The following is a 72,089-nucleotide window of genomic DNA, read 5'->3' on the forward strand; positions in this document are numbered from 1 at the left end:
GAGGATTGGCAGACTTTGTCCTTTAGTGAACGGATCCTTTATGTTGTTCTGACTGTCACTCAGCTTCGTTTGTTCTCTTCGAGTTTTCAACGTTCATGCTGAGTTCCTTCTAGGTCAGCTCCGTTTTAACCGCTTTGAAGAAATCTTCAACTTTAGTCAGATTCGTTTTGCTTCTGAATTTTACTCCACTCAGTTTCCATTCTGTCATGCTGAGTTCCGTTCTACTCAGCTTCGCTTGTGCTGACTTTTGTCCTGTCTTTACTTTATATATTTTTGCACTCAATATATAACAAACATATTAGTACAATTAAATCAAAGCATCTAAATTTAATTGCCTCTTAATCATGGATGATTTTGTCAAATCAAAATCTTATGGAAAGGTGTTTCAACAAACTCCCCCATTTTGATGTTGGCAAAATACATAATTACGGAACTCAGTTATAAGTTACCCCATGATTGATATTTTTGATATGACTCCCCCGTAAGGGTTGCATACATTTTGTTTTAACTTTATTCTAAACCTTCCAAGATCTAATTTAATTAGATTTAAGACATTTGTGTGTACTGACTCAGTTTTGGAAGGATGTTGTTTCTCAGTTTATTTTTAGTGTTAATGTGTTTAACTTTTTTGATTCGTTTGTTCAAACTTGATTAGTCAGATCAGGAAGAAAACTAATACTTGCTATATTGAGTTTAAGCAACAAAACAAAAAAACATATTAACCTAAACAATAAACAACCAAGGATTTAAAGACAGGATATTAAGCTAAGTCTTAAGCTAGAAGTTAAGTTTTAAGCTGGTTTTACTTCTTCTTTCTCTGAGCTGTGAGATCAGCGTGAGCAATGCCTTTTCCTTTGCTTCCAGACGCATTATTACCTGCAGGCTGAGGCTGAGTTCCTCCTTGACTTGTCTCCCCCGTTTTTCCATCATCGGGTTTGTAGAGGAAAGTTTCATTTCGTGCTGCGGAGGAGAGATACCGAGAGTAGCGTTGGAGCCTTTTGGTGCTTTCACCCAAGCCATCAATGACTGGGACACTATCGTCCTGGATATGCCTAGGAACCCGAAGAGAGCTACTGATCATGCTGAGGAGGCATTCATGAGATTTGCTCAGGCAGGTGAGGGAGCTTGTTATCTGACCAAAAGCTTGATGGAACAGTTTGAGCAGAGCAGAATCATAAAACATGCGCTGGCCATTGTTGATGCGCATTGCCTTCATGATAGCTTGTGAAAAGCTCATGAGTTCAGTGTTGGAGATGGGATCAGCATCCATTTAGGCTCTATCGATGTTGAGTAGTCTGACTGCTTCACTTAATTGGTCAATAGTACACTGAGAAGAGGAGGATACTAAATCACGTGTACTGGTCAGCTCAGTATGAAGCTGGGTGAAATATTTTTGAAGTTCGGCAGAAGTGGAAAACTCAGCATTGCCGGGTGGACTTAATTTGGTCAGCTCAGCATTCAATTTGGTAAAACAGTCTTGCAATTCAGCAGACGTAACAGACTCAGGATTGGCAGTTGCTCTAGAGGTGGTCAGTTCTGCTGCTAGCTTAACAAAGTAGCTTTGAAGCTCAGTGGAAGTGACATACCCTGGATTGACTTCTGACAGTTGGTGAATTTTTCCTTCAAGCGAATTCATATGGGTGGCCATTGTAAGCACTAGTTCAGTCAGTTTTGCTATTTGCTCTTGATTTGGTTGCTGAGTTTGAACCGCAGTGATAACGCTAACCAGATCCTTTAGTCCTCGAAGTTCATTCAGAAGCTGAGTAATACCTGACAAGTGGGAGGACTCAGCTTGAGTAGATTGGTGACCATCAGCTTGAGTAGTATGGAAATCTTAAAGCAAGGACTGAGCAGAAGCAATGACACGTCGGCCAGAGTCAGTAGCATTCAAGTATGCAAACTTAGCAGTATTACTCTCAGAGGCTGGTACAGAGTTTGATGGTGGTGGAGGAGTTGGTTCTCTGCCAGATTGAGTACCTTGATTGGTACCTGGACTTTGATTGATTGGATGAGTTGAATCATCAACATGTTGTGTTGGGGGTGGAACTTGATTAGATAAGTTAATCTGCTCAGCTTGAAGTGGTGAAGCGGAGATAGGAAGTGTGTTACTTTGAGCAGCTTGAATTGGATCTGCAGGGTTTTTGGCTTGTTCCTCATCCTGAGTAACAGAGGCTTGTTTTTCCACTGGATTTTCTGGTGGTGACTCAGTTTCATTGGAGAAGTACTGGAACTGGATTGTAGAGAGGTCAGTTTCAGGCTCATCAATGGGAAAGTTGTCCATGAGATCAATTTGCTTTTGCGCTTTCTTTTTGAGTCTTCGCCGTGTCTCAGCTCTTGGCGGTGAATGGTCAGTTCGAATACCTTCACTAGACTCAGTAGCAACTGTCTCCTCTTCTACAAGTTGCTCAACTGGACCCTCAACAGCATTACTTTCTTTCTCTCTCTGCTCAGTAACATCCGGAGATGTATCAACATTGGGATATTCTTCCTGCTCAGTATTAGTTTCTTGGTGCTCGACATGTTGTTCAGTCTCTTCTACAGCTTCCTTTTCTTGGTCAGTTCCATGACCTTCCGGTTGAGTAGAGGCTAGTGGGACAGCTTCCACTATCTTTAAGGAGTTACCCTTTTTCTTTTTCTTTAAAAGGGATTCTGGAGTTTCTTCGTCCTCATCCTCAGGCTCTTCTTGCCTCTTTCTTTTCTCAGCTTGTTCCTTAGCCTTGTCAGCTTTAGCTTTTTCCCTTGATGAAAGCCTTACTTTCTTTGGGACAGCATGAATGTCTTTGGAGCAGGTTTCTACAGCCTTCCTCTTCTTCCTTTTCTCAGGCTGAGCTGTCTCAGGTGACTCAGCATGAGCCTCAACATCTTTTGCAGGCTCAGCTTCAGGCTCAATTTCTTGTTGCTCAGCTTCTTCATCTTCCTCAGCATCTCCAGCTCCTTCATATCCCTTCAAGGGTTGATTATACAATAGTCCATCCAGTAGGACTACAGTGATTTCACTTCCCAATGTGCTTGTTTCATTCACCGTCTCTATTTGCTTGTCCTGTATAATTTTTGTAATGAGTGAGCCCAAGCGGAGTTTCTTACAACTAGAAAGACGGGAAGATTGAACGGAGCGCAGGTCAACGTGTGCCAGATGAAGCACTATTCGAAGTTTGATGCGGATGAAGCTGAGCTGAGTTTGGGGAAGATAAAGTTGATCAGCATGAAGTGGACCATCTTTTGTTCTTTACCCATACAGGTGCTGGGTATTTCACCTTTATGATCTTTGGGTTTACAGAACCCCTTTAGCTTCTCAGTTGTGGCTTTTGGTATTTTCTCCTTTGTCGTTCTAAATTGAATTCCTTCGTCTGGTAAATCTAGCAATGTGGCTAGATAGGCAGGGGTTACGACGATTTTCTGACCTTTAACAGTGGTCTCCAAATAGTCACAGTCATCTGCATCAACACGTAGATTCGAGTAGAATTCCCGTACTAACCTGGCATAGGTTGTTCCTGAAAGAGAGAAGAGATCTTTCCACTTGTTCTTCTCGATCCATTCATAGAATGGTTTCTCAGATGAGACAAAACTTGGAGAAAACCATCGGCATTTTAAAACCTCCAGATTGTTGACCTTTGAGTGTACCTTGATCATTTTCCTTTCTATTTCCGTCGAAGGACCCGCGTGGTCAGTGGGTTTGTCTGTGGTTTGAGTTTTAGGGGTTTTGTTTTTGCCGGAAGCCATTTTTGAAGGTTTTGAAGTTCTTAGAGAGAAAGAAGTTTGATTTCAGGAGATTACAGTCGTAAGGAATGAAAAGTGGGGATTCTTCCACTTTTTATATAAATTTACGACGGCCCTTAATCATTAACTAGCCGTTTTTACCTAGGGACATTCAACCGACAAAAATTCTGTCAATTATGACATCTTCGGCGCATGGGATTTGCCATTAATATTAATGTGCGTCTTCCCAAGGTGCCAGAGGTTACACGTGTAGGTTCACTTTTCGCAAGTGGGTTTTTACTAGGTTTTGCTAGAATTCGAAGCATCCACGATATTGAGTGCCTAACTTTTGTGAAGATAATTTCTCTATCTCTAATTAACTCAACATACGTTACTCACTCAACATGTGTATTTACTCAGCATAGAGTGATTACTCAATATGTTTTTCTACTCAGCATAGGATGTTTACTCAGCTTTTATGCCTACTCAGTATCATCACTCAATATATATGTCAATTCAGCATAGGGTGGCTTTTTCATTTTCAAGCTTAGTAAGGAGTAGATATTTTACTCAACATGGCATTTGCACAATTATTCAAAGTTTCAATCATATGACAATTATTCAATACAGATTTAGTTAGGGTGGATTTGACATACCAATTGCTTCCCTTAGTGTGTTGAATTGTTCTCGTGCCAAGGGCTTTGTGAAGATATCTGCAAGCTGATCATTTGTTGGCACATAGGTCAGCTTGATCTCATCTTTTAGTACATGATCTCTGATGAAGTGATGCCTTATGCTAACATGCTTCATCCTGCTGTGTTGGACTGGATTCTTAGATAGATCGATGGCACTTTTGTTGTCGCATTTGATCTCTATTGTCTTTGTTTTGACTCCGTAATCCTCAAGCTGTTGCTTTATCCATAGGACTTGTGCAACACAGCTTCCAGTAGCCATGTACTCAGCTTCAGTTGTAGACAGAGCTACGGATGATTGCTTCTTGCTGAACTAAGATACTAGGTAGCTACCAAGGAAATGACATCCTCCTGAAGTACTCTTCCGTTCTAGCTTATCTCGTCCATAGTCAGCATCAGTATATCCAATGAGTGTGAAGTCATTTGAGGTTGGATACCACAGACCTGCATCAACTGAGCTTTGCAAGTATCTAAAAATTCTTTTTACAGCAGTTAGATGAGATTCCCTGGGGTCAGCTTGATATCTAGCACAATAGCATACTGAGTATTGAATATCCGGTCTACTAGCAGTGAGATAGAGTAAAGAACCTATAATACCTCGATAGAGCTTACTATCAACTGACTTACTCTTCTCATCCTTGCATAGGACAGTATCAGTACCCATGGGGGTTGATATTGGTTTGCAATCTACCATGCTGAATTTCTTTAACATTTCCTTGGTGTACTTAGACTGACTTATAAAGATGTCATTCTTGCCTTGCTTGATTTGAAGTCCAAGGAAGAAGTTGAGTTCACCCATCATGGACATTTCGAACTCAGTTTGCATCTGTTGGCTGAATTCTTTGCACAAAGATTTGTCAGTAGCACCAAAAATTATATCATCTACATATATCTGTGCAAGTAGGGTATGTTTACCCTTTTTCTTAATAAACAAGGTTGTGTCAGCTTTTCCCCTGACATAGTTCCAAGTCAGCAGGAAGTTGGTCAACCTCTCATACCAAGCTCTTGGAGCTTGCTTTAGGCCGTACAGGGCCTTTTTGAGTTTATAAACGTGGTTTGGAAATTTTGGATCTTCAAACCCAGGAGGTTGATTTACATATACCTATTCGTTTATAAAGCCATTAAGAAATGCACTTTTCACATCCATTTGATATAGTTTAAAATTCATGTAACTGGCATAGGCACACAATATACGTATAGCTTCTAATCTAGCAACAGGAGCAAATGTTTCTCCATAGTCTATACCCTCTTGCTGACTATAGCCTTGGGCTACAAGTCGAGCTTTGTTTCTAATCACATTTCCATGCTCATCTAGCTTATTTCTAAAGACCCACTTGGTTCCTATGGGCTTTTGATTCCTAGGTTTAGGTACTAAATCCCATACCTCATTTCTGGTAAATTGGTCAAGCTCTTCTTGCATAGCATTGATCCAATATTCATCTTGCTCAGCATCAGCAAAGTTCTTTGGCTCATGTATTGAGACGAATGCAACATTGCTGAGGTATTTTCTAAGATGATCTCTGGTCATTAATTTGTTGTTGGCGGCATCAAGAATGGCTTGTTCTGTATGTCCTCTTGGGATCTTTATTTCCTTGGGCAATGTTGAGTTGTTTGGAAGAGGTGTTTCTACAATCTCTACAGGAATAGATTGGTCAGCAAATGATATTTCAATTTCTTGCTTACCTTGGGTCAGCTCCTGTATAGTTGACACAGAGGCTTCTGGTTGATCAGCGGAAGCTGAGCCTGGTTCATCTTCTTCAGGCTGAGCTGACTTACCTGTAGGGTCAGTTTCATCGAACTCAACATGTACAGACTCTTCTACAACCTGAGTTCTTTTGTTAAATACTCTATATGCTTTACTGTTTGTTGAGTACCCTAAAAAGATCGCCTCGTCAGCTTTAGTATCAAATTTAGCAAGGTTGTCTTTTGTATTGAGTATAAAGCATTTACACCCAAACGCACGAAAGTATCCAATGTTGGGCTTTCGACCTTTCCAAAGTTCATATGGGGTTTTCTTAAGTATAGGTCTAACTAGAGCCCTATTCAGTATGTAACATGCCGTGTGAACAGCTTCTTCCCAGAAGTACTTTGGAAGCCTATTTTCACTCAGCATTGTCCTAGCTATTTCGACAATGGTTCTATTTTTCCTTTCAACGACCCCATTTTGTTGAGGTGTTCTAGGAGCAGAGAAGTTGTGGTCAATACCACTGATTTCACAGAATTCATCAAACTGTTGGTTTTTGAATTCTCCACCATTGTCGCTTCTAATGTGAGCTACTCTTAGGTCTTTGTTATTTTCAAGCTTTTTGATCAATGTGGTAAACATCTCAAAGGTTTCATCCTTGCTACTCAGCAAGATGATCCAAGTATACCGAGAGAAATCATCTACAATAACCAAGGAAAATTTCTTACCTCCCAAGCTGAATGGCTGGATAGGTCCGAAAAGATCCAAGTGTAGTAATTCCAATGGTCTTTTGGTTGAGACAATATTTTTGCTATGAAATGACTTTTTAGTTTGTTTGCCTTGCTGACAAGCTTTACACAGTTGATCTTTTTCAAACTTTAATTTGGGTAATCCCTCAACTAATTGCTTTCTAGCTAATTTGGCAAGAAGGTCCATGCTGACATGCCCAAGTCTTCTATGCCATAGCCAGGAGTTGTCCTCTTTAGACACTAAGCATATGTTTTTAGAAAACTGTTTTTCTAAGTTTAACATGTATACATTTTCTACACGAGGGGCAGTTAAAATTAACTCATTTGTATTTCCCTCGAGTATTTGACACTTAGTATCATCAAATACAACCCTTCTGCCGCTCTTGCTAAGCTGGGCTACACTCAGCAGATTGTATTTGAGACCTTTAACTAAGGAGACAGACTCAATAGTTAGGTTACCTCCGATAGTACCTGAGCCGACTATCTTACCCTTCTTGTTGTCTCCAAAGCTTACACTTCCACCTCGTTTAAGCTCTAGTGTGATGAACTGAGTTTCATCACCTGTCATATGCCTTGAGCATGCGCTGTCTATATACCATAGTTTTGACTTCTCCACGCATGTCAAGCTGACCTGCATTTTAAACTATTCATTTTTAGGTACCCAATTCCTTTTGGGTCCTTTCTTATTAGTGTAAACAGGTGCAAAGTCATATTTTAACTTGTGACGGCATAATTTTATAGTGTGGCCTGGCTTACCACAGAAATCACAAAAAGGTACCCTTTGTGGGTTGAACTGAGTATGGTCAGCATTATTGTGTTGGGCATGCCAACATACTTTTGTGGTATGCCCTTTTCTTCCGCAGAAGTCACATTGGACAGTCCGCTTGTTATGCCAACACACATCCTTTGTGTGTCCGCTTTTTCCACAACACTCACATTGAGTGAATTGCTTATGCTGACTAGTATTTGCGTACTCAGCATGGGGTTTATTTCTATTTGAGCCCTTCCCTTGACTCTGTAACATTGTGATATCCTTTCTAAGTTTCTTTGACTCAGATTGAACCTCCGTGACAACCTTATGTAAGATTTGCATGTTGGTATGCAAGTCAGAGTTGTCTTAGAGAAGATATCGGAGGTCACTCAGCTTGACCTCTTCAATCTCATCACAGCGCCTGCTGAGTGCCTTAATCTTTTTGTTACATTTTTTGGTTAGTGTATATAAGTCACTCAAGGCATTTACCATTTCGTTTCTAAGTAAGAGTAAGGATGTTACCTCATTGCTGTAATCCTCCTGGTCAGTTTCATCAGAAAGGTCAGATTGCTCAGATTGAGATCGGTCAGCTCCATCATCCGCCATAAAGCATATGTTGGCTGTTTCATTTTGCTCAACTTCAGATGATGTTGATTCGTCACTGTCACTCCATGTGGCTACCATAGCCTTTTTGCTTCCCTTCTTCTCTTTCTTGAGATTGGGACAGCTTGACTTGATATGCCCAGTTTGATGACACTCAAAACATGTGACAGACTTCGAGCTGTCCTTCTTGTACTTGTCACTTGACTCAACTTTATACTTATCATTTCTTCTAAATGACCTTTTGCTGTTTCTATCATTTCTCCTGAACATCTTTTTCATCTTTCTGGTGAACATGGCCAATTCCTCATCATCAGTTGACTCCGCTTCAGTTGAGTCAGCTTTCATGACAAGTGACTTTTGTTTCTTGTCTTCTGATTTTTCTTTCTCTTTGGCTTCAAAGTTTTTCATAGAGATTTCATGGGTCAGCAACGATCCGATCAACTCATCATATTTGTAGGTAGTCAAGTCTTGGGCTTCTTCTACAGCTGTTTTCTTTGCTTGCCAGCTCTTGGGCAGACTTCTTAGAATTTTCTTCACCTGTTCTTCTTCAGTGAAGTTCTTTCCAAGCCTTTTTAGCTCATTTATAATGTTTGTGAACCTTGCGTTCATTTCTGAGATGTCTTCATTCTCCTTCATTTCAAACAGCTCGTAGAGTCTCATATGTTGATTGACTTTAGACTCCTTAACTTTGCTTGTGCCTTCATAGGTTACTTCAAGCTTCTTCCAAATCTCCTGTGCTGACTCGCAACCTGAAATCTTATTGTATTCTGCAGCATCTAACGCACAGTGAAGCATGTTTATAGCCGAAGCATTATTTTGTAATTTTCTGAGGTCATCCTCTGTCCACTCAGCCTCACTTTTAACAATTTTCTCATCGTTAACAGTTTTGTATGGCACATGTGGACCTTGAACAATTGCAAGCCATGCACTCATGTTTGTGGCTTGAATAAAGTTTTTCATCCTATTCTTCCAGAATGTATAATTTGACCCAAAGAATAGGGGAGGTCTAGTGATTGATAGTCCCTCAGGGAGTATCTGTGTTGTTTGGTTTCCTAGAAGGAACCGAGTGCTATTCTCACCCATTTTTAGGGATCAGCTCAAGATTGTTAAATCTTTGAGTAGTGAGCTTAGGCTCTGATACCACTTGTTGGTCCATGATAATTAGTTCCAAGGGGGGGTTAGGAACTAATTTAACTTTTTCGCGTTTTAATTAAGCTGACTGGAAGTTATTTTGAGAATTTATTAACTTAGCCTTTGGTCAGCTTGGTGAGATATATCTCAGGACAGCTTTAGTCAGATGTTGACCAAAGTTGTTTTCTTGAGAGTTAAGAATTGACACTCTTGGAGGTCAGCTTCTAACTCAGCACCACTTACTTACTCAAGATTAGCTTAGGCAATTTATATATGCTGAGTAAATAAAGCAATCAACACATGCAATTATAAGAGAGAGTTTAGAGATTACTCAGTATCACTTATCCTGGTTCGGCCTCTCTGCCTACGTCCAGTCCCCAGAGTCCTCCGGGCTTTTTGAATCCAATACTGAGCTCTTTAAAGGTAGAGCACAAACCAATTACAAGGCAGTTGAATATGCAAGAGTACCTTCCTCTATTCGTCTACTCAACTCCTACTAAGTGCTACAACCCAGCACCTAGATTTCTCTGCCACTGAAATGCTTACAGCCAAGCACTCAGCTTAACATTCTCAATATTCCTATTGATCACAGACTTGTTCTTTTTGAACTACAGAACACTTTAGATGATTACAAATCAATCTAGCATTTACACATAGAATAGAAAAGTTGGTGTAAGATCCTTTTTGTATTTGAGTGCTTTTGAAACTTTCTCTCTTGTATCTTTCTTTCGATGCTTCAGTGTTTTATCCAAGTTTTTCGATTGTCCTTTTATAGAAGGAAATCTGTAGATTTGATCGTTTTGAAATGTCTTGACCGTTAACATAAAAACAGCTCTTTTAGGGAACAATTTCTGGACAGCTTCAGACTGCACCGCCATTCCCTTTCTCTGTTTTCTTCAGGCGTCAGGTTTGTCTTCTAGCGTCTGGTTTGTCTTTTTGTGCCAGTTGTCTGTTTCCAATAATCCAACGTCCCATGACTCTTGGAATTAGTCTTTTAGGTGTTTTCGAGGTTCCAATTATTGGTGCAGAGGATTGGCAGACTTTGTCCTTTAGTGAACAGATCCTTTATGCTGTTCTGACTGTCACTCAGCTTCGTTTGTTCTCTTCGAGTTTTCAACGTTCATGCTGAGTTCCTTCTAGGTCAGCTCCGTTTTAACCGCTTTGAAGAAATCTTCAACTTTAGTCAGCTTCGTTTTGCTTCTGAATTTTACTCCACTCAGCTTCCATTCTGTCATGCTGAGTTCCGTTCTACTCAGCTTCGCTTGTGCTGACTTTTGTCCTGTCTTTACTTTATATATTTTTGCACTCAATATATAACAAACATATTAGTACAATTAAATCAAAGCATCTAAATTTAATTGCCTCTTAATCATGGATGATTTTGTCAAATCAAAATCTTGTGGAAAGGTGTTTCAACAGTTCTCACAATGGTGAACCATCTGAATTCGCTTGAAGGAAAAATTCAACAACCATCTGAAGTCAATCCAGGGTATGCCACTTCCGCTGAACTTCAAGGATATTTGGCCAAGCTAAGTGCAGAACTGACCAAATCAAGCGCACCTAGCAATGCTGAGTTTGCCACCTCTACCGAACTTTAAGAATGCTTTACCAAGCTTCATGCTGAGTTGACCAGTACGTGTGACTTAGTATCTTCCTCTTCTCAGTGTACAATTGACCAACTGAGTGAAGCAGTTAGCCTACTCAACATCAACAAAGCACAGATGGATGTTGATCCAGTCTCCAACAGTGAACTCTTGAGCTTTTCCCAAGCCATAATGAAGGCAATGCGTATCAACAATGCCCAGCGCATATTTTATGACTCTACCTTGCTCAATATGTACCACCAATCTTTTGGTCAGCTTACCAACTCGCTCACCTGGCTTAGCAAATCTCATGAATGCCTGCTCAGTATGATTAGCAGTTCTCTTCGGGTTCCTTGCCATGTCCAAGATGACAGTGTTCCTATAATTGATGGTTTACGCGAAAGTACTAGGAGGCTCCAGCGTTATTCCACTCATCTCTCCTCTCATGCTCGCAACGACACATTCATTTATAAACCCGATGATGGCAAAACGGAGGAGACAAGTCAAGGAGGAACTCAGCTTGCAGGTAATGCAGGTAATGTCTCAGGAAGCAAAGACAAAGGCAAAGACAAAGGCAAAGGAATAGCTAAAGCTGACCACCAAGCTCAGAAGAAGAAGAACTAGATATAGTCTAAGTAAATGTTTAGAACTTAGCATAGAAACCTTCATATATGTGTTTGCCTTATTTTTCTTGTTCAATCTATGCCAAGTACTATTTTCTCAATATAGTCGATAAAATTGAACAAACAAATTAAGAAGTAAAACATACTCAGTATACCTTAACACTAAAATACTTAGGTAATAAACTGAGTAACAACATACTTCTAACATTTTTGAAAGCTGACTTAAATTCAAAAAATTCAGATCTTGAAAAATCCAACATTAAACTAAGTCAGTATACACAAATGTCTTAAAGATAATTCAATTAAATCTTGGAAGGTTTAGAATTAAGTTAAGACAATATGTGCAACCCTTACGGGGGAGTCATTTCAAAAATACATCAATCATGGGGTAACTTATAACTGAGTTCCATAATTATGTATTTTGCCAACATCAAAATGGGGGAGTTTGTTGAAACACCTTTCCACAAGATTTTGATTTGACAAAATCATCCATGATTAAGAGGCAATTAAATTTAAATGCTTTGATTTAATTGTACTAATGTGTTTGTTCAATATTGAGTGCAAAAATATATATATAAAGTAAGACAGGTCAGAAGTCAGCATAAGACAAAAGCTGAGTGGAGCGGAACTCAGCATGAAAGGATAGAAGCTGAGTAAAGTAGAACTCAGCATCAGAAGCTTCTTTCAAAGTTGCCAGAACGAAGCTAACTAAATTAGAAGACTCCTTCAGAATTGAATAAACAAGAACGGAGCTGACTAAGAAGGAACTCAGCATAGAAGTTGAACATTCGAAGATAACAGATGAAGCTGAGTAACAGTCAGGACAGCATGAAAGATCCGTTCACTAAAGGACAAAGTCTGCCAATCTTCTGCACCAATAATTGAAGCCTCGAAAGCACACAGAAGACTAATTCCAAGAATCATAGGTCTGTGGATTATTGATAAAAGACAACTTGCACAAAAAAGACAAGTCTGTTGCAAGAAGACAAAACCTGACGCCTGAAGAAAATAGAAGAAGGGAATGGCGGAACAGTCTGAAGCTGACCAGAAGCTGTCTCCTAAAAGAGCCGTTTTGGACACAACGGCTTAACCAATTCAAAATGATCCAATCTTCAAAAATTCATCTATAAAAGGACAAAGAGAGTTCTTGGATCATTGGCTCATGCATCAAAAGAAAAATACAAGAGAGAAAATCTTGAAAGCACTCAAATACAAAAAGATCTTACACCAACTTTTCTATTCTATGTGTAAATGCTAGATTGATTGTTTTGTAATCATCTAAGGTGTTCTTTAGTTGAAAAAGAACAAGTGTGTAATCAATAGGTATATTGAGAGTGTTGAGGTGAGTACTTGGCTGTAAGTATTCAGTGGTAGAAAAATCTAAGTGCTGGGTTGTAGTACTTAGTAGGAGCTGAGTAGACGAATAGAGGACGTACTCTTGCATACTCACTGCCTTGTAAAGGGTTTGTGCTCTACCTTGAAAGAGCTCGGTATTGGATTGAAAATCCCAGGAGGAACTGGGGACTGGACGTAGGTAGAGAGGCCGAACCAGGATAAGTCGTGCTGAGTAACTTCTAAACCTTTTCTCTCAATATATATATATATATATATATATATATATATATGTGCATGTGTTGCTTATAAAATTTACTCATCTTATAAATTGTCAAAACTGAAACTGAGTAAATAGTGAGTGCTGAGTTGGAAGCTGACTCTTCAAGTGTCAATTCCTAACTCTCAAGTCAAGCAGTCTTAGTCAGCATAAGTACTAAAACTGTCTGACTAATCATTCACCCGTGCTGACCAACACGATGAGTTATCAAACTCTTAAAACAACATTAGGTCAGCATAATTAAAAGCGAAAAAGTTACTTTAGTTCCTAACCCCCCTGGAACTAATTACTAGGGACCAACAAGTTCAGTGTCCACCTGAGCAGGAAATTCCTTAGCTTGCTCAACAGTTTGAGGAGCGGAATCTTCGAGCACTTGCTCGGCATTACTTGGGTTGGCGGAAGCATTTAAGTCGGCATGTTCCTTTTGAGAAACAGAGGCTTGATTTTCTTGCAACTCTGGTTGAGACACGGGTGGGTTGGAGAAGTATTTAAGATGTACCTCGCTAAGGTCAGTGATCTCATCTCTCAACGGTGAATCACCCATGAGATCAATAACAGGTGTTTTAAAAGCTTTCTTCTTTCTTAGTCTCCTAAGCTTCGGAGGAGTAGGGTCACAGGGAATAGACTCAATGGAGTCAGTGGGTGAGACTTCCCTTTGAACAGCAGGGGCATTTACTTGGTGCTCAATTTCTTCTTCATCAACCAACTCAGTATTGATGGGTTCAAGATTCTCATCATCTGCTGGTTCCTTAGTGTCATCCTGACCATTTTCTTCTTCTTCAGACTCATCATCCAGTTCTTCTTCTTCTAACTGGTCATCCAACTCTTCCTCAACAAACTGACCACCCAATTGGTCTTGGTCTTGTTCTTCCTCATCCTGTTGCTCAGCGTTAATCCCTTGACTCTGTGCATAGTGTGAGTTAGGAGGAACGACGATATCTGTTGGCTGGGCATCTATAGGTCTCAACTCAAACTTAAACTGTTTCTTCCTCTTCCTTAATGGTTGGTCATCAACCTCTCTTTCTTCTGTTTCAGGCTCAGCTTGCCTAGGTCTTTTCTCAGCTGACCTGGATCCACCCTGACCTGGTTGAATCTGAGGCTTAGTTCCTCCGCAGAAAAATTTAAGCTTCTTCGGGGCAGGAGCAGTAGCTTTAGAGGTGCTCTGGACAACCTTCCTCTTTCTTTGAGTTCTTCCCTTTCGAGTCACTGCCCCCTCAGCATTCTGGACAGCTTCCCCTTTTCCTTCCTTCGCCACAATTGGTAGGTCATGTGCCAAACTAAATAGGGCACCAGCTGTAATTTCGGTTCCCTGAACTTGGATTTCCGCAACCGTGTCCACCTTGTGATCCTAAAGGATTCGAGTGATGAAGGAGCCCAGCCTAAGGGTTCCTGTACTTCGTAGAAACCCACCGATTATGAAGACAGGCATATTTATCGGTGTGTAGGTCAGCATGTGCCATATAAAACACTGCTCGAAGTTGGTTGCTGAGTTGGTGCAGTTGATTTTGGGGTAGAGGAAATTTGTCAGTATGTAATGGGCCATATTTTGATGCTGACCCATGGAAGTCCTTGAAATTTCACCTACATGACCCTCAGGTTTGCAGAAGGTCTGAACGTAGTCAGTTTTCGTGTGGTCACCAGATTTACGAAGTTTAGCTCCTTCGTTTTTTAGCTTGAACAGTGAGGCTAGATATGCTGGGTTGATGGAGATGTTCTTTCCTCGAACATGAGTTTCTAGGTAGTTCCTGTTATCATTGGCGACTTTCAGGTTTGCGTAAAATTCTCGTACCAACTCAGGGTAAGTGGGATCCCGAACTGAGAACAGCTCGGTCCAACCATTGTTCTTGATCCACTCACAGAAAGGCTGCTCGGCATCCACGAATCCTTGTGAGAACCACCACGAGTGGTCAATCTTCCACCCCCTCACACTCTCGAAGACCTGAGTGTAGGTGCGTTGTACTACTTTCTTACCCTTGTCCTTTTGCTGCTGTTTCCTTTAGGAAGAGGTGGCTTGGACAGCTTGAGCTTTCTTGCTCGGCATAGTAGCTCCAGCGTGATTACGCTGAGTAGGAGAAGTGTGATTATCATCGGAGCGGTTATGGGAAAGACCGGCACCGGAGATGTTCAGAGAAATTTTAGTCATTTTCTCAGATAAGGTTTTAGGAGATTTGGGAACTTTGAGAGAGAGAGTATGAATGCCAAAGATTTCTAAGCGTAAAGAAATAGAAGTGGGATTTCATCCACTATTTATAGAGATGTTGAGTTAATCCAAGGCGTTGAGTAGTCCGTTTTGCCTCGAGATTCTCAATCGATAAAGATTCTAGCATTTATGACACATACGGCGCATGTGTTTTCTAATTATAGCCTATACGTCATCCTAGGTGGCTATTTAATTCACGTGCTTTGCATTAAAGTTTGCAACGACTCTTTACTCAGTGTTAAGAATTTCATGCATTTAAAATTCTGAGTAGTCAGTGTTAGGCAAAGGAATAGATCTTATGCGTAGAGGCTCAGTTTGAGGTAAATACTCAGCATGTATATTTATCTACTCGGCATGTAATAACACAAATCATTCAGCATAGTAATTCACTCAGCATGCATGCTATGCTTGGAATTTATTGAAGAGGATTAAACATACCAATGGCTTCTCTAAGTATGTTGAATTGCTCGCAAGCCAGTGGCTTTGTGAAGATATCAGCAAGCTGCTCATCCGTTGGGACATAGGTCAGCTTGATCTCACTCTTGAGTACATGGTCTCTAATGAAGTGATGTCTGATGCTGACATGCTTCATCCTGCTATGCTGGATTGGGTTCTTTGATAGATCAATTGCACTTTTGTTGTCACATTTGACTTCAATTGTCTTAGTCTGAACGCCATAATCTTCAAGTTATTGCTTAATCCATAGGACTTGAGCAACACAGCTTCCAACAGCAACGTACTCAGCTTCAGTGGTTGACAGGGCTACTGACGTCTGCTTCTTGCTGAACCAGGACACAAGACAGCTCCCAAGGAAGTGGCATCCTCCTGAGGTGCTTTTTCGTTCAAGCTTGTCTCGTCCGTAGTCAGCGTCAGTGTATCCAATGAGTGTGAAGTCATGAGTGTTGGGATACCATAAACCTGCATTCACTGAGCCTTGCAAATATCTAAGGATTCTTTTTACAGCTATGTAATGAGATTCCTTAGGGTTAGATTGATATCTAGCACAATAACATACTGAGAACTGAATGTCCGGCCTACTAGCAGTTAAGTAAAGTAGAGAACCAATCATACCTCGGTACAATCCGCTGTCTACTGACTTACCATTCTCATCAGCGCTGAGGACAGTGTCAGTGCCCATTGGGGTAGAAATTGGCTTACAATTTTCAAGTTCATATTTCTTCAATATCTCCTTAGTGTACTTAGTTTGACTTATGAAGATGCCATTTTTCCCTTGTTTGATTTGAAGTTCAAGGAAGAAGTTGAGTTCTCCCATCATTGACATTTCAAACTCAGTTTGCATCTGCTTGCTAAATTCCTTGCACATTGACTCGTTAGTGGCACCAAAAATAATGTCATCAACGTATATCTAAGCCAGCAGGGTATCTTTACTCTTCCTCTTAATGAATAAGGTTGTATCAGCTTTACCTCTGACATAATTTCTAGTCAGCAGGAAACTGGTCAGCCTCTCATACCAAGCACGTGGTGCTTGCTTAAGGCCATACAGAGCCTTTTTGAGTTTATAAACGTGGTTTGGGAGCTTGGGGTCCTCAAACCCTAGAGGCTGATTAACATAAACTTCCTCGTTTATAACTCCATTAAGGAATGCACTCTTAACATCCATTTGAAACAGTTTAAAGTTCATATAGCTTGCATATGCACATAAAATTCTAATAGCCTCTAGCCTTGCCACTGGGGCAAAGGTCTCACCGTAGTCAATACCTTCTTGCTGACTGTAGCCCTGAGCTACAAGTCTTGCTTTGTTTCTCACCATGTTCCCTTGTTCATCCAGCTTGTTGCGGAAGACCCATCTTGTTCCTATGGTCTTCTGGCTTCTTGGTCCCATACTTCATTTCGTCTGAACTGATCAAGTTCTTCTTGCATTGCATTCATCCAAAATTCGTCATACTCAGCTTCAGCGAAATTCTTTAGTTCCTGGATTGAGACGAATGCTACGTTGCTGAGGTATCTCCTGAGTTGATTTCTAGTCATCAGGGTATTCTCAGCGGCATCAAGAATTGCACTCTCTGAGTGACCTCTTGGTATCCTAATCTCCTTTGGTAGATTGATGTCTTGCGCTGGTTATGTTTCAGCAATCTCTACAGGTGTAGATTGGTCAGTGAAAGTAATTTGAGTTTCACTTTTACCTTTGGTCAGCCCTTGAGGGAATGACTCAGCGGCTATTTCTTGGTCAGCGGGTGCTGAGTGTGGGTCATCCTCGGTCAGCGGCAGGTATCTACCTGCAGGGTTAGTTTCATCGAACTCAACATGTACTGACTCTTCTAAGACTTGAGTTCGTTTATTGAAAACTCTGTATGCTTTGCTATTTGTTGAGTAGCCTAAAAAGATAGCCTCATCAGCTTTTGAGTCAAACTTAGCTAGGCTGTCTTTAGTATTTAAGATAAAACATTTACAGCCAAAGGCACGAAAGTATCCAATGTTGGGCTTTCGTCCTTTCCAAAGTTCGTAGGGGGTTTTCTTTAATATAGGTCTAACTAGAGCCCTATTAAGAATATAGCACGCTGTGTTAACAGCTTCTCCCCAAAAGTACTTTGGAAGCCTGTGCTCACTCAGCATTGTCCTGGCTATTTCAACCAAGGTTCTGTTTTTCCTTTCAACAACCCCATTTTGTTGAGGCGTTCTAGGAGCAGAGAAATTATGGTCAATGCCGTTGGTTTCACAGAATTCAACGAACTGTTGGTTCTTGAATTCTCCACCATTATCACTTCGGATGTGAGCTAACTTAAGGTCTTTATCATTTTCAAGTTTTCTTACCAAATTTGAAAATGTCTCAAAGGTTTCATCCTTGCTACTCAGCAAGATGATCCAAGTGTACTGAGAAAAGTCATCTACAATGACCAAGGAAAATCTTCTTCCACCCAAGCTCAGCGACTGGACTGGACCGAAGAGATCCAAGTGTAGTAACTCTAATGGACGCTTAGTTGAGACAATGTTTTTACTATGAAAAGATTGTTTGGTTTGTTTTCCAGCTTGGCAAGCGTGGCATAATTGATCTTTTTCAAATTTGAGTTCTGGCAGTCCCTCAACCAATTGCTTTCTTGCTAATTTAGCCAGGAGGTCCATGCTTACATGACCAAGTCTCCTGTGCCATAGCCAGGAATTTTCTTCCTTTGACACTAAGCATACAGTTTTTGAAAACTTCTTTTCTAAATTCAGCATAAAGACATTGTCAATACGAGGGGCAGTTAAAATTACCTCATTTGTTTTACCCTCGAATATTTTACATCCAGTGTCATCAAATATAACTTTTCTCCCATTGTCACATAGCTGAGCTACGCTGAGTAAGTTATATTTGAGTCCGCTGACTAGGGAGACTGACTCAATAGTAGGATTGCCACCAATGGTTCCTGACCCTACTATCTTACCCTTCTTGTTGTCTCCAAAACTTACACTTCCTCCTCGTTTACGCACAAACATGATGAACTGAGTTTCATCACCAGTCATATGCCTCGAGCATGCGATGTCAATGTACCACATCTTTGACTTCTCAGCACACCTCAGGCTTACCTACAATATAGCTAGTTGCTTTTAGGTACCCAATTCTTTTTGGGTCCTTGCTTGTTAGGTTCAACAGGTAAAGCATCATATTTCATTTTATGATGACACACTTGGACAGTGTGTCCATTCTTTCCACAAAAGTCACAGCTGACCTTCCGTTTAGGATGTCTCACTGACTGGTCAGCACCCCAGTGCTGAGCATGCCAGCACACCTTTGTGGTGTGTCCTTTCTTCCCACAGAAGTCACACTGGACATTCCGCTGAGGATTCCATCTCTGCTGACTAGTACTTCTGTACTCAGTGTTCAGAGGAATATTTCTTTTATTCGGAGCCTTAAGTTGGTTCTGAATTGATGTGACGTCCTTTCTCAGTTTCTTAGAATCTGATTGGACCTCAGTGACAAACTTTTGCATAATTTCTACATTACTATGCAAAATCGAAGTGTCATCGAGAATATATCGCAGGTCACTCAGTTTGACCTCCTCAACCTCGTCACATCGCCTGCTGAGTGCTCTAACATTTTTATTACACTTTTCGACAAGTGTATAAAGGTCACTCAGGGCATTAACCATTTCATTTCTGAGCAAGGGTAGTGATATTACCTCAGTTGAGTGTTCCTCATCGTCAGATGCAATGGAGGGGTCAGCATGCTCAGAAACACAAGGCTCAGCGAGCTCATCTGCCATGAAGCAGATCTTTACTGACTCAGTGGCATCAGCTTCAGATGATGATGAATCATCACTATCACTCCAGTTTGCCACCATTGCCTTCTTGCCGTTCTTCCTTTCTTTCCTCAGCGTGGGACAGCTTGACTTGATATGGCCAGTTTGATGACATTCAAAGCATGTAATGGGCTTTGAGCTGTCCTTCTTGTACTTGTTGTCGCTGGAGTCAGCTTTGTACTTATCAAACTTCTTGTAAGGCTTCTTAGAATATTTGTTATTCTTTTTGAACAACTTTTTCATCTTTCTAGTGAACATAGCCATTTCTTCATCGTCTGTTGAGCTCCCATCAGTGGAGTCAGCTTTCATGACAAGAGACTTTTGCTTCTTGTCTTCAGACTTTTCCTTCACCTCGAAATTCTTCATTGAGATCTCATGGGTCAGCAGTGAGCCAATGAGTTCATCATACTTGTAGGTGGTTAAGTCTTGAGCTTCCTCAACAACAGTTTTCTTTGCTTGCCAGCTTTTAGGAAGACTCCTAAGAATCTTCTCGACTTGCTCTTCCTCAGTGAAGATCTTTCCAAGTCTCTTGAGCTCGTTGATGATGTTTGTGAACCTTGCGTTCATGCCAGAGATTCCTTCATCATCATTCATTTCGAACAGCTCGTACAACCTCATGTGCTGGTTGACTTTGGATTCCTTCACCTTGTTGGTTCCTTCATAGGTATCCTCGAGCTTCTTCCAGATCTCCTGCGCTGACTCACAACCTGAAATCTTGTTGTATTCTACAGCATCTAACGCACAGTGAAGCATGTTTATAGCCGAAGCATGATTTTGTAGCTTCTTGAGATCATCATCTGTCCATCTAGTCTCAGCTTTGACAACCGTTTGGCCATCAATAGTTTCAACAGGAACAAATGGGCCTTGGACTATAGATAGCCATGCGCTCATGTTAGTTGCCTGAATGAAATTTTTCATTCTATTCTTCCAAAAGGTATAGTTAGACCCGAAGAATAGAGGAGGCCGAGTTATGGACAGACCCTCAGGTAAAATCTGAGTTGTCAGATTTCCTGGGAGAAACCGAGTGCTGTTCTCAGCCATAGTGGGGATCAGCTCAAGGTAGTTAAACCTTGCACAGTGAGCTTTTACGCTCTGATACCACTTGTTGGTCCCTTATAACGTGACAAGTTAGTTCCAAGGGGGGGGGGATAGGAACTATTTAAAATTTTGTCCGTTAAGGCTGACTTCTTTTCTTATGAAAAGGTTTACACAGCGTCACTAAGTAGATTCAAGACACAAGCTTAGTCAACTTGTGACTAAGTCTGCTTCTTTACTTGAGTCTGGAAATAACACTTAGAGTCTATTCCTGAACTCATCTTCGTAGTAAACTTAACTCAGCGTGAGTTCTTTACTTAGTCAGTTTTCACAGCAACCAATATATATTAAAGGAGTTTAAGGGTTGGAAAGATATTACTCAGCAGACTTATCCTGGTTCGGCCTCTCCGCCTACATCCAGTCCCCGGAACTCGTTCCGAGTTTTTTGAATTCTCTACTGAGCTCTTTAAAGGTAGAGCACGAAATCTTTTACAAATAGAAGCTGAGTATAACAAGAGTACCTTCCTCTATACCTCTAATCACTCCTATATCTAGCGCTGAGTACTATAACCGAGTACTCAGCCTCTCCTTTCTATTCTTCTAGAAATGATAAAGTGTTTGTCCTAAACAACGATTGCTAAGACACTTTAGATGATTGGAAATCACTCTAGACTTTTACACAATAATATGGAAATTGGTGTAAGGTATTTGCTTTGCTTTTCTCACAGAATCTTCGAGTATGAATTTGGTCAGCGTTTCGACTGCTTGAAGTTCTGCATCGATTGAAGCAAGTGGATGGCCTTTATATAGTTACACTTGAGGCACCTGGTCATTTCGAATTTCGAAATAACCGTTGGAGGGAAACGGCTTCCTATCGTTGTCACTTTAGGCGTGCTCAGTGTCGTTGGTCAATAGGATTCACGCATCTTCTGTCCTCGTCAGTCTTTGGCAGAATGTTTCGTCAATTAAGGAAAAGTCCACGAGACAGCTTTCTGCGCCTTCTGAACTTTTCCCAAAGTAGAAATACTTTGTCTAGAAGTTGAACATTGCCTGCCGCTGTCCAGACTGCTTTGTCGTCCAACTCAGCAGCTTCTTCTTGAAGCTTTTGCCACGAAGGCTTCTCGATCCTTCTCTTGATGAGTCGTCGTTTTAGTTGATACGGCTACGTTTTGAACTCTTAGGCCGAATGGTATTGATGTGTTGACTTGGGCTTGACTTCCACTTTATGGGCCTTTGGGCTTTTTAATCTCAATGTCTTATACACAATTAAACTCAACATTGAACAAACACATTAGTGTAATAAATCAAAGCATTTAAATTTAATGTGTTAGAATATTTTTATCATCACTTAAATAATTTTGTCAAATCAAAATCATGTGGAAAGATGTTTCGACATCAATAACCTATTTTGATCAAAATCAAAGGTTACTGGTGTATATTTCCTCATGCAATCTAATTCTAGGATAAGGTCATAATAGTTGAATTCAAGAGCTCTTAATGTGAAAGTGAACTTGGAGTTATGCATAGAGCAATTGTAATATTGGCATTTGGTGGATACCACAAGCTGCTTGCCATATGCAATAAAAACAACTATAAGTTTGACTTTGATCAGAGGTAATTTAGCTGTTTTAGCAAGTTTAAGGTCCACAAAGCTATGGGTACTCCTACTATCAATGAGGATCATGATGGCCTTATTATTTATAACTTCTTTCAATTTCAAAGTGTTGTCAGTGATTCCACCATCCACAACATGTACAGAGAGACATTAGCCATGTGCCATTCTAAAAACATTCTTCAACTTTATTAGGCTTTGTGTCCTCAAATGTTTCCTCATATTCCTTAGTAATGTCTTCCATGTTGTGTGCATTAATTTTCTTTGTAGTGCATTGATGTTCCAGGTGATACATATCTCCACATTTCCAACCTGGTGCTTTCTTAAGATTATTTGGAGGGAAAAAGGTTTGATTGCTATTTGCTGTGGGGTAGGATAAATAGGGTTTTGGGTTTGTAGGTATTTAGGGAGGTGGAAGACCAAGGTTTGGATAGAAGGGGGGGGGGGGGATCGATAAATGGGTTTAGTTTGATAGCTTCAAGAAGATATTTTAGATAGGTTTCCTGGTATTTTGCCTTTTTAATGGCATCATAAAGGCTAGAGGTTCATAAGATCTTAATGCAGACCTAATTTCAGGTTTAAGGCTAGTAATAAAGCTAGAATTATAAGAAGCTTCAGATATTGTAGGGTGAACCTTTTCCATTCGTAGCTTTAGAGCTTCAAAACGATCCTCATATTCCAATACCAAAGTAGTTTGATGGAGCTCAGTCATTTGTTGCACCACATCTTCCACTGCTGTCTCCTTGAAACACTCCTTTGCCTCATAAATGAATTCTTCCCAAATGGCTAGAGGGTAAGTGGAACCCAATTCTTATACCACTTCTCGGCCTTGGACTGTAAGTAGAGTCCAATGAGTGCCACCTCAAAAATCTAGAAATATCTAACACATTTACTAATCCACAAATCTACATCCATGCCATCAAAAGAGGGTAAATCGCACCTATGAAGCATTTTGTTAAAGAAGGAGCCTTCTCGATAGATGTAGGGTTCCAATTGACTAAACCAAGTGGACTACTACCCAATATGCCTCTTTCTAGGTTGATCACATAAAAAGAGTTGTTCTTTTCCTTATGGAAAGGTTATGGAATAAGAGTATGAGGGGAGGCTGTGTATTTGGTGTTAGGCTATATCAGTTTGGCTAGTGTGTTAATGGATTGTAGAAAGTTTTCTTCTAAGGCTTGGTGAGAATACTTTGATCCCTTCGAAGCTGGTTGTGCTCTATGGTGTGAGAAGCAATATGCTTCTACGGAGCTATTTGCATCTCTTGGAGTCGGGCTTGCAGTTTTTCAAGTTTTTCAGCAGTAGCCTCAACTCTATCATAAAACTGTGTCCTGAGATTTTTGAGTTGATTCTCCAACACTTCCATAGTTGCTTGGGATTTTATAACTATTGTGCGTGTTTTTCTCTAAATGGTATTATTGAGCATGCCAGAGAAAACTATCCGGAGAACATGTGTCTCTGATACTAATGTCAGGAAGTGTTCCTAAGTCGATACTACAAAAGAAATTTAAGAATAACAGAAGAAGAAGATAGGAGAGAGACAAAGATAATCGAGGAAGGAATTAAAAAATAATTCATTAGATAGATTGGTAGATACCAGACATACAAAACCTCTTATAGTATCGACGAGGTGTCTATTGATACAAGGACAACCGTGACAACAACTTGAATCCCAACAGCTTACTAATAGACAAAATAGGTAAACAGAATATGAAATAACAAAATAGGCATCCTGCCAATAAACGATAATAATAACCAATAATTATAGAAATAACTAATAATATAAATAATTATTTAGCTAACTTTTAAGTCTTTCTTCTCTGGTACGTGACGCCTTCGCTCTGCCATTAGTCGACTCCATCTAATCTCTGGTCGAAATGTAAGTTTTAATGCTGCATGTTTTATGAATCATTTCAGTTTTAGATTTAGGTATATCTATAGTTGGTTCGCACACACTCTTTAATATATTTCCATGGACTTCGATCTATTACCAAAGTTTAGTATATAAAGACTTATATCTCTTCGAGAATCTGATATCCTTATTAGTTTATTTCCGATACTATCAAGTGCTTTTTTTCTCTAACCATATCAAGTATTAAAAAAAAAAAAATCATTATTGTATTCATAAATTCATAATGTCCAAAAAGGGCAATGCCACGACAAACATTAATAAAAATAAAAAATAGAAAAACAAAAAGAATGGCCCAAGAAGAAGTGAAGGGTTGGATTGGAGTCAACAAACTGAAACAGTAGGTAGTAGAAGTATCTGATTAGCAGTAGCTATCAATTTAAAAAAAAAACAAAAGAATCAACATAAAAGTTTAAACAGAGAGATAGAGAAGTTGGAAAAAAGAAAAATTGACGCCAGAGAAAAAGAGGCGGGTGGTTCCAGTCCTCTCCTTTCTGGCCCTCTTTATCTATCTCTCAATCCTCATTTCCTTCTTCTCCACACGAACTCGATCCTCTCTTCCTCCTCTTCATCCTCTCCTTCTCTTCCTTTCTTCCACTCTCTATGTCCCTGTAATCAAACTCATGGCGCTTCTGCAATCCTCCTCTGTCTCTCCCATTCCTCACCTTCTTCTCTATTCTGCTGCTTCTGCTAAGCCTAACGCTTCTCTTCTCACTTACACTAATAATCCTCACTTGTTTTTCGATTTTGTCGGCTTGTATCCTAAATCTAAGAGACAGACTAGGAGAATTGGCGTCTCTTCTTCTTCTCCTTCCAATGCACGGACTAGTTTGTCTCGGTTTGTTACTAGAAAATCCTGCTCAGCAAAAGCTACTGCTGCTAAATCGGTTGATTTGAAACCCAAGGTGTTCTTCTGCGATTTTCGATTTTTAGCTTAAATGTGTTTGTATATACCTGTGTATCCGAGTATGTCACATGTGTATGTGTTATGGAGTCAGTTTCGTGTTGATAAATTTATTGCATTTTTCTAACTAAGGGGGAACGCTATATATTGCTGAGTTCTCGTCTTTTTTATTTTTTAACTTCCTTTCTTTAGTGGGACGGTGGTTTAGCAATCTGTGTAATCCGTTTTTAACTTTTAATGTGAACAACATGTTTGAATTATGTTCACCTAATTTAGAATTTAAAAGGTCTTCAAAATCCAAATAATGTTTTCAAATATCTTAGCATAAGAGCTTTAGTCGAAGCTTTATTGCTTTTCAGTATGATAGAGTAATGAAACGTGGATCAATTTCAGATTTTAGTGCTTTTTCATAGATGGTAGAGTAATGAAACGTGGATCAATTTCAGCTTTTAGTGCTTTTCATATATGATAGGGTAATGAAACACGAATCTTTAGTGCTTTTCAGCTATATCAAACATGGATCAATTTCAGCTTTTAGTTCAGAAGAAAATAATAGAGTAATGAAACTTCTCCTTTTTCTTATAAAAAAATAAATAAATATGAAAACTAAGGCTTAGCATATAATTTTTTTAAAGAGGGAGTCGGTAGTTTAAAATTTGGTACAAATCTAAGTTTTTCTTGTGTCCATATAGAAATGGTTAAGGTACTTTTGACTTGTACAAGTCTAAATTTGGTACAAACCTACTATTGGAGTTTGGTTTATCACAAACAATAAGGTTGGCAGAATAAAAATGAAATAGCATATAACTGTAACGGAATTTTCCGTTGTAAGAGAAAAAGAAATAGGTAGTGAAATTGTTCTTTGCTATTTGTAAGCAAGCAAAATTCCCTAAAATATTTGATAGCCTCATCTTGAATAGAGAAAAAGGATTACATTATATTTGGCTTCTAACCATAATATTCAAATAATTCTCTTTTTAATCACCTCATCTTGCATGTTCCATCACTCGAACCTTTTCTGTATATCCAACTTCTCTATGATTTAGGTGCTCTTAATATGTGAAATGCTAGTAAAAGATTTAAGTAGTTTGGTGGTTAAGTCAAGCAAAAGGGTATCAACAAAATAGATATGTAAACAATATATCATACATACTAGGTAGGGTGACTATCTTGTAATTTATATTGCCAGAAACAGAGAACATAGACATGACATGAATTTCATAACTTTGAAGTCACTTCAAGTGCCATAAATAGTATCAAAGCTTATGCGACATTTCATAAGCTGGGAGTTCAGATAGAGCTGTCTTCTTTTTGTCAAGAGTTATTGATTTTATTAGATTTTAATGGGTTTTTATAGAAAACATTTTTTTTTTCATTCAAGATTTTTTCCTTACACCTGACTACATGATTATTGTAGATTCAGTTTGACATTATTGAGATGTTTGTAACAAGCTACACAGTTGAGTCATATCTACAATAGATTTATTGATGTGAGTATACTGGAAATAGAGTTTGTTCACATCATTGGTAGAAGGGAGAGGTAGTTTTGTGGATTAAAGTTGTAAAATTTGGTGATTCCACAGGCAATAAAAAGTTGGAGATTAAGTAGACTTATATGGACAAAATAATTAGGACTTATGTGGTGAAGTATGTATCTGGATTTATATAGCATTTCTTAGATTTAGGCTACAAAAATTAGTTGTTACATTCTTCAATTGGTTTAAGAAATCCAGAGCTATATGCCATGAGATATGTAGAAGATAATATGAGTGCAATCACATAAGCTAGATAAATTTCTAGAATTAGTTGGTACATCCTGCAATTGTTCCAAAATTCTATAGTATGTGCCTTGACACCTGTGAAAAGAAATATTAGAAAAATAGCGAAAGCTAAAAAAAATACACTAAGTTATACTTTCTTGTTTGATTTTTAGTGTTTCTAAGTTTCTCACGGAGTATAAAGAATTTTATTATTTATTTATTGTATTGTATTAATCTTTAAATGGTGGCATCTTTTCTGTTTTCTCTTGAACCTTTCAGCAAACATTTCTCGTTGTCATATTATGGAATGAAGCTTTTATTTACTTGGTTTTCATGTTGTTCAGGTTGCTCACTTGGATGACATAATATCAGAGAGAGGGGCATGTGGAGTTGGATTCATTGCTAATTTGGAAAACAAAGCATCACATGAAACAATAAAAAATGCCCTTACAGCTCTTGGATGCATGGAACATCGTGGAGGTTGTGGAGCAGACAATGACTCTGGTGATGGATCAGGAGTGATGACTTCAATCCCATGGGATTTATTTGAGAATTGGGCTGATAAGCAAGGGATTGCTTCCTTTGATAAACAACACACTGGTGTTGGGATGGTTTTTCTTCCTAAGGATGACAACTTTACGAAAGAAGCCAAAAAAGGTGATTCTATTAAAAAAGTTTAAGTTCATTCAGTTCTATGCTTTCATGAATTATAATCTTGTTACATGGGCTGTCTATTTTTGAGCTTCATATATGCTGTGTTGTATAATCTTACTTGATTCAGTTTCTCTTGTGATATCCATATTTCTGATATAGGTAATTAATGCATGTCTTGATGATCCAAACCATCAGTTGTGTGATTTTGTAATATGTTTGTTTTGTAGTTGTTGAAAATATTTTTAAACAAGAAGGCCTTGAGGTGCTTGGATGGAGGCCTGTTCCTATAAATAAGTCTATAGTTGGTTATTATGCAAAAGAAACCATGCCCAACATACAACAGGTGTTTGTTAAAGTGGTTAAGGAAGAGAGTGTTGATGATATTGAACGAGAATTCTATATATGTCGGAAGTTGATTGAAAGAGCTGCAATCACAGAAAGTTGGGGGGATGAGCTTTACATGTGTTCTTTGTCTAATCAAACAATTGTTTATAAAGGAATGCTTCGCTCTGAAGTTCTTGGATTGTTTTATTCTGACCTTCAGAATAATCTTTATAAATCGTCTTTTGCCATTTATCATCGACGGTTTAGCACAAACACTAGTCCTAGATGGCCTCTTGCTCAACCAATGCGGTTTCTTGGTCATAATGGAGAGATCAATACCATACAGGTTTGGAAGTTCTCTAATTTAATGATCCATGAAATTAGAAGTCATGTGCTATGGGCCTTTATTTGATTCTAAAATGTAAATGCAGGGCAACTTGAACTGGATGCAATCTCGAGAAAGCTCATTAACATCTCCTGTATGGCATGATCGTGAAAATGAAATTCGTCCTTTCGGTAACCCAAAGGCATCAGACTCAGCAAATCTGGATAGTGCGGCAGAAGTATGAGCCGCCACTTTCATATTCATTTCTTTTGAGGTTACTTGAGAAAATTAATCTTATCTGAATGTACATTTCATTAGCATGACTTATTTTTATGTGCTTGTTTTATTTCTACTTACATTTTTCATTCTATATTGAAATTGGAAAGGAATGAGGGCCATTATGATTAATTAGGCATTAAAGAAGCTGACTTGCCCAATTTAAGTTGGTCACACCTTTCTATGGAAGTCATGCTCATGGTTCTCAGAGTGGAACTTGACCTATGCTATTTTCATTATTACTACACTAGATAGCTAGTGGTTTGATGATAATTATATATTTTTGTTTCATACCACATATTCATAATATACTAAATTAGGAAGATGGTTAAGATATAATATCGCTTGCTTACTGGGCACAAGCCCCAACAAGTGGAAGTTTTCTTGCAGTCTAGTAGAACAGTAGGATTTATACGTGATCCATGTCTACTTAATTATTATTATTATTACGATTATTATTATTATTTTTGTCTCTTCAAAGCTTGAGATGTTTCTGCTTCTTGTTCTTTTCAGTTGTTAATAAGAAGTGGCCGCAGTCCTGAGGAGGCTCTAATGATTCTTGTCCCAGAGGCATATAAGAATCATCCAACTTTGACAATCAAATATCCCGAGGTACTTTTTTTTAATAAATTAAAGGTCTAATCAATATGCATGTAATTGTAGAGAATTTTGTGTCTTAGATTTATCTTTCAATCATCTCTGTGGTTGCCTTTTCCCAACTGGGACAGTCCAAGGCTCACACATGTACTGAGCCTGGGATGTTATTTTTTGTAATTTGTGATAGAGATGGAGAGCTTTCTAGGTTGAGTCTGGATTTCAATTGTCATTTTGTCCTTGCTTATCATTATAACTCGTGTAAAAGAAACTTCATTACAATTTTTTATTTCTTTTTTAATATTTGAAAACAAGAATATTATTTTTTTTAGAATAGGAGAAATGTTGAAACCTCATGATGTGGTTGTCAATGATGGGCTGTCCACACATGGGTTTGTGGACTTGCTCCAGCCAAGAAGTTAATGTTTCCAAGAGCATCAAATATGGCATTTTTATTTTTTTTCCTGAAAGATAAATTATAGAGGCCCAGCTAATGTCTCCGTATTTTTTCACTCTGCTCCATCAAGTAAGCAATACGTTTTAGGTTTCTTTTATTGCTAATCTACTGTTGTAGCGCTTTGACTTGTCTTTAAGTTGGACTTGATTCTTGCTTCCTATTGCATTTTGTTTGTTGTATTACCCAATAGCTAAATTTATGGAACTTTTTTATAACCTTTTTTTTTTTGTAAAGTGGGCTGATGTGTAATCTTTGTCTTTTTTGTAGGTTGTTGATTTTTATGATTATTACAAGGGTCAGATGGAAGCTTGGGATGGGCCAGCTTTACTTTTATTCAGGTGAGATTTTCAAGGACTTCTACTTTAAAGTTTTCAACTTGATGATATAATTGATTATGTTCTTTTTTGAAGTAGTGACCATTTCTAGGTGTAAATTTAGTACCCACAACATGTTATTCGTTTGAGCATTTTTGAGTGAAGGAACTTTTTTCACAAAGAAACATTAGCTAACCTTAGTTGAATGCTCATGTTTGAAATAAAATATCTTCAACTAATGTGAATGCTCATGTTTGAAATAAAATATCTTCAACTAATATGAGAAACAGGTCTCTACCAAATAGAGCAGGGGAAAAGACTGCATGATAGCTTCTTTCCAGCCGCACAAAATAGGGATCCATGTGTATTGGGGATTTCCTTTATTGAAAGATGTATAACAAACAATAAAAAATGGCAAACAAACCCTTAGGATCCTTTTGTTTCAAGGAAAATAATTTACCTTGGAAAAATATATTCCCATGGAAACATTTTCGAGGAAAAAATATTTTCCATTGTTTGGCTGTACTATTTAAAAATGATTTTTGACTTAATATAAGGGTTAAAGAATAATTTAAGACTTAATATTTGATGCTTTAACTCAATGGTTTGAAAATAACTTCCCGGTCTTCATAGGGGAAGTTGATTTCTCTTGTTTTTTAGAATACTCTCCGATGATTATGAACTTATATTAGTTTGAGTTATTCTCTTCTAGAGCTCCAAATGTTAGAAAATAAGAAATATACTTTCTGTGAACACAAATGGAGCCTTATATATATATTTTTTTGTTTGGTCTATAAGTTACTGCACAAAAGGTTCAATGGTTCAAAACTTTCTTATAATAATGCGTGAGCAATAAGTAAACAATGTAAACTTAAGCTTGAATTTTATATTCTTGTACTTACAGAATATATCAAATCATGTAGCAGTGGTAGGAATGGGGGTTTTACCAAACTGTGAGTAGACCTATATTTATTTAATTTTTTTCTCTCTTTATACTTTTTTTGCTCTTCAATCTTGTAGCTAAAATCGTTTCACCCCAGGCTTTCTATTAGTGCTTGAACAAAACAAGATTGTCTCTTTTGTTGGTTCTGTTGTATAGTCCTTTGGGCATTACTATAATTGTAGGATCTAATGTCTAGTGCCATGATCTTAAGCTAAATTAGGTTATAATATGTTTGTGGCCATGTGCATGGGTACACCTGTATATTTTTGTTAATACTATGCATGGAGAAAACAGTGTGCAGAAACAATAATGGAAAATATTTGTTACAATTTTCTCCATGTACAATGACTTTTTATGCATTTGCGTTGCATAATAGTTAATAATAAGGCTATGCATTACAATTATCATGAACATGAAGGTGATATACTAATACTTTGTCTAATTCTTGATCCCTGAAGTATTAACTTCTGGGTTATAAGTGTTCGTATACAAAACCAGTATGTAGTCATACACATACAAGTTTGTGTGTGTTAGAGATACTAAAATAATGTTCTTGAGCCTTACCTTTTAGCTTATGCTTTTAGGTCAATTGGTTCCTTCACATAGTATTAGAGCCTTTTAGACCAAGTGGTTGAGGTTTCAAATCCTAGCAGTGCTAATTATTATTGAAATTCCAACACATAGTAGAGTGTGCCAGTGTTTTACATGCTTCATGCCAAGGGGCATTTGCATGTGGGGTATGTTAGAGATAATAAAATACTGTTCTTGGGCTTTACTTGTCAGTTTAAGCTTTTAGGTCAAATGGTTTCTTGACAGCAAGTATGTGCCTACGTACATGCATGTATTTGGTGGTCCAGAATTAGTCTATCATAAAGTCATGTTCAGTTTCATATTTGTTTTTCTCAGTTGGCGTTTTCCTTTCTGATTGTTTATATTCTATATGAATGGCACAGTGATGGAAAAACAGTTGGTGCTTGTCTTGATCGGAATGGACTTCGTCCTGCTAGGTATTGGCGGACAGTGGACAATTTTGTTTATGTTGCATCAGAGGTGCGTTGAAGATGGCTTTTGAACTTTTGAATTACCTCATTATATCTGAATTGAACGAATCTGGTTTCACAACATAGTGGATATTCGAGCTGAAATTATTCCTTTTGATACTGTTGAACCATGTTATTAACCTGAGGCTTGGGTTTAAACAGTCCATGATTATGTTGATCTGCATTGGTTATTCTGAAGTTGTTTGAGTTTTTATTTTTGACTGGTGTATTAGTAATTTGCCTAGAGTTTGGTTCAATAGAAGTCCAATCCAGCTTTGGGCAGTTTCTGATAGTCAGTTTTATCAGGCCAATCATCATAGTATAACCATTTTTATTTTTTCTTCATATATTCAGTTCATGGTGCTTCATCTTTAAATTGGCTCTTTATCTAAATTTATAAATAATAAGTGGAGCTAATTATTGATGAATATTTAATATTGTCAAAATGTAGTTGAACAATGTCTGTCTTCCACATTCTGAGAAGACATCTGATTATGAAAGAAACATAAATGCATTTTGGTCTACTATAGCATCCAAAAATTGCCTTAGGTATATGATTTTGCATCTGTTCCTCAAATGGTTAAAACTAATATAAGCTGAATATAAAGTTTTTATTGAAAATGTTAAGTAGTAAGAAAATAAGAAATGCCAAACCATTGCTTTCCATTCAACACTTCGGATAGGCAAGAGGATCATTGTCCATGCTCGATTCTGGATACACATGTCATTGCAATCTTATGTGGGAACATGTGGTGCTGTTTTTAGGTTCTATACTGCAATCTCATTTAGCGAATGTATGTCAAATTGTGGGATAGACTGAATTTTCTTTTTGTTGCAATTTATATTTGGGAAATTGGTTTTTCCTCTTTTGACTTCCAAACTAGCAGGCTCATTTAATATACTTCCGGAACTTTTTGCATGAAATACTGGCAGGGTAACAATTTGTTTGGCTTTATGCTTCATATACCCGTGGAAGTATGACCTTATATTGCACTGTTATAAATTTGATATGCATCCGGTGGTCTTCTTCTTACCATTATGTTTCATTATTCTCTTAAAGGATTCCGTTGATGATGTAAGTCCTTGATATATTGATCATGCTCCTTGTTGTCCAGGTTGGTGTTCTACCAATGGATGAATCAAAAGTAACTATGAAAGGTCGCTTGGGCCCAGGAATGATGATTGCTGTTGATTTGATTGGTGGCCAGGTTTGTGGAGCATTTACTTTCTGATTTACTTGATAGAGCATGAGGTAAAATGCACTGAAAGTGGTTGCTGCAGATTTAGTTATCTTTAGGAACTTTTTGTTGCAGTTTGTTAAGTTGATTGATATTTATTTGAGATTTTGGAGTTGTATCTTATTTTTAGCACAACATAGATGGAATTTGTTGACATATCGAGGAAAATATTTGGTAGTATTTCAACATCATTTATACGTGTCTTTTAGAGAGTTATCAATTCATCAATGGCATTTGATGTCTATATTACACTATTTTGATGAGTTGCTTGTGTCCTTTAGATTAGTCTGTTGCTGCCTCTCACTATGGAAACATTTAACAGTTCTGCTCAGGTTTCACTGAATATATATATATATATATGTATAAACATTTATACACACACACACACACACACACAAAATTTAGATTTTTAACTATGTATGCACACTAAATTGGATTTTAACTATTTTATAGTATATATTTTTATTGTTCTCCTTCAAAGATGTCCTCTTTTGTAAGGATATGAGGCTTGAATTTCTATTTTAATTTTCTAAGGATCTTGATTTGTAGGTTTATGAGAATACTGAAGTAAAAAAGCGAGTAGCTTTATCAAATCCTTATGGGAAATGGGTCAGCGAGAACCTACGATCTTTAAACCCTGCAAACTTCCTCTCCACAACAGTTTTTGACAATGAAGCAATTCTACGGCGCCAACAGTAAGTTTATTGGTTTATTTGCTATTTGAAATGCTTTTATGCTTCATAGTATTGTTTGCTGGATATTGTGGTGATCTGAGACTTATGGATAGAGCTAGTTAACCCGAACCCCCTTTAAGGCTTTAGTGAAAATGTCTCCAAGTTGCTCATCAGTTGTGACATACGTTGTAGAGAGTAGATTTTGCTCTAATTTCTCACGAACAAAAATGACAGTTAATTTCATTATACTTTGTTCGATTATGAACAGAGGATTAGATACATTATGGAGTGCTGCTTGATTATCACACCATAACTTTGCCGGAGTAGGGATTCTGAACCCAACTTCAGTCAAGTGATAATGAATCCACATAAATTCCCAAACAGATTAAGCCATAGCTCGATACTCGAATTCTGCAATAGAGCAGGATACAACATGTTGCTTCTTACACTTCCAACTTCCAAGAGACTAGATTTTCTCCAACAAAAACACAATATCTGGTAGTAGATCTCGTATCATCATTGAAACTTTCCCAATCTGCATTTGGAGAACGTTCGATCTTAGTGAATGAATCAGAAAAACATTCAATTTGAGTATGGCCATGATTCTTGTATAGCAATTCTTGTCCAGACGTTCCTTTGAGTATAAGATCTATGTTGGGTGCTATTAGGCCTTCTAACAACAAAAGCTAGCTCAAAGGATGCGGTTTTTACCTCATCACTCGACAACACACCCGCCCATTCCACAACTAATATGGGAAAACCCAACAATCGCCCCTTCAGGCATTAGGCCAAGGTTGGGATGACAGCAACATCCCTAATAGGGTGGAGATATAACCATGAGCTCTGAAACCATGTAAACATACCGGAGAGTGAGGAGAAAAATATTATGTATTGATTGAAGAGTTCAGTGGTATATATACAACTTACAAGTAACAAATTCTAATTAAGGAAATAAAATCCCCATAATTTCTCCAAATATTGCTTTATATACAGCTACCTACACGGCTACACCTGTACATTCCTTGACACTCACCAACAAAATATCCATTCTCTTGCAATTTTCACCATTTTCTTCCTAAAAATCTCAATTACATGACAGGAGATGACTTTGGTTCATTGCTATTCTGGATTCTTCTCTTTTTTTTTTCTTGGGAGGATAAAGGATTTTTTTTTTGTTTTTTTAAATTCCTTTCCCTCTCCTTTTGTCTTCAAACGGAAAATTTGGAAAGGTACTGCCAAAAACATGCATGCAGTTGTTCAAAAGTTCACCTAACACCTTGCTACTGAAAATCATATTTAATTGGCAAAATGCATCACTATACCTTGTAAATTTTCTCTATTTGTTGTTTTATTGTTGTGGATTAAGTGCTCCAACTATTATAAATGTTAATGAAAATATCTTATTATTTTATTGCATTGTGTTTGGCTTTTAAATTTTGCATTTATGTTTATATTGTGCCCTTATAATAAGGGCTCAATGTTATCATATATTTATTTGTAAGTTGCTTTGGTGATTTGGAATTCTGGTTTTAGACTCTGAAGAATTGGGTAATCTCCCAGTTATATTCTTATTCATATTTTTGTTTCCATTAAAAAGATTAGTATGGTAATAGTTAAACTATTCAATGACATGTATACATCACACACACACATTATATATATATATGTGTCTGTATTTATGGGCAAATTATTAGAAGCACCCGGTTCTCCATATCAAATGGAGGACCTTCCATACATATTTTGACACGTGTACATATGGACCCACGTATATTATAAGAGGCCCCACTATTCTAATTATTACGTGGGGTCACAATACACGTGTCCAAATGTGAATTGGGGGTCCTCCGAGTGACATGGAAGACCCGGTGCTTAATATAAGAACTCGTATTTATGTATGTATAGATAGATATTCATGTCATTGAATAAAAACATATATTTTTTTTTGAATAAAAACATATATGATCAGTTAACAAATTAAATTCTCGAAAATTGGATATAGTAAGTTCCTTATAGAAATAGATGCCATATTTTCAATAAAAAGGATCAAACATGTCCGAGGCCTCATATATGCTTTGTTGTGTTGAAGACGCTTTGTTATTGGTTTTACAAAACTACTTGTTTAATTTTACTAGCGCAATACATATATATTGGTCTTTTCTCCAAAAGGTAACTCCAATCAAAATTAAAAACCATCCAGGTTGGCTATCAAAGAATTTGTTGCTAATAATAACCAGTAATGCTTAGCGAGGGTGAGCCTTGGCGCAACGGTAAACGTTATTGTAGTGTGACCAAGAGGTCACGGGTTCAAGTCTTAGAGCGGCCTCTTGCCAAATAACTTGGCAGGGGAAGGCTTGCCCCCAGTGCACCCTTATGGTGGGATTAGCATAATTTCATCTAATGTTTTATTTATATGAATGACATTTATTTAGATAATGTTAGAGAAGAATTCTGCTTGCTTACTTTAAGAAAACTTTTCCTTTATTAGTGAAATGAAGGCATGCCAAGAATCTAAAACTTTTATGCAAACCAAACATCAGAACCTCACTCGCTTTAAGCTGCATTAAGGTGCTGCAGAGGCACTATGCTGGTTTGGCAAGAACACTACTAACTGCAGTAACAGTTCAAGATGCATGCATATACCAGTTACTAATGAGGAAGGTGCTGCGTGAAACAAGGCAAATTTTTCAAATTATACAAAACTGGATATTTTTCCTCCCAAGTTGGTCCAAGCACATGGTGCTTAAAGATACATTTTATGAAGTGGAAAGACTTTTGCATTTTCAAGTTTGAAAACCAGATTTAATCATGTTCATTAAAATCTTGATCATGCAATGCACTTTGTGCATTTGTGTGTATTTGGTATTTCTCATTAGTATATGCTCTCATGTGACAGGGCTTTTGGCTACTCCAGTGAAGATGTTCAAATGGTTATTGAAAGTATGGCTTCACAAGGGAAGGAGCCTACATTTTGCATGGGAGATGATATTCCATTGGCAATATTGTCCCAAAAGTCGCATATGCTTTATGACTATTTCAAACAAAGATTTGCTCAGGTGTTTTACAAGTTCATCTTCCTTTCTTTCTTCAACAATCATTTTGTGCTTGCAATAGTGATATTTCACTTAATTCAATTTTGTAATTCTTTTCAGTACCATCTTTTTTCCATGACACAGAATATACAATTGCTGTGGTATTATTCATTCATAGCGTGCTCAAAACATTGATCAGCATTTCTCTCTTTTCCTCATGCATTTTATGTCCTCAACCTATTTTACACACTTTGCCATTGATTGAAATCTGAGTATGCATGCTGTGCACTGACTTCTGATGTTTTTTGAGCGCCATTTGCAAACAGAAATGTCACAATATCCAACACTGGTTGAAACACACGTCATGAGAAGTGAAAGGTTACTTTAATTTCTCACTACATTTGTTCTGATATGTGAATAATTTAGCACAAAAATCTAAAAGCATTTCTTTGCATTTATAATATCAACCTTGGTAAAACCCAAAGGGAGAGAGTGAGAGAGTAAGAGTGGAGTTGAAAACATATATGCTCGGGAAAAACAAACTTGATTTTGCATCTAGTTGAAGCCTTTAGAGTGGTTGGCAGGAGATCTATGCCAGAAGTAAAAAAATTCTCAGTTGTAGTTTAGGAAATTAGGTTTGCTTCTTGTTTCTTTTTTTTTTTTGGCAGTGTATAGAACTAAGGTGTATAATGGACAAACACAAACTTTTGTTTTGATTCTCATTCCTCTATATAACTGAGAAGGAGAAGATTAACGGCAAGGGCTTAGGTAGGAGAGGAAGCAAAAACAGGACCATGTCAGAATCTAAATACAAATTGTTACTGTTATTTGGTCATGAATCTCATTATGCATTTTTGTTTTATTCAAAGCATAGTATTCTGGTTATTTGCAGAAGAGCAATAAGCTTGTCCAAATGAATGATTTTGTGAATTGACTTGAAAACGTACAGCTCTTCCACATGAGAGTTGTGTTGACTTGCCTTTTCGATGTTTGAAATTGTGCTCAAATAGAGGCTATTGGACGTATGCTTCATTGGCAGCTGCAATTGTTGTCTATATCCCTCCCAGCCTCCAACCTCACCCCCTAACAGCTATTGAACTTGCGTTTTGGTGACTAATCATCCTTATTTCAGGTTCTCACCTATTCGTTGTGCATTGTAGATCTGCATATCTGGTTTGCTTCTAGGCACTTGTCAAAATATGCTTCTAAGATGCAGTGGTATTGCCAGTAAATCATTTTCAGCAATGGAACATGCATTTTTTATAGATATAGAAAAATGGGTTGGTTGGTCACTTGCTGACTATTCTTATTTTGCGAGGCAATGAAATCTTCAATCTGTAAGATTCTCTTGACAGCTTTTGACTGAAGGTCATTTCAGAAGTAGTCTTATGAATCGATGGAATTTAACTGATATGCATGTTTTTTTTTTTTAATTAAGTTCAAGATGAATAGTCTCTGCATGAAGTTGGAGTTGGTCTTTGTTTATTGAGCCCTTTCCTTTTTGGCGATTCTTCTAATAGTTGAATGGAACTGTCTTGATCTATATTTAGCCTCCTGACTTAAGATCCAACTTTGTTTCTGGGAAATTCCACTTTTTTTTTTTCATTTTCTTTTCTCCATTTGTGCAGGTTACAAATCCAGCTATAGACCCTCTTCGAGAAGGATTAGTCATGTCTCTTGAAATCAATATTGGGAAGCGAAGAAACTTATTGGAAGTTGGACCTGAAAATGCTTTACAGGTCTCCTCCGTCCTTTCTACCTCAGTGAATCATCATGCACACAAAATATTCCTTCCCAAGGTTTTGTAATGGATAAATGGAACTTGACTTGGGTTTTTTGGATCAGGTTATCTTATCAAGTCCTGTCTTGAATGAAGGGGAGCTTGAGTCATTGCTTAAGGATCCTCATTTGAAATCCAAAGTTTTACCTACCTTTTTTGACATACGTCAAGGGGTTGAAGGTACTCTTCAAAAAACACTACTTCGGCTCTGTGAAGCTGCTGATGATGCAGTTCGAAATGGTTCACAATTGCTTGTTCTCTCAGACCGCTCTGATCAACTAGTAAGTCTCCTTTAGTTTCTTCTTTCCATTTACTGTCGCAAAAATGTACATGTATATATATTTTCCAGACCTATTTATCAGCTAACATTTTTATATGCGTACGTGATTGATGAAGAATTGCTGTTTGTGTTCATTTCCTGTCCGTTGTCGCTTCCTCATTATTCAATTGCTTTTTTCCAGGTTCTATTCTGTGAACTGCTTTTTGTTTGTGCTCTATCTACCTTCAAGCATATTAAAAAATGGCACTGATGATTTATTGATAATTTAAGAATAATGTTGCAAAGATGAAAGCTTGTTTCTCTGTGCATGCATGTGAAAGTGGTGGAGAAGAAATTTGCTTACTTATGACTGCCTAATTCCATTTTGTCTTACATCATGCACCTGCATGTATTTCTTTGTGCATGGGCTGCAAGTATCTCATGCTTGATATTACAACATATAAGTACTATTGTGATATTCTCTTCTATGAATTTGATTTAGTTTTGCTGATTGTTCTTTCCTATCTTATGTTCTACTAACCCCAAAAAGAGGTTTACTTTACTGTTGGCGTTCTAATGCTGAATATACCATTTTTTCCATCTCAGGAGCCTACTCGACCAGCAATCCCAATTCTTCTTGCTGTTGGTGCTGTTCATCAGCATCTTATTCAGAATGGCTTGAGAATGTCAACTTCCATAGTAGCAGATACTGCTCAGTGCTTCAGCACCCATCACTTTGCCTGTCTGATTGGATATGGTGCAAGGTTATATATCCTTCATAATATAAAACCTTTTGAAGTGATAGTTTTCCGCTAGTGGATGTGATTTGGTTAATGCCTGAAGAAGATAAATATAAGTGCTATAATTTTTTTTTGGAAGATCTATATCTGGATACTTGATTTTGATATTTCACTATATATTCTCTCATCTAGAGTTGAACAATATGGGGGCTTTTCCTGTGTCTTGGCTACATTTTGATCAAGTGGATAATATTTACCATGAAAAACAGTAATATGTTATCCCAGTTGTGACGTTCATTAGCATCAAGTTGAAGTGAAGCCCTTGGTGGAAAAATTCATCATGTTGAGATGAATATAAGAATAAATGGCACATTTGGTAGTGAAAATTGGATGAATAATTTACCAACTTCAATTGGCTAAGGGTTTGGTAAATGCAGCTTCCATTACATATTATAAACCTTGCCTGACCTATTCTACAATAGATTCTTATTGATTCTATGTCCATCTGCATTAAATATAGCATTGCCTCTATTGATGCAGTACCTTTCCTTTGCCTGTTTTGCCAATTTTCTTTTCAATTACAATGGACATAAATTTGATTGCTGTATGATCTTTCAGTGCGGTATGTCCATACCTGGGACTGGAAACATGTCGTCAGTGGCGTTTGAGTACTAAAACTGTAAACTTGATGCGGAATGGCAAGATGCCCACTGTAACAATTGAACAGGCTCAAAAGAACTACTGCAAGGTTAGTGCTGGATTGATTATTTATTTATTTGTAGTATATCATGCTTATTTCAGTAGTCCTTAACAACTGAATTATCTTGTTAATGAATTGTAAAATACTAGTATTAGATAGAATATTCATATGACTTTCATGTTTCAACTTTTATCATCTACAAGTCCTTATATTTTCTGGAAAACTTGGTGCAACGTGTGCTTAGGATGTTCTATTTGTCATTATATTGCTTGTTCAACAAGCGTGTGATCTACAACCATGCTTCAACAATGAAATGGCAGTCGTATGATAGAAGGGGAAAAAGTGCAGAATTCCCAGAGGTTAAAGTTAGTCATTATTAACTGCACAGTCATCTAATATCCATTCAGGTATTACATTTGATGAGAAGGATTGGCTTCACAAATGGGGACACTAGGAATGAAATGGAAAAAAAAGGGAAACAAGAAAAGGAAAAAGGTCCATCTATAATGTTGACAGCTATGGTATTAGGGCTGCATGCATGATAATGATTAGCTATTGACTTATGTTTTTAGAATGATGGTAATGGGAATTCAGCATTCATAATTCAACAAATAAAATATTGACCATTATTTGAGACCTTTATTCAATGTCCCACGATTGTTCTTTAGCTCTATCTTAACTTGTTTATGTTTGATCTGGGGACCTGCTACAGAGTTTCCAGTTCATTTACTAATAAAGTTTGGAGCTTGTTTGATGAGCTACTAGACTTCAAATTTTTTCTTAACTCGTAGGAAGTTTGTTTGCTCTTGAGAAACATGACGTCAATCTTTAAAATCTTGACATGTGGTCTCAGTTTCTAGAATGCCATTTGACTCTGCATTTAACAGTGAGATCTGTAATGTAATGAATTGATGATGCTTTGCCATTTCAGGCAGTTAAATCTGGTCTGCTAAAGATCCTCTCCAAGATGGGCATCTCATTGCTTTCAAGGTACAATTGAAAGCACCATCTTTCCTTTTCACTATATTGGCACTCATTGCAGAGCTGTGCTTATTTGCCTTTGCTTGACTTATTTATTTCCTGTATTTAGTTATTGTGGCGCCCAGGTATTTGAGATTTATGGATTAGGGAACGAAGTCGTTGATCTAGCATTCTGTGGAAGCAGGTCAAGTATAGGTGGAGTAACTTTTGATGAGGTATGTAAACAAGCAAAGTTCTTTTTCGATACGAAGAATAGATATTTTGTTTATAATTGAATACATGATTTCTTAACTGTTGTTTCTGCAATTAATTGTTAAGGCATTAATTGGGGCATAATTTTTTTTTTTTTTCCATTTAGAAATATAGTTAATATATGCTTTGAGGTGAATAAATTAAGGGGTAAAGACCAAATTTAATCCTAACGTTTTAAGGGACAGATTTAGCCTTAACGTATGAAATGGTGCAAATTTAACCCTACCGTTTACAAGCAATATCAATTTTAGCCCTACGTTATTGAAAATTAGAAAAAACTGGTCTGACTGACTGGTATTTAAGTATCACTTCAAACCTTCCAAATATCAATTATGTCTAAGATATTTAGTGTATTACTAACAAAATTACAAAAATTCTGTTAAAATGCTAAAAAGCTGAATCTGCTATATATAAGTTAATCACAATTTTTTTTTTTGTCAAATTGTCTAAAATATTTAGTGTGTTATTAATATAGTTACAAAAAAAAAAAAAGTACGAAAATGTTTCAATTTATCAACAAACTTGTTTGGAAGGTCCGATGTGACAGTCAAATCAGTTTTTTCAAATTTTCGATAGCGGATTGCTAAAATTGATATTGCTTGGAAATGTTATGGTTAAATTTGCACCATTTTATACATTAAGACTAAATCTGCACTTCGCTTGAAACGTTGGGGTTAAATTTGGCCCTTATCCCATAAATTAATGATTGTAACATATCTATGTAATGGTATATGCAAAAGCACTGAAATTGCTGTTTGTAGATGAATAATAGGTTATAAAACACTTAAAAATATTATTCTGGCTGACATAACCATGGTGGACAGGTAGAGCGTGATACAAGCGTTATCAGCTGCTAGTCAGCAAGTACTTATGGGTGATAAGAAATTTTATATCTTGTGAGAAATAGGTATTTTCTATATTTCTAATGATTCTGTATCATTACTTTCTTGTAGTTGGCAAGGGAGACATTGTCTTTTTGGGTAAAAGCTTTCTCTGAGGATACAGCGAAAAGACTGGAAAATTTTGGGTTTATACAGTTCAGACCCGGAGGTATGCTTCTTGACAAAATTTGTTCTGCATTTGAGAGGTCTAAATTTGTAATAGGTCTTAAGGCGTTTTTGAGTTAAAGTTCTAACTATTTTCAGGCTCAGATTTTGTCAATTTTATAGCTATTGGTAGTACTGATTAAAACCAACTACTTTTAATTTCATTGTGTTAGACAAAATAATAAAGTTATTCTTGGGCCTTACCTATCAGCTTAAGCTTACAAAATTGTTCCTTAAAATGTACCAGAGCCTCTTAGACCATCCATTTGCTAATGGAATTTTAACACATGGCAAGATGGATGGATTAACGAGTTCACTTTAAGATGGTATACCATGGTGCATGTTGTTTGCAGATGATATTGTGTTGGTTGATGAGACGAAAGAAGTAGTGTGGAGGAAGTTGGAACTATTGAGACAAACTTTAGAATCTAGAGGCTTTAAGTTGAGCCGAAGTAAGACGAAATATTTGGAGTGTAAGTTTAGCGGCTATAGGAGTAGGGAGGCAGGGACAATCACCCTAGGGCTCGGATTGCTTCCAGTCTATTATTCAAACGGATGGAGAAGTAGATGGAGATGTTGCTCATAGGATTAAATCTGGTTGGACGAAGTGGAAGAGTGCTATGGGTTTTCTTTGTGACCCCGACATGCCTAATAGTTTGAAGGGAAAATTCTACCGCACGACAATTAGACCTGAATTGTTATATGCCTAATAGATGCGTATGTTGAGATGGATGTGTGGCCATACGAGAAAGGATCGGATGAGTAATGAAATAATTAGGACAAAAGTATGGGTTACATCTATTGAGAATAAAATGAGGGAAAACCGACTAAGGTGGTTTGACCATGTAAGACGAAGAGCGCTTGATGCGACGGTTAGGAGGACTGAAGAGTGGCAAAGGGATGTAATGGTGAGGCTTAGGGGAAGACCTAAGCAAACTTGGAAGAGGGTGATCGAGAGTGATAAGAGTTTATTGAGGATTGAGGAAAATATGGTAGTGGATAGGACGGAATGAAGGGAGAGAATTTATGTCGCTGACACGACTTGATTTCACGGTTCATGTTAGCTAACCCCGAATCATTTCGGGACTAAGGCTTTGTTGTTGTTGTTGTTGTTGTAAGATGAGCTTGTGTTGTACACATTTCAAGCCCAAGAGGCATTCACATGCGTGTTAAAGATAATAATGAAAGCTATTCTTCGGCTATCAGTTTAAACTTTTGAGTCAAATTGGTCCCCTGACACATAGGAACATTTCTTTTGAGTCAAGTTGATGCTTTAAAAAATCAGCGTTCTAAAAATAGGCCTAGGCAGGGATTTTTACAACACTGTCCCAATTTCCTCAAATTGGGCGATGCAAATCGGTTTACCGATTTTAGGCTGCCTAAAACTGGCCCTTGAATTTTATGTCAATTTTTTCAATTTTATATAAAATTTTAAATGACCTAAAACTAAAAGAAAAGACCTAAAACTATCAAATGCTATTTTTAAGGAAATTAATGTTGTTTTGTTGGCATATTTTGTTATTAATGTTATTTTGTTGTCACATTTTTATTTTTTAAGGATATTAATGTAACAAATATTGAAATATGTGTATTTCTATCTTGAATCTTTTCTATTATTAATTGTATTTATATAAGAATTTATTTATTAAAATAAAAAAATACAAAAACAAAAATCCGATTAATCCCCGATTACTCCCCGGACCCCTGTCCGCCCGACTAGCGCCTAGCGTTTTTTTACAACCTTGAAAAAAATATTATATATTAATGTAACACCAAAAGTATTGTAAAATCTCTATTTTCTTTTTCCTCTTATTTACCAGGAGAATATCATGGAAACAATCCAGAGATGTCGAAACTGCTCCATAAAGCCGTTCGACAAAAGAGTGAAAGTGCATTTTCTATCTATCAGCAGCATTTAGCTAGTCGACCTGTGAATGTGAGTGCTGAATTGATACTCCCTTTTATGTTAAGCCCTGCGATTATATATTTTTTTCCCTTGCTGCATTTTATCTTCTTCCAGTCATTTATTGACATCTTTAAGCATGCGAATTGTAGGTTCTTCGTGATCTTCTTGAATTCAAGAGTGATCGAGCTCCAATTCCTGTGGGCAAGGTTGAACCTGCTTCATCCATTGTAAAACGGTTCTGCACTGGTGGAATGTCACTTGGGGCTATTTCAAGAGAAACCCACGAGGCAATTGCCATTGCAATGAACAGAATAGGTGGAAAGTCTAATTCAGGTGAAGGTGGTGAGGTAATCTGCTGTCTCTTGTTCTCTGGGGTGGAGGAAGTATGAAGGTGGGGCAGAGGTATCCCCTACCAATTTCCCCACAATGTTGTACTTTTTCTGTCAGTGTTTGGATGCATTGATTTCAATTCAACAGCATGTCGAAGTTGAAATAGAACTCTTTAAAAAAACATAGTTGATCACCAAACCTTTTCTCAGATTTTGATAATTGGTATTATTGTCATGCAGGATCCAATTCGTTGGAGTCGACTCTCTGACGTTGTTGATGGGTATTCTCCTACATTGCCACATCTCAAAGGCCTTCAAAATGGTGATACTGCTACTAGTGCAATTAAGCAGGTCTTGTCCTTGAACTTGTGATTTGAATGAGTTCTGTAGCTCCATATGCAAGAAATAGGAAATAGATATTGGTAGCCTGATAGCAAGTACATGGCTAAGACATAGCATTTTGGTAGAAAAAAGTCCGTAATTTCCTATTGAGCTATATAACTATGACTGGATTTTTGTTCTTTTGAAAACTTTTGTTGGTAATTATGTTAGGAAACTGTTGGTATGTCCTTCAGGTTGCATCAGGACGTTTTGGTGTCACTCCAACATTCCTGGCCAATGCAGATCAGTTAGAAATCAAAATTGCACAAGGTGCCAAGCCAGGTGAAGGTGGCCAATTGCCTGGGAAGAAAGTAAGTGCTTATATTGCAAGGTTAAGAAATTCTAAACCTGGGGTTCCACTTATATCACCACCACCACACCATGACATCTATTCGATTGAAGATCTTGCACAGTTGATCTTTGACCTTCATCAGGTTTGTTTCTCCTGTCCATTTAAATCTGTCTTTTCTTAATTATAGATTTATCCTTCTGGGTTCCATCTTTAACTCCAATATCTGCTGCATTAGGTCAATCCTAGAGCCAAGGTCTCCGTAAAGCTTGTGGGGGAAGCTGGTATCGGTACAGTTGCTTCTGGGGTTGCTAAGGGTAATGCTGATATCATACAGGTAACTTGCATATGCTTTGAGCGCTGTATAGTCTGAATCTGGTGACTTGGGAATATGGGATTTCAAACCTTTTTTGCACAAAACCAATTGGTCTTTGCCACGGTCAAATCCTAACAATGGCACTTAAATCCCTTCTATTTTACGTCATATGGCATTCTTTCACATCCCAATGGCCACCCTCATGTGTAACTGATCTAGCTCAGTTGTCACTTGTTAAACATGGGTGGCACTTCTAACTAATCCAAATCTACCTGGGCTTAGATGAGTATAAAAAACGGGTCTTGTCCCTTTTCCTTGCCCGGATACACGAGGAATATAAGCCTGAGATAAGAAGTGGTTGTCTGGCTTTTGAACCTTACCATGTTAGAGTGAGAACTTGATGGGTTTGAGAATGTGGACAGAGTATGAGTTGGTTGAAGTCTGTTTTGAACAGACAATTATCTTCTGCTGAGATCCAGTTTTAAACATTTCTATCATTCTATGTTACTTGAGTTCGTAATATTCTTTTACGAATGGGATTTTTCCTATCTTCAACAGGTTCTAAGATATCCTGCTGAAGCTTTTTGTTTCCATGTCACTGGAATATCTTCTATTCTTCATTAGATTTACTTTCAGCCCATCAGTTTAGTACCTTCCCCCATAAAAAATTTCTAACTATTTCTTAACTAGTAGTTACAACATTGTCTTTTAATATGGCCAGGATATAGTATCACTTATTCAACAAGTACTTGATCTTATAAGAACTGGGAGAACCTAATTTCTGTTTAGGTTGTAAATGGATGTGCAATATCTTGATAGTGTGAATTCCATGTTTCAGGTGGTATTTTTGTCCTCCATATGCTCTTCTTTCCTTTAAATACTCTCCAATTTTATTTTGTTCTAATGCTAGTGCTACTTGCCTTGTTTATATTTCGGTTCTTCCAATCTAGATTTTATTCCTAGGAACATCACTTCAATCCAAAATTTTCACTGATGCCTTGTGGTATGTTTCTAAGTATGAAAAGTTTGAATATGTGAAAATTCCATTGACTCTCTTTTGCCTCCTAAAGACCCTTAGTTTTTTTTTTATGCATGTTCCTTCTTGACTGCTTGTGCATATAGAAAGGTGAAACTTGAATGATCGTGAAGAAAAATATTCCAGCATGCAGAAAAGAATGCAGAAGATAATACTGATGTCTCTTCTCTTGTAGATATCAGGGCATGATGGTGGGACCGGAGCTAGCCCTATAAGCTCCATTAAGCATGCTGGTGGTCCTTGGGAGCTTGGACTTACAGAAACTCATCAGGTAATTATAATTTCAAGTGTGCAGTAAATGTCACCTGTTTGATTTGATCTACATCTGCTTAATTCTGTTTCCTCAATGACAATCTTCATACAGACTCTTATTGAAAATGGACTTAGAGAAAGGGTAATTCTTAGGGTTGATGGTGGTTTCAAAAGTGGGGTTGATGTCATGATGGCTGCAACAATGGGAGCTGATGAATATGGATTTGGTTCTGTAGCAATGATTGCTACTGGATGTGTTATGGCCCGTATTTGTCACACAAATAATTGCCCTGTGGGTGTTGCCAGTCAGGTACTAACGAGAGCTTATTTGTGGTTTCATGATGTTGTCTATAGTTCTTCAATTATTAACTATTCTGCATTGGATTCATTATAGAGAGAAGAATTACGTGCCCGATTTCCTGGTGTGCCTGGAGATCTGGTTAATTACTTTCTGTACGTTGCAGAGGAGGTATCTATCTGCATATGTTTATAACATATGATAATTAACTGCATTATTGTTCAGTCTGTAGTTTGACATTTCCAAAACAAATTGTAGAAATAACTCATGATTTGGATAATATTTTATGTTTTATGTTAATTGCTCCTCCTTTTGGCTAGGTAAGAGGCATGCTTGCCAAATTGGGTTACGAGAAATTGGATGATATTATTGGACGGACAGATCTATTTAGACCACGAGATATTTCCTTAGTGAAAACTCAGCACCTTGACCTCAGTTATATTCTTTCAGTATGTATTTAAAATAACTTATCTTTCCATGTTGAGTTTTTGCTCCTATGTGCTTGTCTTCTTTGTCCACAAGTATGTAATATTTCCTTCCCTTCTTCCAGAATGTTGGCTTACCAAAAATGAGCAGCACTGAAATCAGGAAGCAAGACGTTCATTCTAATGGACCAGTGCTGGATGATACTTTACTTGCGGATCCAGAGGTGAAATTATTATCACTGTTGGACTGAGTTTAGATAACGAGATGTTTTATCATGGATAAAATTCTGTTTGTTGATATATATAACTTTAGATCCTTGAACCATATATGTCAATTTTTTCAACGGGTGGTTATAGCAGTTTCTGGAGAGTGTCTTGGTATAACCTTCTAATTGAGAAATGAGAGTAATTTCATTAGTGCCCGAGCTGTAGAACCATTTATATAGCTCTGTACATCTGATTATATTTTGGTTTGTGTTGTGGCAATTCTAGTTAATTTATGAAAGTGTTGAGTTCATTTCTTAATTTGTCAGTTTTGGGTGAACACTTCCCCCTTGTCAAAGACACCGTTTTTATAAGCTGTTTGTTGATAGAAGGTCAAATTTAGTTAGAACTACTGAAGGCAATTGAGTTCCTGGTATACAGATGTCAAAATTGCAGAAAATCGAATGAAATATTTAAATCATCTGAAGGCATGGTGTTTCATTATAAAATTACAGGCAATGGTAGCCAACGCATTATACTTGTGTATAACTGATATTACCTAACATGGTAAGGTACACAGTTAATGTCAAGTGGCTGCTGAAAAAAATTAACCATTAGAGACCCCATAATTGAACAATTGAAAAGAGCATATTCACAACAATTTGTCTTCTTGAATATGGCCACCATATGTCATGGATATTTTAGCTTGCTATTTTGCGTGGAAACATCTATCCAAAAATGCCTTGTGTAACTGTGATTTCACTTTTAAGATGCATTCTTCTTAATCTGTCAGATCTTGGATGCTATTGAGAATGAAAAAGTTGTCAGTAAAACTGTAAAGATATACAACGTGGATCGTGCTGTTTGCGGGCGTGTAGCTGGTGTGATTGCAAAGAAATACGGTGACACTGGTTTTGCTGGGCAGCTCAACATAACGTTAGTACTGGGTTCTTGATAGCATCCTTTAGCAATTAAAGATTGTGTAAGATATCTTTTCTTTTCAAGGTAAATGAGTTCTTCTTATGTCAACAGGTTTACTGGAAGCGCAGGACAGTCATTTGCATGCTTTTTGACACCTGGAATGAACATTCGGTTAGTCGGAGAGGCTAATGATTATGTTGGAAAGGTATGTTAATCGAAGATTTGCGTGACTTATTGATTGAGTTGGTGACTTGTCAAGATTGGCTGATCTTCTATTTTTGTAACTTTTTATTGAACATGGTAAATTTAGAACATGTTACAAATTATTTTGATCTCTAAGGTGTGATTAGCAAGTCCTACATAATTCATCATATAGAAGCTAAGGCGATATGCTATTCTAATCTTAAAAATATTCAAGTGCTTGAACATGGTTGCTGAAGCTAGAAATATAATTAATGCAAGGGTATGGCTGGAGGAGAAGTGGTTGTAACTCCTGTGGAGGACATTGGATTTTGCCCCGAGGAGGCAACCATTGTAGGGAATACTTGCTTGTATGGAGCAACTGGTGGCCAAGTATTCGTCAGAGGTAAAGCTGGGGAGAGATTTGCTGTCCGAAACTCCCTTGCTGAAGCTGTGGTTGAAGGCACTGGAGACCATTGTTGCGAGTATATGACCGGTGGTTGCGTGGTGGTTCTTGGAAAGTGAGTACTCTCTCTTTACTTTGCGTATTTGTTGCAGTGAAGCAAGGTTTACGGAAATGGTTGAGAATGCTGAGCCATTGTATTCTGTTTTATTAACAGAGTTGGTAGAAATGTAGCTGCTGGGATGACTGGGGGCTTGGCATATATGCTTGATGAGGATGATACTCTGTTACCCAAGGTTCGTACTGACATTCAGTTTTCTCTGCATTTAAAGATTTGCTACCTCATAGTTCATGGCTCTAACTTGTTTTAGAACTTGGTCCTCTGTGTGACTCATGTTCATGATTTCTCGGAGTCCTTTGAGAAACGCCAGAGTTTGAATGGTGCTGAGACTTTGACTTGCTTTCTGAGAAAATACTGTGCGCATAAAGATTCTTGCAATTTTTGATATTGTGACTTAAGTTTTTTGTCAATACTGTCGATTTGCTACTTCACTGTTCTAGTAATTTAAGCATGGAGACAATCTTAACCATGATAATTTTCTATCCCCCGTTCATTACTTGTTCATGATATTATGTGATGTGAAAAATGGGAGACTCCAAATAATGCTTAAAGGTGTTGACTATGTTTGGAGAAAGTACCTTACTTAATATTCATGCAATTTGGGTATTGTGTGAAGGGTAATAGGGTTATGTTATTTCCAACAAGTGGCTGTGGACATTTGGTCATGGCAAACTTCGTATAAGTCCATTTGTCATATTATTTGTATCTTTCGATCTCTCTTTCTTTTTGGATCAAAACCTGTCTCGTGATATGAATAAAATGTGTTTGTTTTTGTGAATGCAACACATTCTAGATTTTTTTTTTCTTGTAGAAAATTTGATTGTTGCAAAAAATACATTCACAAAATCTACAATATCATATCTATATATTTTCATTCCTGCTTTGAATATACATACCTGATATTTTTCCATCAAATCTTATATCATATTGTGTAAATAGGTGAATAAAGAAATAGTGAAGGTCCAAAGAGTTACAGCTCCTGTTGGTCAGATGCAACTAAAGAGCCTAATAGAAGCCCATGTTGTAAGTTAACTAACTAAACTGCTTAATATTATTGAATGTTATCATTTTCCTAGCACTTGCTACTATTGTACAACATTTCCCATTTATTTCGCTTGCTTCGAATCTTAAATGCGTTCGCTTCTGAAGGAAAAAACGGGGAGCACTAAAGGCGCATCTATTCTGAAGGATTGGGACACGTATCTACCACTCTTTTGGCAGTTTGTTCCTCCTAGTGAAGAAGACACCCCAGAGGCTTGTCCAGACTACCAGGCAACAGTTGCTGGCCAAGTGACATTTCAATCTGCTTAGGATGCCATTGTACAATTACCCCACGTCCGGTTACAAGCGTAATACCAGTGCAGGCAACTACTACAACACAAGATTCTTAAATTGGAATGAAGATTGCTTTTTCCATCTCCGGGTGACAATATGGTTTAATAATTCAAGAAAAATTAGGTTACCATATCCTGGAGAATTGATGTTCAAGATCCATCATTGCACAAGCATTCTATCTTCCTCACAGTAAAGAATTTGTATAGGTACTTGGAGCAGGAAATGTAAAGTTGAAATTAGTTTAAGAATTTTTTCCATCATTGTCAAATGCCAAACTTGCGTGCTTTTGCTTATAAAAAATGGACTGTTCATTGCTTTATTGTGATTAAATTAATGGTGCTCATGTTTCATGTTTATGTTTATATTTTGCAACAAGTTACCCCAAGTTATATTTTGGCCCTTTTCCATAATCAGGTGGATGATTCAATATGCAATGTTTCATTCTTTTTCTTTTTTGGTGCAAGTATATTTTAGTTAGAAACATGTTACATTAGGGTTACAATAATTTCCTTGTTTCTTCTATGTATTTGACAATTGATAGATATTTAGCGTCGAATTCTTATTCATCTGGTTTACTACCAATATTTAGTCGTTCACCTTCACTTTGTTTGTGCCCATCTTGTTGATGAGCTAGATCCTATATATGCAGGGCTGGTTCGGAACAATTTGAGACCTTAAGAGCATCTTCAATGGGATATAATGAAGCACTCTTTATATTCTATTGTTTCATATTCTCTCAATGGAGAGAATATGATACAAAAATGATATTATCAACCGGTTGATAGATATCAATCAGTTGATAGATCAACTTTTGCTGTTAAATGCTGCTAAATGGAAGTAAAAGGTTGAGCCCTCATTTCTTTATAATAAATACATTTAATTTTTTTTTAAAACTATAATAAATGCACAATTTGTTTTCCATTCAATTGTATCCAACGGTAACAAATTAATCATAGTTTTCTATTAATTAAAGAATTCTTATATATATATATATATATATGAACTTATTAATTATGGAAAAAAATTTCCAATTCTTCACCATCTACCAATTAAACTTCAAATAATATTCAAAATAAAAATTATGATTTTCAAAATTTCAAAAGTTTATGAATTACAATCCGCAATTTAATTTTAGCAATCAAACGAATTTTCCATATATATATATGCAAAATTCAGGATCGGGTTATTTTAATCTGTACATGCCAAATTTTGGCTCCCCTAATGGATTTTCAAGGCGTTCAAATTTGCAACCTAATTTTGAGAGATTATCTCCTGTTGCTCAAGAAGTTACACCACATATGAGTTCTGGTCATGAGTCTCAGATTCCAGTATTTCCTAAATAGCTGGAGAATGACACTATTGTTCTTGATGAAGAAAATAGTAGTCGGGAAAAACGCGTCCCATGGAGCATGAAATATATATAAAAAAAATGCTTGTGAGTGCTTGGCTGACTATTTCAAGTTGCAGTGCTTTTGGAAACAGTCAACGTTCAAAGACATTTTGGAAGCGAGTCACTGATTACTTCAATGAAAATCAATCATTCGGTTCACAAAGAAAGATTACTTCCAACAAGAAACAAGTATTGAATGCTTCCAACTATTAATGAATTTAATCAAATTTATAATAAATTGTTGGGAGAACATTATAGTGGTTGGAGTGACGATCAAGTGAAAGAAAATGCTAGATTAGTTTACAAAAAAAAAAAACAAAAAGGACTTCAGTCTTGAGCATGTTTGGCTTATGGTGGAAGATGATCCGAAATGGAAGACAACCAATGGTATTGATCGATCTTCTAAACAGGTTAGACTTGATGAAAGTGGTGCGTACACTTCCTCATCAAATGTAGAGACAAATTTTGAATTTGATGACCGTGAGATACGTCCTATCGGATAAAAGGCTTTAAAGGCAAATGCGAAAAGAAAGGAGAAGGATGATAATGAAACAAAATATGTTATGTTTATGACTAGAGTGGTTGAGTTAAAGGAAGAAAGTACGCATAAATTGGATGATTTTAAATCACAATATGATAATAAATAAATTATGATGTACTTAAAAGATCATCAAGTATTGATTGCAGCTACTAACAATATGAACGAATAGCAACTCGAGAATCATCGAGTTTTATGTGCCGCAATAAAAAAACAGATATAAAGAATGGTAATTTTTATTTTTAAGTTTTTAATATAATTTTTATTTTAATGTAATTTTATACTACCTCCGTGTTATATTACATGTCTTTCTGGAGATTTTTTTTTGTTTCATATTACATGTTATTTTATATGATCAGTACACGTTAAGTCATCTTTTTTCTGCTATAAAACACGGGTTTACGGAAATTAATTAGAATAATGGACTTATTATAGAATAAATAAATATTGGAATCAATAAATAAAGGGCGGCAATGTCTTTTTTGTAATATCTTTAATTTCTATACAACTTTCTAAAAAGACATGTAATATGAAACGGAGGGAGTATTTAATATAATGTCTAATTTAATTTAATTTCTTTAAACAACATCCAACTTTTAATTTAATTTCTGTCTTTTAATAAAAAAAAAAGAAAAAAAAAGTTTAATTTCTGTCTTTACAAAACATCACCGGCCAACAATTAATTTTTTAAATATGCCTAATTTAATTCTAATATTTTCATAAAAAAATTATGTTTTAATATATGCTGTTCTACTTGTATATCAAATTATTAAGCATTAAAGTATGTAAAATATTACTTTAATTACCAACAATTGGTGGTATAAAAAAATGTGATTTGATAATGTATCATGTGAGTGAGTGGTTGCAGTGTTTAACCATTGAAAAAAGATAGTATGATAAAATAAGGGTATTGTTAAATACCGCAACTAATTTACTTTTCACCGCACTCTTTTGACATTTATGCCCTCTTCATTTATTTTTTACTACAATTCAAATTCCTTTTTCTCTCTTTCTCTCCCAAACCTAAAAGCCCGACTTTGACGAAAATGGACCCGAGCATTCCCGAAAACCATGATTTGGAACACGAGTTATTATTACGATCTACATTTAATTTAAATTTTTGTTTTTGAATTTTTTTATTTTTTATTTTTTAAAACTTTGGCCTGAACGGGCGGCTCATGCCGCTCGTTCCGTAGGCCGAACGGATGAACTACCCGTTCGGCCTACGGAACGAGCGGCATGCGCCGCTCGTTCCATCTGCAGAACGAGCAGCGCGCGCCGCCCGTTCCACCTGTGGAACGAGCAGCGCACTGCGCTCGTTCCAGCCGTAGGCCGGATAGTGTGAGTTGCCCGTTCCTACCTACGGTGGAACGGGCAGGCTGCCCGTTTAGGCTAATAATGGCCCGTTTTTTAATTTTTAAAGGGCAACCTGCTCGTTTAGCCTATAAAAGGTCTGAACAAGCTCAGAATTTTAATTTTTAATGGGCAGATTGCCCGAACAAGCCCCAAATTTTTATTTTTTAATTTTTACACGTATTGTTAATACCTATTATGCACCCTTAGAAGATTGGCAACCCGACGACATTGATTACAGTTCCCGTTTTATAACGGAGACCATTTTCCATTCGTATGAAGATGTTGTTGATTGGGCAAAACAGGTAGCTATTTGAATTGGGTTTGAGATTATAATATCTTTGCATAAACATGGGGGAAAGCAAAAGCTATTGAGATGTTCACAGGGTGAACGCTACAGAGGGAGAATGGATGATGTAGGGTTAATAAGAAAAAGTAAAACTAAAGCGTGCAAGTGTAAATTTCAGATTAAAGCTTATCAACGGCCAGACCTTTCTGGTTGGGGGATACAGGCTAAGGCTGGATTAACTGGTAAGAACAATCATACGTTATGTGTGTATCTAGAGAAAAGTCGGCAGATTAGCGGACTCAGTACCGCATCTAAATTAATTGTGCGTGATATGAGTTTGGCTCAAGCAAAGCCCTGTGCTATTTTAGCAGCCGTTAAAGAAAAGCTTCCCGAAGACAACCCAACAATTAAACACGTCTACAATTATAGGGATAAGATGAGGAAGGATGGGTTCAAATGTAGAGACCTGGCTAGTCAGTTCTATCATATTGCTCTCCAGAACAAGTATGTTCATTATACGAAAGCTGATCCTCATTCTGGCGTGATAACACATGTATTTATGGCACATCTAGCATCAGTAGATTTATTCAGGACTTATTACTGGTACATCGACATTGATTCAACTTACAAAACCAACAAGTACAAAATGCCATTTGTTGAAATTGTTGGGATGACGCCATTCAATAACAACTTTAAGATCGCGTATGCCATCATTAAAGATGAGACTGAAGGGAGCTATTGGTGGGTCGTGCAGTGGCTGAGGGTTTTGATGGGCTTTGATCTCAACCCAACTATTATTGTTAGTGATAGGGAGTTGGGGTTGTTGAAGCCGATCCTAGAGGTTTTCCCACATACAGCATACTTGCTATGCACCTGGCATATAAATAAGGATGTAGAAGATCGGGTGTACAAAATTATGTGAGACAAATCATTTGTCGCTAAATTCAAGAATGGAAAATGGAGAACAATAATTCAATCCTTATCCATTGCGAAGTACGAGCAAAATCTGAGCAAGATGAAGGATTCGATGAATAGGTACCAAACTCTTATCTCGTACGTTGAGGAGACGTGGTTGGTGCATAAGGATAAGTTTTTTGTTGCTTGGACGAAAGATTTCCTACATTTTGGCAACACAACTTCTTGTTGTATGGAGAGCGAATATGCGAGTCTAAAGCAATGGCTCAATACAGCCACTGGATCCCTGGATACGGTATGGCAGAAGGTTCACAAGCAGATAGAATCCCAGGCAACTAATATCAGGTATTTTCAATACGTTCTACTGCAATATGTTTATCTTCTTATCAGGTATTTTTAGACCTGTTCATGGGCTTGGGCCGGGCCTAACCGGGCTTATGACATAATTACTTTATCCAAACCCAACTAAGCCCGCACTATATTTATATCGGGCTCGGGCCGGGCTGTGCCAAGCTAAAAAAACTAATTCCCAAGCCCAACCCGGCCCGACCCAACTAATATCTTTGTATTTTTTAAAAATTAAAATTAAGCTAAAAAATTATACTATAAATATAAATAATAAAATACAATAAACTAAATTTTAGATGATTATTTCAATAAAAATCAATTAATGCAATCCTAAATAAAAAAATACTTTTTTATAGTAATAAATAAAATAGTAATAAAAATATATACATGTTCACCAATTCTAAAAAATACATGGTCTGGAAATTTTAGGTTGAAGAAATTTAAATTTTTTATTTTTGGAATATAAAGTTTATTAAACTATAAAAGTTATTAAATTAAAATTATTATCAGGGATGGGTTGGACCTGGGTTTTGAGACAAATCCCAAGCCCAACCTACTCTATGTGCGGGTCTAAGCGGGCTTGGACCAGGCCGGGCCTATTATGAAACATATATGTCCAAACACAGTCTTTGAAGAGCGTGCTTGGATGGGCTGGGCGGGCCAATGGGCTTTTGAACAGGTCTAGGTATTTGTAATCTCAGGAACCTGTAACATAGTATGTTTATCTTCTTATGAGGTACATGCTTGAGCAGTCCAGGCTTCGTAAATGAGTCATGTACTCCGGATTCCCCCTTAACTACCTGGTATGCAATGTCTGCCACCACTGCATGCATCTGCTCAATGTTGAGTTAGAGCGCATGAGAAGTTTGAGCCATGAAGTGAATATGCTTTGTGGTTGTGTATTGAGAACCTCTCATCAGATACCATGTGCATGCGAGCTCAAACAAGCTTATGATCTTAACCGTATAATCAATATTGAGAGGGTCCATATGTTCTGGAGAACACTTTTAATTAATTATGGTCACTCATGAAACTGAAGGGTGTAATGATCAGATGGAGGATCAGAGATATTTTCAATCCTTAGTCGACCAGGTCTCTAAAGGTGACCCAGCTTTGCTGCGGAACATTTCAATACTTATACATGATCAACTACACCTTGATGAAGCACATTAAACCGAACCTGATGTAAAAATTCACGTTCGAGGATGACCTAAGGCGAGTAAGTCCACAAAACGTATGCCGAGTGCCTGGGAGTAAAATGACACTCAGCGTGGACGTGCTCGTTCAAGTAGTTCATCTATGAGTCGTGGTAGAAGTGGTAGGAGAAGCTCTCCATCATCTGTCCATAATTTTGCATCATCAGGTAATGTTTATTTGATCAACACAACTTGTTTTTGTAATACAAATTTGCAATATCTAATTCATTTACACTTAACATAAGTTCTGCGTGGGTTACAATATCTTATTTCACTCAATCCAGATGGAAATAGTTTGAAGTTAATGATTTCATACATTCTGACAAAGTAGTCGGGATCATTAAGCCCTACGTCGAAACATATTACGACGTAATTGGTGATGGAAATTGTGGCTTCCATATTGTTTCTACCTATATTTTTGGCACCGAAGATTCGTGGCAAGCAGTTAGGCATAACTTAGAAATGAAGTAATTGCTAACTGTTTTCGGTATGAAAATGTGTTAGTTGACGGTGTTCATGCAGCAATTAATAGGATAAGTTGGGACGGTGGAGGTTGTTCGCAGGAGCATTGGATGCTCATTTATGATGACTTGTTTCCGATTGCTACATTGTATAATGCTGTTGTCATGTTTTTCGGCTTCATGGGTGGACATACATCATAGTTTTGTGGTACTGTGTTACCATTGTATGCCGCATCCACTGCTACAAGACCAGAACGAGAGATATGCATAGCTCATTTGCGTAATCACTGCCGCCACTATATCCGTTTAAATTTATCTCCTAATTTTCCGATCCCCTCTATACTGACATGGTGGTTTCAACACCATGATTGAAGCGTTGAAGGGTCGGAGCGCTTCTATGCTGATAGGAGAGCACAATGGACAAGATTGGTTAACATTAGGGGCAATTAGCTGTTATTGTGTATTTTTCAGACTTTGAGTATTATATGTTATTGTTACTTTGTGATAGTTGATTGTGAAATAGTTCTGGATGTGTTCAGTTATGTTTTAGTTAGTTGTATATATGTTACAGGTTGATTCTGGAGGATTTCTATAATGTTCTGGATGTTTTCAGTTATAGTTTTGATACAATTTTGTTCAGTCGAGTTACATGTTGATTCTGTATGATTTCTGGATAGTTCTGGATGTGTTCAGTTATGTTTTAGTTAGTTGTATATATGTTACAGGTTGATTCTGGAGGATTTCTTGAATATTCTGGATGTTTTCAGTTACAATTTTGATACAGTTTTGTTCAATCGAGTTACAGGTTGATTTTGTATGATTTTTGAATAGTTCTGGATGTGTTCAGTTATGTTTCAGTTAGTTGTATATATGTTATAGGTTGATTTTGGAGGATTTCTATAATATTCTGGATGTTTTCAGTTACAGTTTTGATACAGTTTTGTTCAGTTGAGTTACAGGTTGATTCTGTATGATTTCAGAATAGTTTTGGATGTGTTCAGTTATGTTTCAGTTAGTTGTATATATGTTACAGGTTGATTTTGTATGATTTCTGTAATGTTCTGGATGTTTTCAGTTACCGTTTCAGTTACAGTTTTGTTCAGTCGAGTTACAGTTTTATAAAAAATATTAATAAACAACGTACTTATATAATTAAAGTACTAAAATACCAAGTACCTACTATAGATATAATACGTACAACTATAATAAAAAGTACTAAGACACAGTCACAAATCACTTGGCCGAATGCCAAGCATCCAAAATCTAGTCGTACGACTGTCTCCACTCAGTCGCAATATCCTCATCAAGAAGGTTCATCTCCTCTAGTGCACCTTCACCCCAGTTAGCGAAACGGCTAACCCACTGGCAAAAGAAAAACCCCAAAATGAATAAACATCATTTCATTAAATAGAATTTGATATTTGTAAATCAGTTGATTAAAACTAAAATCACTTGATCGATATTTTCTCATATAGTAATCACCAAGTTTAATTTCATTTCAATTTCACGGAGCTTATTTCAAGTTAACAACCAAACAATCATTTCCCCCCTCAATTTACATTAATTAGATTTAGTTATATACGCAGTATTAATCATTTGGGTACGATCTTTACTTACCATTTCTACAAACTAGTAGTACGGTCTGTAACAATTATTTATCTGGTGGATTCGACACCATCAAATTTTGGCGCCGTTGCCGGGGATTAATCTAATTTGATTTTATTTTGTATATGACCAGGTCTGCACTCTCTAAACAACTCCTCTTCGAATCCGAGATAGAGCTATTGGCATGAAAACTTCGTAAAGAAGTGAGGTTACAAAAATCACAAGCCATTGGAATCCCTAGTTTTAGCGAAGAAGAGGAATTCTCTGACGAAGGAAGTGAGGTACCTGAAACTGAAACCGAAACAATGGCGGAAAGAACCCTCAGACAACTCCATGCTCCCCAAGCTGATCAGCAGCCTGTATGCGTGACATATCCGAATCTAGACGCGGCATTCGAACTTAAATCGGGACTAATCCACTATTTACCTAAATTCCACGGGATGGAAAGTGAAAATCCACACAATCATTTAAAGGAGTTCCATGCTATTTGTTCAGGTATGAGCCCACAAGGAATTACTGAGGAACAAGTTAAATTAAGAGCCTTTCCCTTTTCTTTGCAGGATGCAGCAAAAGATTGGTTCCTCAATCTACCTTCAGGATCCATCACAACATGGGTCGGAATGACCCAAGCATTTCTGGAAAAATATTTCTCAGCTTCACGGGCAGCAATGATCCGAAGAGAAATCAGCGGCATCAAACAAAAAGATATAGAAACACTCCATGATTATTGGGAGAGGTTTAAGAGGCTTTGTGCAAGCTGCCCCCAACACGGTATCACTGAACATTCTCTTGTTCAATATTTTTTATGAGGGAATGCTGAGCATGGAAAGAAGAATGGTGGACGCTTCCAGTGGGGGAAATTTGATAGATAAAACACCAGCAGCAGCTAAAGAACTGATCCGAAGCATGGCAGCGATGTCGCAACAGTTTGGGAAACAACAAGAGAGCCCAAGGAAAACATATGAGGTAAGTGCCCTACGTTGCAAGTAGGGGTGTTCATCGGTCGGTTCGGTTTGAAAACCGAACCGAACCGAAATAACCGAAAACCGAATAGTCTTAAAAATAAAAACCGAACCTAACCAAATAACAATAAATAACCGAACCAAACCGACCGAAATAATTCGGTTGGTTCGATTCGGTTATTCGGTTTTCTTACATTAAAAAATTTCATTAACAATTATTTCTATGTAAGGTTAATATTACATTAATAATGATGTTGGACATTTACTTATATATACAATAATTTTTGTTTTTGGATTTTGATTTTTTATTTTTCTTTTGAAAATAACTAACCTTTTATTGAAAAAATATATATTTTTTTTATATAGAAACGAAATTAATATTATAGATAGTTTCATATATGAATTAGTGTATAATGGTAGTAAATTGATAGATAAACATTAAATAGACTAATAAGATAATTAATTATAAATATCATGCTTAACAAATATTCCAATAATATAATCCTAAATCAAATATAACTTAAAACAATAAAAGACCTACACCAGTTATATAATAATAAATCTAATTACTAATTATACTTAACTTATTTCGGTCAGTTCGGTTAATTCGGTAATTTTGATTTAAAAACCGAATCGACCAAAATTACCAAAATATTACAAAAATAAAACCGAAACCGAACCTAATAGACTAAAAACTGAACCAAAAAAACTGAAATTCTTCGGTTCGGTCGGTTATTTCGGTTAGGTTCAGTTTTTGAACACCCCTAGTTGCAAGAAGACACCCCGGAACAGATCAATGCTGCTCTCGGGTATCAAGGACAGCCTCAGCGGAGGTATGATCCATACTCTAACACGTACAATCCCAGATTGTGTGATCACCCGAACCTTAGTTATAAACAACAGAACAATGTTCTTCAACCAAATGCTCCGCAACAGTACCATCGGCCTCCACAATACAGGCCCCCTCAGGCAGATCCTAACTCAGGTATGGCATCTAGTTCCAATGGTCAGTCCGTTATCGCTAACTTAGCTAAATTTCAGGAAGAACAAGGAAAGGTTAACGCCAATCTTCAAGCAAATCTACAAAATTTGGAGAAACAGATGAGTCAAATTGCAACCTCGTTGAGTGCACTACAGTCTCAGGGGAAGCTGCCTTCACAAACTGAAACAAACCCCAGACAGAACGCAAGTGCAGTCACACTGCGCAGTGGGAAAGACTTGGTCTTGCCCAAGACTAAACCATCTTGCGCCCAGCAGCAAGCCGTTACGAATAAAAGCGAAGTGACTGGAAAAGAGACTGATAGTTCCACGAATGACAAACCTCCAGAAAAAGAAATTGCGGACCAGGACCCACCTCTGGTGATCAGGCCACCATTTCCTAGCCGTCTAGCCAAATCAAAGAGAGAGAAGGAAGAAAGGGACATCTTCAAAACCTTTCGAAAGGTGGAGGTAAACATCCCTTTACTTGATGCAATTAAGCAAATACCTCGGTATGCAAAATTTTTGAAAGAATTATGTGTAAATAAGACTAAGCTAGCCGGGCATGAAAAGGTAGTTGTAGGAGAAAATGTTTCCGCTGTCTTACAAAGAAAAATACCCCAAAAGTGCAAAGATAAGGGTATGTTTGCTATTTCCTGTCTAATCGGTAATACTAGTATTAAAAGGGCAATATGCGATTTAGGTGCGTCAATTAACGTCATGCCTATGTCTATTTACTCTGCTTTAAATTTTGGTCCACTAGAGGAAACGAGTGTAGTAATTCAACTTGCCAATAGAGCTTTGGTCTACCCAAAGGGTGTTTTAGAAGACGTCTTAGTTCAGGTCAACGATCTAGTCTTTCCGGCAGATTTTTATGTGTTGGATATGCAAAACGATGACAATACCTTGGAATCTTTCGAAATATTGCTTGGAATACCCTTTTTAACCACGACAAGAACCAAAATTGGTGTACATAAAGGGATGATGACTATGGAATTCGATGGTAAGGTTGTCCAATTTAACGTTTATGATGCTATGAAATATCCAATTGATGTGTCTTCTGTGTGTGGAATTGATGTAATCAAACCTGTAACCCAAAATATGTTAAATTTAAGTGGAAAAGATGAGTTACAGGTTGCGCTAAGCGAAAGCTTGACTATGGACAGCGAATACATGGAGGAGAGAGTAAGAGAAATCATCGACGCTTTGGAAAAATCTGATTAGCAGGTAGGAAGTACTTTTCATGTTAAAACAATCAAGGCTAATGAGCGCCCTTTACCATCTGTTGTGCAGGCACCTAAATTGGAGCTGAAAGAGCTACCTAAACATCTAAAATATGCCTATTTAGGAGCTGAAGAGACATTGCCGGTAATAAATTCGAACAAATTGAGCCTGGATGAAGAAAGGCAGCTGATTGAGGTGTTACGACAGCATAAAAAGGCGATAGGATGGACAATCGCCGATATGGAAGGTCTGAGCCCGTCAACGTGTATGCATAAAATTCACCTCGAAGGAGCAGCCCCGAAACGTGATGCACAACGAAGGCTGAACCTGCCAATGATGGAAGTGGTAAAGAAAGAAGTTCAGAAAATGTTGGATGCAAACGTTATATTCCCAATTTCGGACAATAAATGGGTGAGCCTAGTCCATGTGGTACCAAAGAAAACGGGAATTACGGTGGTTCAAAATGAGAAGGGAGAATGGTCCCTACTCGAGTGCAAAATGGATGGCGCGTCTGTATCGATTACAGAAAGCTGAACGCTTCCACGAGAAAAGATCACTTCCCACTCCCTTTTATCGACCAGATGTTAGAAAGATTGGTAAGTAAGAAATTCTATTGTAATATGGATGGCTATTCTGGTTTTTACCAAGTTCCGGTGGCACCCGAAGATCAAGAAAAAATGACTTTCACATGCCCCTTCGGTACATTTGCCTACCGACGGATGCCATTTGGACTATGCAACGCTCCGGCAACATTCCAACGATATATGGTAAGCATTTTTTCTGATTATGTCGAACAGATTATCGAAGTATTCATGGACGATTTCACTGTTTACGGTGACTCCTTCGATGAATGCTTAGCTAATCTTGGTAATGTGCTGAAACGGTGCTTAAAGTTTAATCTGGTCCTGAATTATGAGAAGTGTCATTTTATGGTTAATCAAAGTATAATTCTAGGACATGTGGTTTCAGCTAGAGGCATTGAGGTGGATAAAGCAAAAATTGATGTAATTTAGTCTTTACCTTACCCCGGAAGTGTCCGGGCGGTCCGTTCTTTTCTTGGCCATGCAGGTTTTTACCGGCGTTTCATTAAAGATTTCTCCATGGTAACACAGCCCATGTGCAAATTGCTACAAAAAGAGGTGGCGTTTGAGTTCGATCAGACTTGTAAGAACGCATTTGATGAACTGAAAGATAAGCTAGTTTCAGCACCTATCATCCAACCACCAAATTGGAATTACCCCTTCGAGATTATGTGCGACGCTAGCAATTACGCAATCGGTGCTGTTCTAGGACAAAGGGTGGACAAGCTACCTCACATTATATATTATGCGTCGAGAACGCTTGACAACGCCCAAAGCAATTATTCGACCACTGAAAGAGAACTTTTAGCTATTGTATTTGCTTTAGAAAAATTTCGTTCCTATTTGCTTGGCACTAAGGTTATTGTGTTTTCTGACCATGCAGCATTGCGGTATCTATTGAAGAAGAAAGACGCGAAACCTCGCCTAATTCGGTGGATACTTCTGTTATAGGAGTTCAACCTTGAAATACGCGATAAAAAAGGGTCTAAAAACTTAGTGGCAGATCACCTTAGTCGACTTCTCTCACTGGATAATGACAATGAAGGGCTCAAAGACGAATTTCCCAATGAACACTTGTTTAGCATTAATACAATTGCACCTTGGTATGCTGACTTGATAAATTACATGGTTGCAGGTGTAATGCCGGAAGAGCTCACCCGGAACGAAAGAAATAAGTTGAGAAAGGAAGCCAAATATTACATCTGGGATGAACCGTATTTGTGGAAACATTGTTCTGATCAGACGATTCGGTGATGCATCCCAAAAACCGAAATCGAGTCCATACTTCGGTTTAGCCACTCAGGTTCGTGTGGTGGTCACTTCGGACCAAGGCGAACAACACGCAAAGTACTCGACTGTGGTTTGTTTTGGCCCAACATCTTTCGCGATTCATACTTATTTTGCAAATCTTGTGCCAATTGTCAGAAAACGGGAAATTTAAGTCAACAAAATCAAATGCCACTTACGTCGATTTTGACTTGCAAAATCTTCGACGTATGGGGCATTGATTTTATGGCATCATTCCCAAGTTCTTTTGGTTATCTTTATATTTTATTGGCAGTGGATTATGTTTCGAAATGGGTGGAGGCGATTGCCACCAAGACTGATGATGCTCAAACAGTTGTCAAGTTTTTGCAGGGAAACATATTTTGCAGGTTTGGCATGCCCCGAGTATTAATCAGTGACAGAGGGACTCATTTTTGCAATCGGGTAATGATATCCCCGCTTAAAAGGTATGGAGTCAATCATCATATGTCCACAACTTATCACCCACAGACCAATGGTCAGGCTGAAGTTTCGAACCAAGAGATTAAGTCTATCCTAGAGAAAATGGTGAATTTCATAACAAAAGATTGGAGTGTGAGACTCGAAGACGCCCTATGGGCATACAGAACAGCGTACAAAACCCCAATTGGGATGTCTCCCTACCGAATGGTTTACGGCAAACCATGTCATCTGCCCGTGGAACTGGAGCATAGGGCATTTTAGGCAGTAAAAAAATGCAATATGGCCTATGATGAAGCAGGGGAAGAGCGAAAATTACAGCTACAGGAGTTGGAAGAGCTGAGAGGCGAAGCCTATGAAAGTTCAAGAATCTACAAACAGAAGTCCAAAAATTACCACGACAACCTGCTCACACGGAAGCAATTCCAAGTCGGGCAAAAAGTCCTTTTGTACCATTCTCGACTCAAGATATTTGCAGGCAAACTAAGGACCAAATGGATTGGTCCTTTCGTGATAAAACATGTATTCTTACATGGTGCAGTCGAAATTAAAATCCTGAAGGACGACAAATGTTTCAAGGTAAATGGGCATCGCCTAAAGCCATTCTACGAAGGATTCCAAGCCTAGGGGACCGATGAAGTTTGCTTTGAAGTTCCCGAAGACTGAGCACTGAAGTTCAGTTACGTCTAGCCTCAGACGAAAAATAGCAGCGCTACAGGGAGGCAGCCTTAGGACTAGTCTTGCCCAAGACTAGCCACTCTCTTCATATCAGTTTTTCTTACTGTTTTTATTCTTCAACTAATTTAACTAACTTCATCCCTTCCCTAGATGATTTCTGGGTTTCATTTTTGTTAATTGCAGGTGTAGGCAATGGTTTTTATGGAGTTGGGCTAAGAAGCTAAAGGAGATAAGGTTAATGAGCCTAAAATAGGTTGCAAATTTAAATGAAAGGTAAAAATGCATCTTTTTACCCCACTTAAGTTTAAACACAATTCAAAACCTTTTACCCTTAAACCTTTCACTCTCCATCGAGCATTTACCCAAAAACCCAAAACCTTTCACCTTCCTCAAGCTCCCACGGACGGCTACTTCAGCAACATTCCCAGGCGGAGCCGCTACCACTCACCGCCCTCTCCTCCCCGCTAGTACCGCACAGACGCAGAGTCCCCTTCACCTCCGGTGAACCTTCGCCGATACTCAAGGAAGGAGAAAGGGAAGGCACCGATGGCGGATCAAACTCCCTCCACCAAAGGAACCCTCCGACTCTCCATACCGTATCCACTCCCCCTCCGCCTCAGAAATCGCCGTGATGTTGGTGCGGATTCAGGAGACCGATTCCGCCGGTGATATTCCCATGGCGGAACACCAGTCACTACCCCCTGTAGGTTTGGCACCTTCACCACCGGTGGTTCCCAACTCTCCGTACCGATTCCATTCTCCCACCGCCTCGCCGCAATGTTGGAGAGAACATAGGAAACCGACTCCGCCGGTGACATACCCACGGTGAGCCACCATTCGCCACTTCCAGCAGACTCGGCATCTCCCTCACCTACGACAGACCACCAATCACCACCCCCTGCAGGTTCGAACGCTCCACTACCAACGGCGAGTCACAACTCACCACTTCCAACGGTCTCGGCACCTTCACCTCAGGTATCTGGCCACCACTCTCCGCCACCAAGACCCTAGAGAAAGAGAAAGCCCCCGCCACCTAAGAGACCGGCCCCATCTCGGAAGTCCCTGCGACTTGCCCCTCCTGCCCCTACTCCCAAACGGACCATCTCCATTAAACTCTCCGAGTCAAGCTCCACTGACTCCATGGAGACCGATTCCAGCTCGCACAACAACTCATTCGAGCAAGCAGAATCGGAGGCCTCAGACACTCACAGTGAACAACCCGAGCAGGCCACAACTCCAACTTGCTCCACGCGACCAAGGAAAACGACCCGGGCTCGCTTAGAGAAAGTACCGCAACGATCCAAGCCCATAGTCGTCGACACCGAGCTAACTTTCAACTTGCCTGTGCACCAACAGAGTTCCAATTCCCTAAAACTCAAAACTTTTGTTGAGGATCGTCATTTGCACGAGGCCACATTGGTAGCCTTAAATATTAAGTCTGATGTGCATGATTTGATGGATAATATTGGGTGGAAACCGTTTTTGCAGTTGAATTACCCTGTTTATAATTGTGTGATGCATGAGTTTTTTAGTATGTTTACTGTGGATAAAAAGAAAATGAAGCGAACACAGGCTTCGTGCATTCAATTTCAGTTAAATGATAAAAAGTTTAACTTGTCTGTTGCTGAATTTAATGTAGCTTTAGGCTTGTTTGACAAAGAGTTTTGCTATATTGATGCCTATTCCAATACGCTGTGTGATTATCCTGCTGAGTTTAATGCTGTGAGTGTTTATTCTGAGTTTACTGGTTTAGCAGACACTGTTTTTAGCCCCTCAAAATCTAAGGCGAACTTAATTTTAAGTGAACCTCTCTGTTTCATGTATAGATTTTTGGCTATTAACTACTCGGCCAGGAATGAGGACCCGACTGTTGTGTCTAAACAGGAATTGTTTTTCCTATGGTGCATGGTGACTGAGAGACAAGTCAATTTAGGCTATTGGCTAGCCTTGAAATTTTCTGAAATGATGAAAAAGGTAGCTAAATTCCACTTAGGGCATATCATCACATGCTTAGCAGTTAACTTATGTGAACTTGATGTGAATGAATGCCCTTTGCATGTTGCTTGTCGTATGCTCCCTTTTGATTTACATTTGTTAAAAGCCATGAAGCTAATCCGGACCGAGGAAGGAGGTTCTGTTTCTTTTATCCATGCAGGCGACTTGCCCCCCCCATGCAGGTCAGATTCCTAGAAATTTTGCATCTTCAGCCGCACCTCCTCCAGAACAGGGACAAACTTCAGCTCTCAACCGGAACCCTGATGACCCAGCTGAGCAACTAGCTTCCTTGGCTACCGTTGCTGGCACAATGGCGGAGACAATTCAGAAAATATACCAGAACCAGGCAGCCTATTTCAAGGAGGTTGGATTCACACCTCCGCATCCATTCGCTCCTTGATTCAGTTGGATTCACTCCTCCACAAGGCAGTTATTCTTATCATTTCTCCTTTTAATTTCAACTGCTGCTCTTAGTTCTTCATCGAGATGATGAATCATAATAGTGGGGGAGGGACAATTGAATCTTACAGGAAGGGTTTGCTAGGTGTTAGGAGTTTGTTTTTTGTTTTTGTTTGAGTTCTGTGAATTTTGCGTGCTAAACTTGTGCAAATTTTTGTTTTTGACTAAGTGTGAGGTGCCCACCAATTTTGTTTATAACTATAGTTTTTGACTAAGTGTGAGGTGGGCACTCAAATGCATGTTCCTAAGTGTCATTGTTGTCCTTATTCTACACTTGGAATTGTTAACAACCGAAGCTAGTCTAGTACGTAGACCCGCTCATTTTATGAGAATTCACAACCTTTGATTTGAAAAGATCCGGGATGAGTAGATAAACCATCATGCTTTGTTAAATTGTTTAATTGATTATGAATTCTTTCAACCCGGACTCGAAAAACGTTTTGAAACTTTTACCACCATTTTTTCCCCAACTTTTGGAAAGTTTTTTCAGCCGAATTGCAAGAACAAAAACATTACACTTTGTTCTATTTTTCTGAGTGTTGTCCAATTCTAGTTTTGAATTCTAGAACTTGCCATGTTATGCATCTCAAGACCACATTGATGAATCCAAGCACTAACCATGATAAGGGCAGTAGGTTTTCTTTCTTTCAGCCACTTCAAATAAACTTTGAACCCTCAGTCTTGCCCAAGACTAACGACGAAAAATACAGAATCAGCCCTAGTTAGCCACCTTTGAGCCCTACTTCCCATTTCTTGACACAACCCCTGTTTTAAGTCCCTTGGCCAGTGACATTTTAACCATCAGAGTCTGTATATTCTTTGTTGATTTAGTTAGTGATCATAAAAAGACCACGATACAAGGATTATAGTCCTTTGATTACAATTGGATTGTGCTTCAAAGATCCACAAATGGACATTATCCTGTGAAATAATAGCCCCCTTGTTCTGGTTTGAAGAATTATCTTTCTATTTCCAAAGAGAAAGAAAAAAAAAGAAAAAAAGAAGAAGAAAAGAAAAGAAGTTTTCTGCTCAATGTTTCATGAGCATTGTTCATAATTCTGTTGATTTTTGTTTTGACCATTTCCATTCTCATCAACCACGCTTCTCTCTCATTTCCCTTCCAAACCTTACCCATAGCTTGCATTACATCCTGTTTTAAGTCCCTTTGATTTAGTGTCTTGAATTCATACTAAGTGGTGGAGATTTGATATATTGGCAAGCTTATGGTAATTTCATTCTAGGGTTGCGATTTGAGCGATTCCCTAAAAATATTCATTGCCTAAACACTTGAACGATATGAGAGAAATCCGGCGAGGGTGGTACATTTTTCAAACTGTTTTTCTTAAAGGGTTGACTGCTTTATTCTTTGTCATATATGAAGCAAGCATGCTTGGGATAACGAAAGTCCCTTTCCACTTAATTTGATGGTTTGTGATTTTCATAACGCTAGGGGGGCTTGGAAAGATTAGTAAGTGCGTCTCATTTGATAAGGGGGATATTGGCTTAAACATAGACATGCTTAGGGACAAGCATTTGGCAAGTGTGAGGTAATTTGATAAGTGTCCAAAATGGCAAGTTTACTAGGCCATTTTTATGGATATTTCCCCTTTATTTGTGTCATTTTGGGTCTTTTTACTTGCTTTATTGCATAAGTGCTTTCAGGGATCAAATTGGGGAAAAGAAGGCTTGGAAGGCTGTTTTGGACCCTTTTTACTCAAAGTTCAGTTTTGCGATCACCATTGGCTTAGTCTTAGCCAAGACTAAGGGGGTCGACTTATTCAAATCGCCAAGTCAGTAGAATCAGAAACTAGCTTATCTCCACAGTCTCAACAGCATGATTTGAACGAAGGAAATCCCTGAAATCAAGGAAGGAACTCAGAAGATTGAAGATTTTTGTAATCAACACTATAAAGGAACTCCACCATTGTTTTCTAGATTCACTTTTGATTTGACAATTTTATCTTCATTGTTAGGGTTTTGTAAGCTTAAAAACACCATTTTTCATTTTACTTTACATTCACCATTTTCGCCTTTGTAAGCTACCATAGTCGATTCATGACTATGCGTAGCTAATTTCCTCATTCGATTAAGGGATTAATCAAAGGCTAGCATTATTTCCAATTGTGAGATTGTTGTTCTTAATTTCAGTAATCTAATTTAGTTTGATCTGTTTACACATTTATCAATCTATAAAATCAGACCTTCAATGAAAGTTAAGGCCACAGTTCGGCCGGTGTAGACACCGAGTCGGAGGACCTGTGACGAAAACCCATAACAAGACGGTTGAAGCGGTTGGTTCCGATAATTTAAAGCAAAAATAATAATAAAAGTCACGAGAGGATTGTTGAAACACCTTTCCACATAATTTTGATTTGACAAAATTGTTTAAGTATAATTAAAAACATATTCTAAACACACTAAGTTTAAATGCTTTGATTTATTCTACTAATGTGTTTGTTCAATGTTGAGTTAAATTGTTTATAAGACACAAGATTAAAAGGCCCAAAGCCCAATACGGAAGTCAAAGCCCAAGTCAAACAGTTTAAGGCAACTCGGCCCGCGTATGTCAAAACGCTGTCGTTATGTACAAAACGCAACTCAGCAGAAGAAGGATCTAGAAGACCTCCGTGGAACAACTTCGGGACGAAGCTGCTGAGTTGATTCGACAAAGAGTACAAGACAGCAACTGGCTAAGAACAACTTCCAGACAAAGTGTTTCCACTTTGGGTAAAGTTCAGACGACACAGAATGCTGTCTAGTTGACCTTACCATAAATGAAGAGACATTCTGCCGAGCTGACCAAAAGCTGACCAAGGACAGAAGATACTCAAATCTGATTGGCCAAGAGCTCTGAGCAAGACAGGATGACAACGGCAGGAAGTCGTTTCCCTCCAACGGTTATTTCGAAATTCGAAATGACCGATGCCTCAGACGTCTCTATAAATAGAGCCCTTCAGTTGCTTCATTCCACACAGAACTTAATCAAGCCATTACGCTGACCAAATCTCTACGCAAAGTTCTGCAAGAAAAAGCAAAGCAATCTTACACTAAATTTCATATCTTTTGTGTAAAAGTCTAGAGTGATTATTCAATCATCTAAGGTGTCTTAGCAATCGTTGTTTAGGACAAACACTTATCATTTCTAGAGATTAGAAAGGAGAGGCTGAGTACTCGGTTATAGTACTCAGCGAGAGATTATGATTGAGTAGAGGTATAGAGGAAGGTACTCTTGTTATACTCAGTTGCTAAGATTGTAAAAGGTTTGATGCTTTACTGTTAAAGAGCTCAGTAGAGAATTCGAAATCTCGGAACGTGTTCCGGGGACAGGACGTAGGCTTGGAGGCCGAACCTGGATAAATCTGCTGAGTAACACATTTCTAACCTTAAACTCCTTTATATATTTATTGCTTGCTTAAACAAAAACTGACCAAGTAAAGAGGTCAAGCTGAGTTGTGCGCATTGAATATCTGAGCTCAGGAATAGACTCTAAGTGCTATCTCCTGACTCAAGTAAAGAAACTGACCTAGTCACCAGTTGACTAAGCCAGTATCTTGCTATTCACTCAGCGCCGCTGTTAAAACCTTTTTCTCACGAAAAAGAAGTCTGCCCTAACTTAAAATTTTTAAATAGTTCCTAACCCCCCCCTTGGAACTATACTTGTAACGTTATAAGGGACCAACAAGTGGTATCAGAGCTTAAAAGCTCACTGTAAAAGGTTTAACAACCTTGAGCTGATCCCCACTATGGGCGAAAACAGTACTCGGTTTCTCCCAGGAAACCAAACAACTCAGATCTTACCTGAAGGGTTGTCCATTACTCGGCCTCCCCTATTCTTTGGGTCTAACTATACCTTCTGGAAGAATAGGATGAAAAATTTCATTCAGGCTACAAATATGAGTGCCTGGCTATCCATAGTCCAAGGTCCATTTGTACCTGTCGAAGTTGTGGCTGGCCTAACAGTTGTTAAAGCTGAGGCCAAATGGACAGAGGATGATCTCAAGAAGCTACAAAATCATGCTTCGGCTATAAATATGCTTCACTGTGCGCTCTATGCTGCAGAATATAATAAAATCTCAGGTTGTGAGTCGGCGCAAGAGATCTGGAAGAAGCTGGAGGTCATCTACGAAGGAACCAATAAAGTAAAGGAGTCCAAGGTGAACCAGCAGATGAGACTGTACGAGCTGTTCGAAATGAACAATGATGAGGGAATATCTGACATGAATGCAAGGTTTACCAACATCATCAATGAGCTCAAGAGACTTGGGAAGATCTTCACTGAGGAAGAACAAGTCAAAAAGATACTCAAGAGTCTTCCTAAAGACTGGCAAGCAAAGAAGACCGCTGTTGAGGAAGCTCAGGACTTAACCACCTACAAATATGACGAACTCATCGGATCGCTGCTGACCCATGAGATATCGATGAAAAACTTCGAGGTGAAGGAAAAGTCTGAAGACAAGAAGCAGAAGTCTCTTGTCATGAAAGCTGACTCCACTGATGGGAGCTCAACAGATGATGAAGAGATGGCTATGTTCACAAGGAAGATGAAAAGGCTGTTCAGGAAGAATGGCAAATATTCTAAGAAGCCTTA

The 72,089-nt window shown here is 37.9% G+C and overlaps 1 protein-coding gene across 2 annotated transcripts; it reads left to right on the plus strand.

Annotated features, from left to right (window-relative positions):
- Window positions 1-24,553: 24,553 nt before the first annotated feature.
- Window positions 24,554-51,121, plus strand: LOC136208791 (ferredoxin-dependent glutamate synthase 1, chloroplastic/mitochondrial). 2 transcript variants are annotated; one of them, XM_066000018.1, is made up of 33 exons: window positions 24,554-25,023; window positions 27,127-27,439; window positions 27,664-28,106; window positions 28,192-28,323; window positions 28,875-28,973; window positions 29,680-29,750; window positions 31,623-31,719; window positions 32,825-32,917; window positions 33,497-33,642; window positions 36,515-36,674; window positions 38,279-38,389; window positions 38,496-38,711; window positions 39,296-39,453; window positions 40,048-40,177; window positions 41,061-41,119; window positions 41,220-41,325; window positions 42,316-42,412; window positions 44,229-44,344; window positions 44,464-44,661; window positions 44,884-44,994; window positions 45,219-45,458; window positions 45,552-45,650; window positions 46,841-46,936; window positions 47,030-47,227; window positions 47,312-47,386; window positions 47,536-47,664; window positions 47,766-47,864; window positions 48,638-48,780; window positions 48,877-48,970; window positions 49,228-49,466; window positions 49,566-49,644; window positions 50,409-50,492; window positions 50,619-51,121. In XM_066000018.1, the coding sequence occupies exons 1-33, from the start codon at window positions 24,742-24,744 to the stop codon at window positions 50,778-50,780; spliced, it is 4,875 nt and encodes a 1,624-aa protein (XP_065856090.1). In that variant the 5' UTR covers window positions 24,554-24,741; the 3' UTR covers window positions 50,781-51,121. The 2 variants fall into 2 exon arrangements, with proteins under 2 accessions (XP_065856090.1, XP_065856091.1); XM_066000019.1 differs by lacking the exons at window positions 24,554-25,023; window positions 27,127-27,439; window positions 27,664-28,106; window positions 28,192-28,323 and adding an exon at window positions 28,342-28,359.
- Window positions 51,122-72,089: the final 20,968 nt, after the last annotated feature.

The sequence above is a fragment of the Euphorbia lathyris genome, chromosome 10, assembly GCF_963576675.1.
Source record: "Euphorbia lathyris chromosome 10, ddEupLath1.1, whole genome shotgun sequence".
Classification (NCBI taxonomy): domain Eukaryota; kingdom Viridiplantae; phylum Streptophyta; class Magnoliopsida; order Malpighiales; family Euphorbiaceae; genus Euphorbia; species Euphorbia lathyris.

Bases quoted from the DNA above. Each gene is read 5' to 3' on its own strand.
- LOC136208791 (XM_066000018.1), top strand. From the start codon at position 24,742: ATGGCGCTTCTGCAATCCTCCTCTGTCTCTCCCATTCCTCACCTTCTT. The intron at 28,974-29,679 runs GTACTTTTTTTT...TCTTTTTTGTAG, and splicing joins TGACAATCAAATATCCCGAG to GTTGTTGATTTTTATGATTA. The intron at 47,228-47,311 runs GTACTAACGAGA...GATTCATTATAG, and splicing joins CTGTGGGTGTTGCCAGTCAG to AGAGAAGAATTACGTGCCCG.